This window comes from Columba livia, chromosome 1 (genome assembly GCF_036013475.1).
Source record: "Columba livia isolate bColLiv1 breed racing homer chromosome 1, bColLiv1.pat.W.v2, whole genome shotgun sequence".
Classification (NCBI taxonomy): domain Eukaryota; kingdom Metazoa; phylum Chordata; class Aves; order Columbiformes; family Columbidae; genus Columba; species Columba livia.
In genome coordinates, this window is record NC_088602.1 from 157,923,842 (window position 1) to 157,995,930 (window position 72,089).

The 72,089-nt window shown below is 41.3% G+C and overlaps 2 protein-coding genes across 11 annotated transcripts; both read right to left on the reverse strand.

The window, feature by feature from the left end:
* Positions 1–10,223: 10,223 nt before the first annotated feature.
* Positions 10,224–21,297, reverse strand: PHLDA1 (pleckstrin homology like domain family A member 1). Its single transcript, XM_065051584.1, has 4 exons — positions 21,256–21,297; positions 18,555–18,662; positions 14,175–15,136; positions 10,224–13,911 (listed from the first exon to the last, which is right to left on the reverse strand). Exons 1-3 carry the CDS (start codon positions 21,295–21,297, stop codon positions 14,180–14,182), a joined length of 1,107 nt encoding a protein of 368 aa, XP_064907656.1. The 3' UTR covers positions 10,224–13,911; positions 14,175–14,179.
* A 655-nt stretch (positions 21,298–21,952) lies between these two features.
* On the reverse strand, positions 21,953–59,466 carry NAP1L1 (nucleosome assembly protein 1 like 1). Of its 10 annotated transcripts, none has more exons than XM_065040846.1 (16): positions 59,229–59,287; positions 51,480–51,541; positions 39,726–39,760; positions 38,953–39,041; positions 36,286–36,388; positions 32,982–33,123; positions 32,437–32,517; positions 32,071–32,199; positions 31,485–31,556; positions 30,680–30,819; positions 27,514–27,659; positions 27,409–27,428; positions 26,028–26,150; positions 25,019–25,051; positions 24,465–24,515; positions 21,953–22,681 (listed from the first exon to the last, which is right to left on the reverse strand). In XM_065040846.1, the coding sequence occupies exons 3-16, from the start codon at positions 39,740–39,742 to the stop codon at positions 22,646–22,648; spliced, it is 1,182 nt and encodes a 393-aa protein (XP_064896918.1). In that variant the 5' UTR covers positions 39,743–39,760; positions 51,480–51,541; positions 59,229–59,287; the 3' UTR covers positions 21,953–22,645. The 10 variants fall into 10 exon arrangements, with proteins under 10 accessions (XP_064896918.1, XP_064896892.1, XP_064896943.1 ...); XM_065040820.1 differs by lacking the exon at positions 59,229–59,287 and adding an exon at positions 58,473–58,658; XM_065040871.1 differs by lacking the exon at positions 59,229–59,287 and adding an exon at positions 58,473–58,576 and having other exon boundaries at positions 32,071–32,196.
* Between the last annotated feature and the right edge of the window lie 12,623 nt (positions 59,467–72,089).

The following is a 72,089-nucleotide window of genomic DNA, read 5'->3' on the forward strand; positions in this document are numbered from 1 at the left end:
GAGAAAAGATTTATTAGGCAGCTGCTGGCAAGCAAGAGGAGCTACCAAGATGAGCCAGGCTCTGTGGTTTGAGAGCAGCTCTGGGGAAAAAGCGACCCAGAGCAGCGTTTCAGGCAGTTGCTGCCATACAGCACCAGGCTCTGCTGGCATGACAGAGCTCTACCTTCCTCTCTGCTGTGCTCAAGAAGCACATTCCCGGCTGCAGCATCCTGCTGGTGAAGCGATGCCCTGGCTCCATCGATGCTTGCCAGGTGAGGGAGGCCAGCAGGGCTGGGGCTGGGGTACCAGCAGCCTGGGAAGCTCACATGGGGACAAAGTGGCCCTCTCAGGCATGGCCTGGGGGCAGCTATGAGTGCCTTCCCCTGAGGGGCTGGCAAGGGCAGCCCTGGTTTTCACTCCTGTGTGCTAGAACAGGTTGCCCAGAGAGATGTTAGATGCCCCATCCCTGTAAATGTTCAAGGCCAGGCTGGACGGGGCTCTGAGCAACATGGTCTAGTTGAAGATGTCCCTGTTCATTGCAGAGGGTTGGGCTAGGTGACCTTTGAAGGTCCTTTAAAACCCAAACTATTCTGTGATTCTATGCATGCTGCTGTGCAGATGCGCAGCAGCTTTGCAACACAGAAACAGGAGGCTGGAGCAGGGACTACATTGCAGTCAGGAGGCTGGGGAGATGATTCCCACCCTTGGGACAAATTTTGAGCAGGTGTTGGCACATCAGGATTTGCACAGGTTTCACTTGAGCAGGAGCAGCCTGGGTTTGTTGTTGCAGACTGCTTTTTCTCTCTGGTACAGGCCCTCCCCTAGGATGCTACCTAATGCTGCCATGCTTGTATTTCTCACATTTCTGTTGTCAGTATAATGAGAAACAACCCATAAAACTCTGTCTGTATCATTGTTGAGAAGAGGCCAATAGCTATTCCTTCTGCAGAGGAATGTAAGCAATGAGAAAGATGGCAGAACTGAATCATTAATGAGCAACACCTATTTCATTACTACTGACTGATTTTAAATTTCCAAAGACAATCAGGAAAGTAGAACTGTGTTGAAATGCCTGTTACAGACTCAGGTCCATGCCAGATGTCACTTCAAGTGTACACATGTGGAGACTATGTGTCAAAGAAGCTTTCTTCAACACCTCACCAAGTGCTGGAGCTTCTTCTGGGACCTACAAAACTCAATTGTCAGATAACAGTCTATCAGAAGTTGAATACCTGAATATCTGATGCTTTTCTTTTCCAGTGTCAGTCTCCTTTTTCCAATAACCAAGCAGCTAATACAAATTATGACAAATGCAACTGAATTGTTTTTAAATGTCTTTTTCATATTGGCAATTGAATAAAATTACAAACTTCCTATTTTAATCCCAGACTTTCTAAAGGGACAAATCCTTCATTGAAGTCAATTAAATTTTGCCATAGATTTCAGCAGTACCATAATTTCACCTCTGAAGCTCTACTCTGTATTTTCCTGAATGCCCCATTCACTTTAGCTGTTCCTTCTAAATTTTTGGAAAGGTTTAATCAGTGCTCTCACCACAGTAAAGGCAGCTGCACCAGAAGCCCCAGGAGTGTGTTTGCTCCAGGTGGAAGGGGTCTCTGTGAGGCTGGGTGGTGCTCAGCCAAGGAAAGCCAGGTCTGGTCTTTGCTAAAGCTTCCACCAGCATGTTTGGGAGTGTATTAGAAAGACTCCCTCAAATATGGCCATGATATTTGATTACCAGGCTGGGGAGGGGCAGGGAGAGGCCTTGGTGTCCCATATCCTCAAGAACTTACCCTGGAGTTGCTGGTTTTGAGGTCAGTGTGCTGCTTAAGCCATTTCACCAATGTGTCACTCCCACCAAAGGACTGAGGCTCTCCATATGACACTGGGTAATGCTCAGCCTGAGGGCAAACATTAAGGTATGGTGTGCCCTTCCCTCTGGGGAAGCCCACATGATTAGGAGATCATATTGCAGAGGAAGCCATGCAGTTAATCAGAGGAAGAAGTGTGAATTATGTAGCCTCCTCCACTGTTTGCATTCCATTGACATGCTTAATGACCACCAGCAGAAAATCCATCCTCTGCAGAAAAGCCTTGCAGGGTGCCGGGGGACCATTAAGGAGAAATCTGAGCTATTTTTTTGGTGTCTCCACCAGGGACTCACCTTCCTAGGCACCTGAGCACTGGTACCTGCCACAGAGCCTTCAATGCCCCACCACTCCCATGACCCACCCTGAAGGTGCACACCTGGATGGAGGAATATGACAGCTTCTCGAAGTTGGGCAGTTATTGACCATCTCTGGTTGCTCAGCAGACTCATTTTTCCTCGCTCCACTTCACTTGTGTGCATGCCTGAGGACATGAAGGATTTGAACACCCTGAGGAGGCAGCATGGAACCTGGGGGTTGGAGATCTCTTTGAAGCTGCTGACAAACTTAAGAGCAAGGTTTCTTGGAGGAGGGAGAGGGAGTATACAAAAATTGAGCTTTCCTCTTCCAAAAGCCATTAAAGGATGCAAAGGGAGAACAGCGACAGGGTTTGTAAAAGCTGAGGATTTTTATGGCCTGGGAGTGGGCAGAAATTAAAACAGCTGATTGCAGTTCTGAGCTATTTAGCCCACTGATACTGTGCCATCTATAGCAACACTGTTAAATAGACCAAGAGCAGTTAATTGCAGATACAGCTTTCTGGTGTCACGTAGTCAACATCTGGTAGCTGAAAACAGCTGTATCCTGGTTGCTTCACGCGCGGGAACAGGGGTGTGACAGACAAGGGTGCCCAAATCTGGGCTAACCCTGCCGGCTCTGGAGAAAACCATGATTTTAGGAGTTTGGCACCTGCATAAGTATCATGCTGAGCAAGGTCCCGGCCCTCTGACATGCATTTCTCCATAAACTGAGAATTCTTCAGGTTATAAAAGCATTTTTCTTTTCTGAGTGGTACATACAAACCTTGCCACCCTGAGCCTGCCTCTCCCTGGATTTTACAGCAGCTCTGTGGAGTCAAGGTTAAGGAAAAGCCACAAGGCATAAGATTGGAAGGCCCCTTAGGAATACCACATGAATAAACTGTGCTTTTAGATCCATCCTTGCTTTCAGTGCACCTTAACTCACTCCTGCCTGCAGCAGAAAGACAGCGATGTCAGTGGAAAGGAAATCCAGATTTTACCTTAATTAATCACATGCGGGAAGCAACATTAGCAGCTGTGAGAGGGAAAGCACAATCCCATCTCCTTGTTGTCTATGAATGCTTTTCAATGACTGCAACACTTAAAATAAAATAAAATAAAATAAAATAAAATAAAATAAAATAAAATAAAATAAAATAAAATAAAATAAAATAAAATAGACCCGCCCGAAGGACATTTGTGCAGGATTGCCATTGTAGGGCTTTGCCTATCCACTACCCCTGGGCCAGTTTCGGGCAGGCTGTGACAGATGAATTAAAAGTAAGCCCCAGCTATGCTGGAGTTTCATTTTACAAGGGCAAACCTGATAGATGACGGCTGTGTACAGACCGAGCAGAGGACATACCTGAGGCTGCTCAAGGGTTACCATAACTTTACAAGGCACCAGCCTCATCTGTAAGGCACACAAAATGGATGGTGGAACAGCTGCTGGCATCGTGGTTTGCAAACCTCTCCCACTAAATGCTGCACGCTAAACTCAGAGATGAGAAAGGGAAAAGAGGGCTGGAGAAAGACTAAGTATATCCAGAGCTCAGCAAAACTAAATTACTTCTCCCAAATTCAGCTTGATTTAAGGTTTTGACTTCATTTTGAGTGGAGGCACTGAAAAAAAATCCTTAAGAGAATGCTCTGAAAATTAACCATTAAATCCTCTCAGATTCAGTGAAATTAAAATATTAGGAAATCAAAGCCAACAAATTGATATTTGTAGCCATGCTAGCTTTGCAAGTAGATAAAATCTTTCCTTTTATGCAAGCTTTGCATTGTGTTAGAGCCCTGCCATTGCCCAGAACAACAATTAAATACTACATCAAGGCTACCTGTGTAAGCACTTATCCTTGCTCACTGAGCTTCAGCAGCAAAAAAGATTGCTGCAGATTTTCAGCTGACAGGAAAATGACCAAATTGTTTGGAACTACCTTTAGGAAAATAAAATACCTTTTGGCAGGTCGCTCTGTGGATGAAACACGCAGAATTAGGGAAAATCTAGGTAGAAAATAAGACCCCCAACCCTGCAAATAAACATATCAAACATGGGTGTTACATTCCCAGGCCAGCTAACAGGGTGCTGGGCAAGAGGACCTCTGTTCTTGAGACACGGCCAAAGCATTTGTCTCACATGTTCAGCTCCAAGCACCTTCCCCAAACTCCACTTTAAGACAGGTCAGTAGAGCTGTTTCTGAGGTTGTTAACAGCAGAACTGCAGAGTTGAATACATTCTGGAAACCCCTGGTAAGCTTTATGAATAATTCCTCATTCAGCTGCTTGCCCTCAGTGTTCACACTCTCACAACTGTGGTGAGGAACGGCAGTGCTGGTAAAGCCACCAGTGACGCAGTGGCATGACGCATCCCCAGAGGGCCGATGAGCGCCTTTGAGATCATTTACAAGAAGACCTGTTCCTCTTCCACCTGCACAGAGGCCTTTGGAGCAGGAGTTGTGCGGGAAGGCTTCTCCCATGAGACATTGTAGGTGTCAAGAGGATGGGACTAGACTCTCTTCAGCAGTGCCCAGCAGTAAGATGAGGGGCAACAGGCACAGACTGATGCATAGGAGGTTCCAGGTGAATATGAGGAGAAACTTCTCTACCTTGAGGGTGCCAGAGCACTGGAACAGGCTGCCCAGTGAGGTTGTGGAGTCTCTTTCTCTGGAGACATTCAAAACGCCCCTGGACGCATTCCTGTGTGATCTGCTTTGGTGAACCTGCTTTAGCAGGTGAGTTGGACTAGATGATCTCCAGAGGTCCCTTCCAACCGCAGCCATTCTGTGATTCTGTAACCCAACCCAGCAGGACAGAGGTGATCTCCAGCCCTCCTGGCTGCCGGCCCCAAGTCACCCCAGGAGGCACCTCCTGCCTGACAGAGGCTCTCCTTGGCCTCCCTCCCAGACAGCTAAGGATTCTGGGGGGATGGCAGGCAGCTGATTGACCCATGGCTGCAGTTTCACAACACCAGACCTCTGCGGGCCATGACTTTGAGCTGCTTAAACCCTCAGGAAAACACAGAGGAACAGTTTCCAAATGGTTTGGGAGTGATTGTAGCAGTTTCCCTGGGGCAGCAGCTAAATGTTCCTTTGCAGCTGCTGCTCTTAACTGTCTCTGGGCTAATTCTTAAATACAGGAGTGGGCCCACAGATTGGCTGCAGAAATTATCTCTGTTTCATTCCAGACACATCCATCCAGTGAGCTGTCATCCTGTGCAAGCTGTCTTTTCTCTAACAATGAGAATGGGGGGATAAGATAGCTTATTGTTTATAATTATCACCATTTTATGATGTCTTACTGCCCTCTCAGCCATCAGATACTCTTGTCTCTTCACACTCGACCACTCAGCTTGTGCCTGCAGAATTGTACCAGTCGCTTTGGGCACTGTAGCTTCACATGTCCAATTCCACCTCCGCTCAGAAAGAGATGGGCCAACCATCACTCTCCATCTTCCTTCGCTCTGGAAGGACAGGCGGCCTATTTTAGAGGCCCCCCCCTGCCAAACAGCAGCCTTTTCCCAGGCCAGCTGTGTGCCCCGGTGAGGAATGCTGGCAATTCGCTGCCCGGGAGCAGAGCTGTCAGCATTACTTCCCTACTGGTGAGCCATCAGTCATCACTCACACAAGGGATAAGTATGCAGCCCACTGCCTTGTGACAAGAGCTGTGACTTTGTTTAGGAGCCAAGCACTAGGAATGAGTACCAGGGAAACGTGGCTTAGTGGAACAGGAAATATTAACAATCCATGATAAAAGTGAAAAAAGCAGCCAGTACACATCTAACCCAGTTGGAGGCACCACTCCATGACTGGCTAAGGGTCGTGGCAGCTGCCAAAAAAAGGCAATGAAGAAATAGCTTTTCCACTTCAAGTCTGACTTTTAAAACAATGGAGTAATTTTTCTCATCTTCATCTGTGTACAAGAAAAGCCAGTAGCCAAGGCCACCTGCATATTGTAGTTACCGCTGGCACAAGAAAGGGCATGGAGGAGTCTTCAGCTTCACAGACGGTTTAGCAGGCTGCTGTGAAACTCACATAGACTCACACAGCTCCATCACCCCCCAGCAGCAGGTTAGGAGAAGCTGGTTGTCTGTGAGCTACTACAGCCATGTGCATCAATCAGCTTTTTTTTCTGGTATTAGAAAAACACGTGACTGGGATAAGTGTTTCTGGCCAAAAGGATTTCCCTCAAAACTTGTTATTTCTGGGTGAAATGGTCAAGTGATAGCATAATGGTAGAGAAAAGAAAATTATCCTTTTTTTTTCTTTCTTTCTCTCCGTATGTTTTATTTAAAGCAGTTAGCAGGCTGGAAAAGCTGCATTAATGCGGGGTTCATATCTATACAGTCCTTTCAAGTTATTAGTGGGCTGATAACCTCTCTTTGTCCTTGTAAACCGCAGTAAATAGAGGATCTTAATGGCTCCGGAAATGGGCAATAACTCGCAGATCCCTTCACTCCCAGTATGCTGTTTGCACAATGCCTAGTAATAATCTGAAGTCATCCAAAGACTCAGCTAAATCTCATGTGAAACCTCAGTACTTTGTCTTGCTCTTATCTCTGCTGGACAAATAGCTGTATCACGATGATTTTTTAAGGCTGGAACTTACCTGGCAGGGTATAGTCACTCATGTGGGTCTCCATCCAACGACCAGTGGCACTGACTTGGATACTGCATTTGCAGTTGGCTCTAAGGAAGGTCCCCTACGAAGCACAGAAAATGACACAGCCTCTGCTGTGACAGGCAGCATTTCTCACGCAGGGATGGGGACCCTGCTTACAGGCGATGCTGCTCCCCAGCTCCCCAGGCACGACCTTGGGCAGGCGACACAGGCTCTCCGGTCCCGAGTTTCCTCTTCTCCAAAACAGAGATATGATATCCAAGTGGGCTGAGAGCCTTGCAGAGAGGTGCTATCGCTGGTACAGGGAGTTATCGTCCCCAGGCCCGGGTCCAAAGCACACAGCAACATGAAGGAGAGCCGTTCCCTCAAAAGACCCTGGCTCTGGCACCCAAGCCAAGAACAGGCTGGATTTGTTCTCCGTGGAAGTCGCAGGTTCAGTGCTGTTACTACACGCTGTACTTTCACCTTTGTAAATGGCAGTGGGTGCAAAATATCCCAAAGCTAAGCGACAAAACCTAACAAAAATAACAGTTAGTGGAACAATCCTCTCTTAAACAGTATATGACCCAATTCTTGAGCCTCCTGCAAGTTATAATCAAAGCCATATGTATGGTCATAAATATCAGAAACATTTACGAAACACTGACAAGATCTTAAAAACAAAAGCAGTGATTTCCTCATCTTGCTGGAAGCCTTACAAAACGTGGGGTAAATTGTCTCATTTAAAATACTCTGCTGACCACAGAGCTCTGTATGCTTCATTGTAATGGTTAGTCATTCTATATGTATTTACTGGTTTGTTTCACCTACTATGGCTATATTCACAAACTATTGCAAGAGACAGATTATGAAGTAGGGTCAATAAAAATTTTGTTTATGTGAAATCCACTGTTGTCATAGTACAGTTTTACACAAAATGTAGTTCAAACTCCCATCCAAACAAACATTTCCCCGCAGTGGTGGCTGGCATTGCTGGAGACATCTAGCAGAATGACTTGGAAGGGAGGCAAAACTGGCCCATTTAAAGTGTCTATGGCAAGTCTATACTAGGGTAAATGTGTCAGTTTCGGTGTTTTCCTAGAAAAAAAAAAATCCCAAGGACTTCAGCACAGAAGTCTCACCTCTAGCTTCCCCTACCAGTCTCCTAAGGAAAGCTTGTAGGTGTTGCAATCAAACCAGGCTGCTGATGCAGAGCAGGAGCTTCAGGTGGGTGCCAGCCAGCAATACAACCTCATTTCCCAGTGCCTCACCCAGGACCTGATGCCTCTTTCCTTGTAAATTCGGTGTGTAGCATTAGGCCAAGACCCCGTAAGTGATTGAGCCCTATTGTGAAGTCCCAAGCAGCTCCCAGGTCCTTTGGGTGTCAGGACAACTTCAGGGTGTTCAGCTCTTAGCAGGACCAAAGTCACCATCTTCTGTCCTGCCCATCTTCAGAGCAGAAGGCATGAAGCAATACTGCGAGCAGCATGTAACTGCTGTGCGGTGTTTCCAAGGTCCTTAACTCACACATCAAAAATGCCTCAGTGGAAAGACAAAAAACATTATCACAAACATCCATAATACTCTTTATAACCTTATAAATTTGAAATAAGCTTTTTTAAAAAAAAATTACATCCGTGGTCTTCACAACAGTTGATTTAAAAAATAAGTATGTTTAGGTGAGGGAAGTCATTGAGACACTTTCTAGGAAGGACTGAGATGTTTCTGCTTAGAAACAGGCAGCTTTGGTTTAGTTCTGATTTGGGTTCCATTACAAAGAAAATCATTCCGTTTCAGCTGTACTATGAATTTAATTAAATTGCAAGAGACAGTTGTGGTCTAGATTTCATTTCAGATAGGAGAGAAGACATTTAGATTGGCCTCATTTCCTATTTTATTTTCCTCAGAAAACACAGGCTTTATTCCATCTTCTTCCTATCCCACTCATGTCACTGGGCAAGATGAAAGGCCAGAATGTCAGTGTTATCCTAATTACACACCATCACTGCTGGCACAGATTATGGGCAGAGGTCCAGATTCTGGGGTTTTGTTCCTAGGTTTTCTAAACAGAAGAAGAGAAATAGTCACTGTTTTTGCAAAAGGTCAAAATCTGTCTTAAGTCTGGAAAAACTCGTCTTGATTTCAACGGACTCTGATTCAGGTCCAGATTTTATTTCTGGACCTTGTGCATAGATCCTTGAGTTTCAGCGTTCTTCCTATCCTACTTTAGATGAGAAATAGCTTTTAAGAAAACCCTATTGAGGCAATACTCACCACTAGGAAAATAATAGCCCAGTTTCTAGGACCATTTCATACGTACCATGAATATGTGAGCAGCCTTATTTTATATCCTCTTAATTAGGACTTAAAGTGGAGAAAACTGTTTTCAATGCAACTTTATAAAGAGATCACCGTCAATGCAGAAGCAGAAACAATGTCAAGCTATTAAATTCTCGTTCTACTATATTTATGCCCTCAGAAAGATACTTATTCATCACTGTTATTGAAAGCTCATACAGGACATCTCTAAAATCTGTAATCAACAGTGGACCCTTGAATAGACAATGAATCTACAGCTACTTAACTGGCTTTCCAAAGCACTTGTGAGAGGTCGGGTTTAAGCCATGGTTTGTGTATCAAATATTAGGTTCAAATGCCTATATTTTGGATGTTTACTATTGCAAAGAGAACTTGTACTTGTTATAGCAACAGCCTGCTTATGGAAGAGGTTACTGATATCTCTCCAGTGAAGGCAAACAGCACTAGTAAGTCCATGTTAATGTACATCATGCGACTAAAGTTAATACGCTTTTGGAAGGTGCTCAAAAATAAGGACCTACTGCAGTACAAATACACCTCAGGGCATTTCAAGGCATCTGAATGGCTGAAGTTCTGTGGAGAGCCCAAAGCAGCAGAAGTCATCACACATTCTTCTTGTCGTACCTCATTTGTTTTCCCACAAAGCTAAAAGAAAATGGGTTGGAGGATACACCGAAGGGTGGGGGTGTTCTTTCTGGACTACTTACAGTTTACTTGAAATTCAATCACAGTGCTTAAAATACATTAAAAAAAAAAAAAAAAAAAAAAAAAAGGAGAAACAAGGCACATTTAATGCTTCATTTTCGATTCCTAATGTCACACCATTCACAGGTAAAGATTATGAGCCTGAAATCTGTGTCCCAAAGATAAGTTGTATGTGTACTGTGAGACCAGGCTGAGCATTACTGAAATGTGTAGGACTTTGTGTGGTTGCTCACACATCACACACAGCAAGAAGCAAAACTGAGGACTCCGAGCCCCATAATTGTACTACATATAAAGATTACTCAGAGCATCTAAGGGAGTCTTTCCTTTAGAAGGGATCTACATGTTCCTCTTAGGCCCTTAAACTGAGCTTCATACATTGCAAAAGCTTTGTTCGGGTTTTAATCATAACAGATAGCCCACCAAACAACCATTCCTACAACATACCAAGAGCTCTTTCAATAGATACCTCTTTATTTGAAATGGAATGCATCTTGAAAAATATGAAAAATAAATCACATCTCTCAGAAATCATTTATGAGTCATATTTACACACATTTTTTTTGTGATGACACTGATACTTCTGCTCACAACAGGATATGCTAGAAAACATTTGGTACATCACTGCATCTATAATTTAGAAGCTGGCATTTGCATATCATGAACCTTAAAAAAGAGGAATTACTTCAGGATGTCACAGAGACAACATCCACTTCCTTTTCCTCCAATTTTCTCAGTCACCACAGCTTGAATTTTCTTGCTGAGTCTGCCCCTTGATCACTTTTTTTTTTTTTAATTAAGATCTGTATTTTTGACCTCTTTAGGAAATTACTGTCCACAATTTTCTTAACTATACCAAGCATTTGCCTGTGTGTGTCTTATTGGAATTTTTCTTATTCTCTAATTAATTTATTTCAGCCATATGCTGTCATGGTTTTGGCTTTTTAATTCTTTTGTTTTATTTTAATATTTGTAAGGGGAAAGACAACACAACTTCCTTTCTTGCAAAGCTCCAAGAAGATGGAGCACAATCTGCTGGACCTACTTTCGTAGCCATTGCTTACCAGACAGTGACAGACAGTATTTAACCAAGTAGCTCCAATAAGGATTATACAGTAGCAGAGGAACAAACCAAAAAAAGCCCAGAACTGCCTCATTTATAACATCAAACGATTTCTTGGTCTAAAATTACTATCGGTAAAAATAAAACAAAAAAAAATTTAATGGAATTCAGAGCGTGAGAAAGTTGTTGGATTGTCCACATCAGACAATTTAGCCTTATTTATACTGACATGGCATGAGCCACACAGTCTGACTGTCCCCAGGGGACCCCAGCCAATTTGTTCCCATTCAGTTTCCAGAAGACCGTCCTAGAGGCAACCGGGGGAGGTTTGATCCTTACACCCACCCCCCCAACTCAGGCTGCAGGCACAGGGACAGCTCAAGGTGGATTTTGTGATGTGACCGTCTCTCACGCTAAGAGTTTGGCTGACACCAATGTTTCTAAAAAGGTGACGCAGCAGGCAATGACAACCGGCAAAAGTTTGTTTAACTGTATCAGTCCAAACGGTTTTGAGAGCATCCTTCAGGCCAACTTAAAACAAGAAACATGAGGTGAAAGTGGGACATTGACCTTGAACTGGTGAAGAAGAGCAGCAAATTCAAGTGAAAGCTGTTTCTTCAAACCTTAATGTCAATTATATTACTAAATTTGTCATATTTCATTTCAAAGCACAAATACTTCCAGAAGAGCAGTAAAATTTTAGCTTCAGACTAGATCCATAGCCTTTTGTGGCATTCAGGGGCTTGTATCCACTGAGGACAGGAATATCTGCCTCTCCTAGAGAAACATGTGTGTCTCTAATCACACAGGAATTAATTTTCATCAATTACATTTATCTTTCAGTAGGCTAAAACGTATTTTAGTAGGTAAGATATCAGGGATACATCTGTATATCTGAAAAGGTGGATTAGTTACTCAGTAAACTGTAATTAATGACTCTAAAGAGAGGAGCCAAATTACAAATTACAGTCTATTTTGTGAGTCTTTGACTAGCTCATTAGAGAATCCCCTTGCAGCTCTAACATCCAAGCATTAGCGGAATGATAATGGCAGATGTACAGAGATGCAGAAATTGGCTATTATGATTGCCAAGACAGCAAGTCTAATCCTAGAAGATGCAGGGCACCTTCGATTTCGATTAGTCTCAAAGTAATAACTTCGTTAGGACAGCTGTAATCTACCATTCCGAGCTTGTCATGCAACCTTGTCAAGGGCCAGATTGGAAAGAAAAGCTCGGGAGCACAGAGGACCAGTGAGGTCTGGGCTTTAATTCTGCACCATGATACATTTTGCATGTCTAGTATGTGATCCCTGACCTGGATATGGAGACAAAGACCAAAAGAGAAGGAATAAGTCGAGATCTCTTTTATGCCTCACAGGACTAAGCTTAACTTAGGGTGAAGAAGAAGAGACCATCATATGCGGTAGCCAATTCTGAGATCTTCCTTTGAGTGTCACTTCAGTCTTTCACTTCAAACACTTAAAGAAACAGCTTGAATCAAGAATGAGGGGGCTTTCACAGTCAAGCTACACCTCAGTTATGCAAACAGCAAAGTCCTGGATGCGTGGCTAAAAAGATTTTGTTTACATTCATGTCACTTGTAAAGGGGCCAAAAGCAGTTTTCCTCATCACGCTAGTTAAAATAAATAGCTCCTCAGCTGCAACTTTTCACCTTGAACCAGAGATAATGGGCCACATCGCTCAGTCCTGCTTACAACCACCCCACTTACTTCACACCAGAGAACCGGAGCTGTAGCAGCACACAACCCAAAATGGTCCATCACCTGGAGAGCCCTGTCCTAGAAAGCACACCGGCCTGGCTCCTTCCTCTGCCCTGGGGCAACAGCTCCATCGCGCTCTCACCAGCATCCACAGCCAAACTCCCACTGACTTTTAAGAGGCAGAGGAAGACACACCAGCTGTGCAATTAGCCCTTTGTTTTCCAACTTCATGGCTTCGTCAACGTTTTTCGAGGCGAGATTGCACGTCTTTCACAACATCTGACACTGCTAAACACCGAAATTAATCTAGTTTGTCTCAGCTAGAGAGCAACTTTCAGCTTATGAAAACTGTGACCAAAATAATCCGTTTGCACACTAAGACGTAGATAAGATGGTTTTTAAACTAGGGGCTACTTTAATGCAAGACATTTAAAAACCTCCAACAAAATTTCAACAAAGGCCAAGAGCCCAGACCATGTGAAAAACAACTGTGAAGATGGAGCCCTGAACTCAGACACTAAGAAACGTTCCTAAGCGCAGCTCAGCTCCGGCTCTTCAGCCTAGGAGCAAGCACATCAAACGGGTAAGTGGAGTCCAACTGCGGCTCCTGCATCACAAAATAAGTTGGTCAGATTCCCTTCCACTCATACCTTAAAACAATGGCTTTTAATCTCAGAATAACAATCAACATTACTTTTTGAATCACCAAGATTGCGTAAGATTTTATCATCTTCCACCATGCGTATATTTTAAAAGCTAATAATTTAAAACCCAGAATGTATTTGATATTCTCGCTAAAGGCAAGAGTTTTCATATGCAGTATGGGCTTCAGGCAAATTCCAAACCACACATCACACTTTCCATATTAGCGTTATACAGTGTATTTCAGGTAAAAATGAAAAACTCCGTTGTCAACTCGCACATGGCTGAACTAACCAGATTTTTTTAGTTTCTTTAGGGGCTAATGTACACGCTGTTTTTTCTTTTGCTTGTTGTATACGGCCTACATTCAGAAATGTCTTGCAAACAAGCCTTTAAAAAACAAAACAAAACCTGAACAACCAACCCTAATAAATAAAATAAAATAAAATACATTAAAATAAAGTTACAGTACATCATGTCTCCTCGAAGTCTCAGCACACCAAAGAATCCTTTCCAAGGTTCATAAATAATAGATTTGAAATGCTTCTCGGCACCGAGGGCGGCAAAGCAGCAGCTAGCTGGGGTTCAGGTTGTTGCGCCGCTTGTCTCCAGACTACCTGCATCTCCGGCGTTTGCCCAGTTTTTGACCAAACTGAAGTACCTCCGCAACGAACGCTCTCAGTCCCGCTTCCCCGAAGCGCTTCGTTAACTTAACCTGCAATAAGACAGCACAGCACAAAAGGCACCCGGTGAGTTGAAGCAGCGGTGTCTGGAGCGAGTTCTTCCCGCCGCTGCGGGGCCAGGGCCGGGTCCAGCCCGGGACACCCGCGGGGCCGGCGCCGGGCGGGAAGTGCGGCCCCGGGGCAGGGGCGGAACGGGCACCGGGGGCAGGAGCGGATCCCGGGGGCAGGAGCGGAGCGGGCCCCGGGAGCAGGGGCTGAGCCGGTGCCGGGGGCAAGAGCGGAGCGGCGGCCCTACCTGTGCTAGGCGGAGCTGGAGGCGCTGCGGAGGCGCGGGCCGTGGGGCTGCGCCAGGTGCTGCTGCTTCTGGCGGGTGGAGCGGACGGCGAGGATGGCTTGGCGGTTCTTGTACTGCACCATCTGCAGCGTGATCGCCGCGTTCCAGCCGTGCTCCTGCGCGCACCGAAAGTCGATCTCCTTCCCCTCGGCCATCACTACCGTGAAGTACACGTACTTGCCCTTCCGCTCCACGCAGTCCACCGTCTTCATGTTGGAGAAGTGAAGCTCCTTGATCTTGGCCGCCGGCTCGGCCGGCAGCGACGGCGGCTGCTGCTGCTGCTGCGGTGGCGGCGGCTGCTGCTTGGGGGGGATGAGGAGCAGCCCCTCTTCGGTGAGGATGCAGCGCTTCTTCTTCCAGAGCTGCAGGAGCCCGTCGCTCCTCTTCTCCAGCACCCCCTCCTTCACCGCCTTGCAGCCGCTCTCTAGCATCCTTCTCGCATGGGCCGGCGGGGCCGAGAGCCGCCGCCCGCAGGGGCTGGGGTCGGGGGGCAGCCGGCACCAACCGATGACTCTCCGCCCCGCGCCGGCTCCGAGGCGGAGAGCCGGGAGCGTCCCGGCCCGCAGGAAGCGGAGCGGCTGCCGCCCGTACCGCGGCGTGGCGGGCTGCGGCGGGCGCGCTGCCGGTGCGGGCGGCTGGGGCGGCGGATCCTTCCCTCCCCTCGGCTTTTGAAGGCGCCTCTCCCACCCCCGAGTGACACCCAGCGGAACGAACGGCCGGCTCCTCCCGCCGGCAGCGGGGAAGCCCGACGGCGCGCCCGCGGTGCGCAGCGGAGGGGAGCGGCTGCCCCTCCCGACCCGGCCCGCCCCGCCGAGCTGGGCGCTGCCCTCCCGGGGGCAGCTCCTCCTGCCCGGCCTGGCCCAGCCGCCCCCTCCGCTCAGCGGCGGGCAGCACCGCCGGCCGCCGGCATCCCGCCCCTCCGCCTAAAGCGCGGTGGCAAAGACGGAGCAGGACGGTGCCGCGAAAAGGGTTTCCCCGCTGTAGGTAACGGCCAGAGGCGAATACGGGGGTTAACGTGACGATTCAGACGCTTGATAGTGCTCATTTGCTCTCAGCAGGGTATGCCAGCAGTATCGATCGGAACAAATTTCCTTAACCTCCCCCACCCGGGGAAAAACGGCAAAGGAGCCCCTTCTGTGTGTTTTTGATAAACCGGTGCCAATTTTCAGCAAGACCCCAATACTTAAACGATCATCGCTCCATAAAAATTAAGGAAAGAGACTGACACAGAGCTTGGTAGGGCAGCTTTATCCCCACACTTCTGCATTGCTCTCGGCTGTGCTGGGGAGAAGCAGCTTCTTCTGTATATACAAAAGACATCTTTACTCTCTGCAGCAGTTTGAGTAATGTGTAAGAAAGCAAGCATCCATATGGCTTCCAAAAGGAAACACTGGAGCCTTACTGCTTGGAAATTTTAAAAGTAGTCTAAGAAAAAAACAAACCGATATCCCCAACCCACAAATAAAACCAAACTGGCAAAGACCTAGGACCATTTTGCTTGTTATTGGGCTTTGTTGTCACGCATTTGCTTATTGTTTGGATTCTCCCCTGAGGTTAACTTTTGAATTCATTTACTTGAGTAGAAAACTAAAGTGACCGAAGGTTAATATTAAACTAGTTAAGTCCTTTGATGTATTAGACCTAAATCAAAAGCCCACATAACTGAGTTGTCTAACAATACCCATGTGAGTTGAATGCTGGAAGGTTCATACTGTGGGTGAGAGCACTATTTTTTTAGTATGCATTTAACACGGCCATTAAAAAAACCACACACACCCCCCCTAAAAAAACCCACACACCTCACTGTAATCTTGACAGCTGGGAAGCAGATCGCACTGTAGCACAGATCAGTGAGAGCACATTAAAAGAAAAAAAAAAAATCAATGAATCAATGATAGCTTTTATGGAGTTTGTCTCTGATAACATTTTAAAGAGTTTTTCCTCTTACATTCTTTTCCTCTTGAAGTTCAGAGTTAATCTTGATAAATGATCGAGAGGTAAAAAATTAAGGTAATGATGGCAATTAAAATTATTTAGCTGTTTTACATTTCCTGACGTAACTAGAAGACATTCAAATCAGTGGAGGCAACTTGCTAGCCACAAACTGAACAAAAAAAGAGATTTAATATCTTAAACATCTATTTATCTAAAGACTAATCCCTTCTGTGAAGTTAATATATATGCTATTAAGATACAGTTCATTCTCACAACCATTTCACACCTATTTATCAGCCATACATGCTAGTTTCCAAAACATCTGAACACCACTTGCCATTGTCCATTTGAGCCTAAATTCCCCAGCACAAATATCTACATCTTCAGCTGCTGGTGCACATCCAAGGAGCCTCACACATGGCTTGAGGACTTAGGAGAATCTCCTGCCTCATCCCCCGGTGTGTTTTGCATCTACATCTTCACTCCTGATTGTGTCACATGAGAAGAGACTTGATTTTGAAATTGTCAAACTAAAACAAACGGGTTAAAATGTATTAATGTATATCAAACAATTAAAATACTGAATTTATGTAAGCCATAGGACATGGAACTAAACCTACACAAGACTAATTTCTAGTCATTCACCTGTACAATTGCGGTTGCTGCTCCATCGGTGTCAGTGAACAACTACTTGATTCCAAGTAAATGCAGTAACCAGTAGCATGGAAACCTGCCTGAGAGCCTAGAGTCACACACATTATTCTGTAACAAGCATTTGAGAACTTTTTTCCTCCTGAACACTGTACCGTAACAATAAAGAACATTAACACAAAAATCTATATATAATTTAATGTGAAATTTTTCACTTGTTCTCAATGCTAATAGTAATTAATAATTGATTGAAGAAAAAAAAAAGTGAGACTAGTCTGGAAGGGCAAATATTTTTATCAAATATATAGGAGAACAGGACGAAATTCTAAATTTATTCTACTTCACCATTCCCTGGCATAAGTTCTGTGAAGTGTTGAATATCAGATTTTTAATCCAATTTTAAACATCGATAGACACACTCTGCTAATGCTTTATTCCTGGTGAAATTAATCTCAGCATGTGATGACAAGTAAACACGCAAAGCATCCATTTAAACTGTAAAGCCAACAAATATTAACAGCTGTTTAAAATACACTACGTTTGACCAAAACCACCAGAACAGGGAAAGCCTAGACTAGGGTAAGATGAAATACTTAGGGTTTCATGGTAAAAGAATAAGACATTCTGATTTAGTTGTGCAGAATTTGCCAGTAAAGGATAACAAACTTCATTCTCCTAGACTGGAAGTCAAAACTGAACTGCCAGAAATGTTTCCTCCATTAGCATTTTGAGAAAACACATTCAGCACCATTAAGCATACTACATACCCCACCGAGATTTTACTTCACTTCTCTTGAAATATGTATTTAAGCAACTACATTTATATTAAGTGTTCCGTATCTGCTGCCTTGATTAAGGTTTCACTAAATACTGTGCAGGTTCTGCATCTGTTCCTCCAGAAATATCTGATGTGCAGATGCCTCCTACTGTCGAACCTGAAATACTACAACCTGGAAAAAACAACTCTGATGAAGTCTCTACATCTTAAGTCCATTTATTCCTTACTGATTGTTTTCCTTTTCCATATTCAAAGCTGATATGGCTAACAGAAATGTATGGTTGTTAAATACTCGTCTCCTGTATCATGAGCTCCCTAACTTGAAGTTGTCAAAATTTTGTATGTGTAAGCTTAATTAAAAAGTAATTATAGTAATGGTAATTAAAGTATTCATTTTAAACCCTGAAATATTTTTTTGGGAAACCACCGTGAAAGACTAAAAGGCCCATAATTTTACTAGTGTTCTCCTGGGTAATGAACCTGCAGACAGCAGCCTGACACCAGCTATCAACTATGAGTTTCAAAGGGATGCTAAACATATCTTGAGTGACAACCCTTAAACATCATCATTTCTTCCATTACTGAGAAGTGGCTAAAACAAAAGGTTAAAGGGGAAACTTGAAGAACATATAAAATTGTCATTGCTGGACTGAAGGAAAAAGAAGAAAAAAAATAGCCAAGGACTGAGAAATATGTGACAGAGATATGTTACAATATGTTATATTAGTCATTAGACAGTAAGTAGTTCCTTCTTAAAGCATTTTGTTGATCTTTACCATCTCCCAGGAGTTTCATTGGAGCTTGCTGCTGACAGAACATTGAAGCCCTGAGCACTGGGAGGCAGACTTTCACTTTTAAAAATCCATCTCACTAATACGTGTATATACTCCAGAGTAAATTGGACATAAATAGACGGAAGATTTACAATAACTAAATCAAAAGCATGGTCCCTTGCCTTAGCATTCTCTATAACCTACAGCAGTACTAAATGAACTTTTATCTTTATCAATGATCTGGATGAGGGGGTTGAGTGCACCCTCAGTAACTTTGCAGGTGACACCAAGTTGTTTGGGAATGTTGATCTGCTGGAGGGTAAGAAGGCCATAGAGGGGGATCCAGACCAGCTAGATTGTTGGGCTGCGGCCAGTTGTATGAGGTTTAACAAGGCCAAGTGCTGGGTCCTGCCCTCGGGTCACAACCCCAGGCAGCGCTACAGGCTCAGAGAAGAGTGGCTACAAAGCTGCCTGGAGAAAAAGGACCTGTGGGTGTTGGTCAACAGACAGCTGAACATGAACCAGCAGCGTGCCCAGGTGGCCAAAAAGGCCAACAGCATCCTGGCTTGTATCAGCAACAGTGTGGCCAGCAGGATTAGGGAAGTGATCATCCTCCTGTACTCAGCACCAGTGAGGCCCCAGCTCGAAAACTGTGTTCAGTTTTGGGCCACTCACTCTAAGAAAGACATTGAGGTGATGGAGAGAGTGCAGAGAAGGGCAACAAAGCTGGTGAGGGGTCTGGAGCACAAATCTGATGAGGAGCAGCTGAGGAAACGGGGGCTGTTTAGCCTGGAGGAGGCTGAGGGGAGGTGAAAGGAGGTTGTAGCGTGGAGGGTGTGGGTCTCTTCTGCCAAGTAGCAAGTGATAGGACAAGGGGAACTGGCTTCAAGTTGCACCAGGGGAGGTTTAGATTGGGTATTACGAAAAAATTTTTTGGTGGAAAGGGTTGTCAGGCATTGGAACAGGCTGCCCAGGGAAGTGGTGGAGTCACCATCCCTGGGGGTATTTAAAGACATGTAGATGAGGTTCTTGGGGACATGCTTTAGTTTCAGTGTTAGGTTAACAGTTGGACTTGATGATCTTGAGGGCCTCTTCCAACCAAAATGATTCTATGATTCTACAAAGAAACTCAGACTATTGGCATTGCAGTTGCTCCTGCCTGTCCCTTGCACATCAGAGATAGATGCTTTCCAAAACATTGAAGAGCACTGTCAATATTGCTGAAAGTGTAGAATTACAAAGATGCATCCCCCTCCATCAAGCTCAAGCTCCAAGGCACCCTTCCCTCTCCATCTAAAGTGTCAGTTAATTCTCCGGCCTCTTTCCTCACCAACCCCCCCATTTTTCCTTAAGATAATTCTCCCCTTCAGTACAGCGACCAAAACTAGACAGAAGGCACCATTTACACCAACCTTAAACTCTGGTGTAGTACTTCAACAACTGACCAAGAAACCTTATTTCAGTGACACATTTTCCTAGACTTGAACTTGTTAACAACAAGGTAACTTGTCTAATACTAAATGAGGAGTTTCTCTATGGCTGGTATAAATCTGTAAGAAGTGAAAAGAATGAGTCATAAAACTCCAATCAATGTTGAATGTTTAATGCTCCTGCTACATACTGCCTTTCAGAATTGCTAAACAAGAGTGTTGATCACAAAACTACATTGAGCACCAAAACAGTTTTTATTTAACTGATCTCATAAGAAATGGCACCTCCATTTATATGATTATGTCCTTCCTTTTGCTGCAGTCTAGAGAACACAAGAACTAGCAAGCGAACCTAGAGAGAAGCTCAGTAAAATCCACTGATGGAGACAGATTCATGGCTCTGGATCTTGCAGACTGCAGGTGAGCTTTGACATCTACCAACTCCTCTTTTCAAATATGGTACCCCATTGTAGGGTATGAAGATATTAATGAGAAAGCAATCAAAACACAAACAATTTCTTTAGAATAACAACTTCTGAAATTCATTGGACAACTTTTAATGGAGCTTTCTCTTTTTAAGATACAGTTGCCAGATGCTGTTAGTAAAAGTGGGCTAGATCTAAGTAAGGACTTCAGATACTTTTCATGTCCTAAAGTATGAACCCCAAAGCCCCCAACTGACTGCTCAAGCTCATAACATGTCACCAGTTTGATTTCTGCATGCCCTGAAGTTTAAACTTCATCCTGGGAAACATTCATAAAAGAGACAGAGTGATATGCAAACACCTGGCAAGGTCAGTGCTTCAAAGGATAAGCATTTTATGTCAGGATTTATGTCAGCACAAGAACACAACTATATCTACTTTAAGACACAGCTACCAGACAATGTGATGTTAACCTTTCATTACTGTATTTTTTTATGCTATGATGTATGGGTTACCTAAGAGCACAGCTTTGACTGTACTGTTTTATATACAGCTATAGATAACAAGAGCTCCCTGCTCTCAAAGCCATAAATATCTGGAGAGAAAGATGAAGCCTGGAAGGGATTCTGAAATGAAGAAGTGTGGTATTTAAGTGTTCAAGGAATAAGAATAAAAACAAACACAAACGAAACAGTTTAGTCAGAGCACACAAAGCCACTTCTTCTCAGGGGGCATGAGGATTCTCAAGGGCACTTGGGATAAGCCATATTTTCTATTACTTACCCTCCAAGCAAGAGACGTGCTAGAGATTCTTCCACCAGCTCCATCCTCAGATGGCTGTTGCCTCCTGCTTGCCCTGCTCTTTTCAAACCTTTAACCCTCTATGGCTAAGTCAGTATATCAGTGGAAAAAAAAAGTAGCTACTGTAGAAATAGATCCATGGCTAGGCTGGACCTTTTCATACTTCAAAAAGTTATCTGGGTACTTGCTTAAAAGACCAGAACTTCTACAGTTATGTGAAGGACAAGACTGCATAGAGTATAGCAGTACCTTAGTGACTGGGAAAACTCCAGTGGAAGACTTCAAGTTCATAGTTTCAAGCTGAGCACATTCTATCCACAACTCAGGAGCATAAGAAAGATCTACCTCATGTGTCAACTGACAATGAACATCCAATATGGAAGAAGTATGAACCAGAACATACAAGCATAAGCACAGTGAAAAGAATATTAGGTAAGGAGAGAGAAATTCCTTGGGGTTTGTTTCCTCCTCTGCAGATGTTTGATACAGTGAGTACAAACTAGAATACAGCCAATTTTTTTAGCGCTCCCTTATGCTGCTGCAGGGCAAATTTTGTTCAGGACAACCAAGCCCTATCTACACAGACTGGAAATCCAAGGTACCTTTCTTGGCTCCAGATTTCACACTAATAACCAGTGCTTCAGAGTCAGGTGCAGCAATATTGAAGTCCTTTACCAGATCTAGCCCCACTTCTAAAAACTTGTCTTCTCCAAAATGGCAGAATTGACCAATCACCAAAATTCTAGCTCAGATTCACAAGTATCACACTGCCAGTGGAAAGTATGGATCAAACTTCACAAACTATTTTGTTTGTTTCAAAATGCTGCACAATTTACTTTTCAGTAACTCAACTTTTATTTCCAGTAAAAAGTGAACTGCAGCATGAAAGATATGCTTTACCAGTTCACACATGCAGATACACACATCATAATAAAACAAGACTAGCTTTTGAAAATACTAGGTTTTATTCACACCCCAGTGGTAAACAATAACCTTAATATGATGACTAGGTTTCTTTTGTAGATCACTATGTCACATAAAATACAAAACCCATAGCATAAACAAGCTGACAGTTATGAATGTTTAATGTGGTCTCGTTGGAAATTAAACAAGTTATACTAGTCTTCTCAAGTAGTCAAATTCAAAATGCATCATCATCTCCTAGTTAGTACAAGTCACTGCCATTTCTATAACAAGGTAATGAAGGCACAGCTAGTGCAAGCAGACTTAAACCCATTCAGACTACTGGGCTGAAAAATACTTTGGTTGATTCTTCAGGAGAGAGTTTTCTCTAAAGAAATATTGGTCTCAGTTAACAGTTCTGATAATCTTCACAGCTGCAGTCTAATAGCTACATGACAAAGACTTCACAAGAACCAAACTATGTAGCAATGAATTAACATTCATGCTTTAGGGGATTTACTGCATTCTACATATTGGCAGAAAATTATACTGTTAAAATGCTAGGTAGATTGAACCTACATTTTAAACTGGTTCTTATGTGTTCAATTTTTATTTTTTTTTTAACAAATTGGTTACTTATTTCTACCAAGATACAAAACATAAGGCTGTAAGTAACTAATAGTTGTGTTTAGGCTATTACAGTGCAGGTAATCCTCAAGGCCACATACACACTGCTTCACTGCTGCTTGCATTCTGCTGGGTTTTGATCCTTCTGTTGAGAAAAGAGGAAATATCAGTTTAAAGATAGTGTTTTAAAAGAACTATTAATATTGCTAAGCATACTTTCTCAAGTTCCAGCATTCATGTTCTTCCATCATCTTTTCCCTTAAAGTAACTGGTTCATATTAGTAACACTGCTGCCTCTGGATGTGGCAACAGCCACACCGCATTTATTTTGTGCATGGCTATTGCCCAGAACAAAAATCAGTTTATAATTAAGTGTGGTGGGATACTCTGAAAGACAGTAAAACTGGAAAAAGGAGAAGGAAAGTTACACACAGTAAAAAACAACCCAGCTCAGAAGTATCCATGCTTTCTTCAGTTAGAGGCAAAAGAAACTTCATGTGGTCAGCAGCAAGGGCACAACCTTACTCCAGAAGCCCCTGTAGAGCAATGCAATGAAACACCAAATCATGGTACATTCCTACCACTCTACAAGTGTCTTTTGCAATAAAGTCCAGTTGCTAGAAAATCCTAACGTGGAAAATTTCTTCTGTTATACTGAAACAGACAAGCAACAATATCTCACAGTAATAGGCAAATTTAAGGAAAAGAATTTTTGGGGACAGAGTTCAGTTGCAAGTTTTACTCCACTTTCTTGGTCTGGATAGCTGTTCTAAGAGTGCAGTGCTGTAATAAATTCAGCTGGCTTTCAGTCTGATCAGCTTACAACTATTTATTCTTGTGTCAATACACTATAGTACCACTACTGTCTCTAGCCCTTTGGCAGTTCTCTCCAAAACTGAGTGTACAGTCTTACCCTTTCTCAGTTCTGTTTAGCCTCAAAAAGCAACCTGAAACAGTGGAAGTAAGAAGCCCATCTTGGAGATTTTTAATTTTCATTCCAAAACGTTCTTGATAGGAAGCAATTTGAATACACTATAGCAGAGGAAACCTCACCAACAAGTTGTACATTTTGAAAAATAGTTCTGTACCCTACACATCTTTATAAATACAATGCTAATATTATGTAATTCTTTCAATAGTATTCTGATTGTAATTCAAACCATTCCTACTGAAAAATACTGCCTCCTCTGAAATTACAATAATATTTTGCAGCAGACAACTTTAGTTCACACCGACTTCCTTTTCATGACTGCAACTTTCACATACCACCATCAGATGCTTTCAGCCAGCCAAACGTGCCTTTCCCTCAGCCAGGAAAAAAAAGCTATTAATTGAGTGGCTTGCAATCAACCACCTTTCCCACAAACTGAACCTGACTAGTCATGTGTCCTTCCCATGCAGTAAGAAAGCTGCCAGTTGTTCTTGGCTGTTCACATTTTAGCACTTGGCTGTAGATGCATTCCTGAACCTTGACTCCTGCTACCTCAAGCAATAAAAGGCTTGCTGTTATCTTCCCTGAAACAGCCTCTGTTTTGTACTGTGCTGGGAAAATCTGTGCCAGTCAGCTTGTGACATGTTCCTAAAAACTGAACCTGGATTACTCAGTTCTCTGTATGTCCTTAGAACAATTATACAACATTTAAATCATTAGCAGCAACTTGCTGCATAACAAGTTTATAGAAAAGCAAGCCTGACTAAATTCAGTACTCAAAGCCAAGTTACTTTCACAAGATGATTCTTGGAGAAGGAACTCTAAAAAAGTTGCTCTACCAATAGTAGTCTGTCAGAACTGCAACTAAAACAGCCTCAGACAAAACATACTCATCATATGAACTATTGAGTAAATACTTAAAAAAAATTATCAATATTTATATTTTAAGTGTGTATATGCATACACAAACTTCAAACATGCTTTTTTAATTCCTTACTTTTGGGTCATATTCAGGATCATGTTCTTCATCTGCCTCCTCTTCCCCCTCCTGAAAGAAAACATTTGTTCAAATATCTCTAGCTTAACCACATGCAGCTTCCTGAGACATTTTCAAGAAAACTAAGATTATATTATATAATATAATGTATTAATATAATATTATATATATAATATATGTATATATTATATATTATATATATTATATTAATACATTATATTAATACATTAATTACCACTTTAGTTTGCCCTCCATAAAGCACATAATCTTTTGACATCAGTTGCAACTTAATTTGTAAGATACTTTAGGGTTGTCTTAATCTGCTTTGTGATGGTTAGTTTGTGTTTTGTGTGTTTTTTTTGTTTGCTTGCCTTTTTGTTGAATTTTTTTTTAATATTCACCTTAGATCCACAAAATAGTGTGTTGTATGTTACATTCATAAGTCATATTTAAATATGTGTCCAGAGCATTCAAAAACTGAAGGAATTCTTACTCTTATTCCACATAAACTACAGAAGGTAAACCATTTAAGTTAAAGCCTTATGTTAACTTACCTCATCATCTGCCTCTTCACCTTCCTCATCATACTAGGAAAGAAAATAAATGGTTTTGACAGTGTCATAAATGCAGTCATTTACGGCTCAAGTACAGCAAGATAAATCAGAGACCACATTGTATTATACTCTAAGAGAACTTCCTAGACCTGACAGATTTAAAAATGCTTTATGCATCAGCATGAACAGTCAGTCTCTCAGGCTATGCTCTGGTAAACTGCCTACCTTAAGAGTTCCTTACATGCAACACTGGAAGAACTTATTAGACTCTGGTAACATTTCTGGGCAGAAGGGTGTCTCAAAGTTTAAGGCAATCTGTACAGTCAGTCACTTCCTTCCTCCTCCTCGAGCCACAGCTTTGGATTGAGGGCTAACATTTTACATTTTAAGAATTAATTTTAAGCCTGGACTTATCTTAGCCAAATCAAACTGCCCTTGTTTGTGTGGAGGCAGAGGAGAAAATATTTTACCCATATAAAGTTCTGTGGTTTTGTGGTTTGTTTTTTGAGCTTAGCTCCTTTAAAGTGCTTAATTCAAGCTTTTGCAGAGCTTGCCTTGAATATTTTGGCATACTTTGCGCTTAGCTGACATTTTTTATGATAAGTGCCCTCCTGAAAGAATCAGGCTTGAATCCCAAAGGAACTTGGTAGCCCAGTATCACTTGTAAGCACAAATAGTAGGCTGAGCAGCTAGACTGATTTTTTTCTCTGGCAGTTCATTATGGCTCTACCAAAATATTGGGTACACCACCCTAGGAATGCCTTACACAGAAAATTCTACTCAGACACACTCTAAATGTTCAGCTTCTGCCAGAAAACTCTGAAGTCACTACTTCAAAAATGAAGTACTTTTGTGCTGCTCTTTACTGAACACTCTAGGAAGCTCAGCTGAAACTAATGTTGATACATCCCACTGTAAGGATACAAACAATGTCGGTCAGAAATTACCCAAAGTCTTAAAGCAGTATTATTTCAAAGTTTTTAGTGTTTTGAAAGAACATTATACTTACATCTTCATCATCATCTTCAATAGCTTCTCCTGTGAAGTACAATACTGATCGGGGAACTATACGTTCACGCAAGAAATGGCCTATTTCAAAGTCTGCAGCGAGGATTGCCTCAGCATCATCATCCTGCATTAAAAAAACCCCACATAAATAAAACAACATTATTTCCTAAACCATAAGCTGGTAAATACTTTTGACACAAGTTGCACAGACTTTGATGTGGTCAGATTTTTACAAATCCCATGTGCTGACTTATTTGGTTCAGGACTTTATAGAGTAGAAACTGTGAAGCCAAGTTGTACACTTTAAACAGCCTACCTGCTTTATGCAGTGGGGAGATCGCTTCTTCAGTAAGCTTAACTACACAAAATTCTGGAGTTTAAGTTTTATTCTTTCCCCACTCCCAACTTGCTTTTGTTCTAAATAGAAAAACTGCTTAATACCTCCCATAGATTTTCAATTCATACACACAATACTCTTAAGAACTAAATACTAGCCAGGTGAGCCTACCTAAAGAATTTACAAGCTACTTTTAAGTTCTACAGTGCATGTCCTCCATGATTCTCATTAGGCAAGCCATTGTGAAGCACCTAAACACCTAAAAATACTGTGATCCAGGCCCAGGTTTTCACTCCTTTTGCTTACACACCAAGTGTTCTGCTGTTCCTCATCTGAGAAGTTATTTTCAATTTAAAATGTGCTTTTTTTTTTTTTTTTAAAAAAAAAAAAAAAAGATGAGCACACAGCTCTTTGTGTCCCTGACAACTGGAGTTTTAACAACATGCTTCCAGAGGCTTTAATCAGATTTCTTACTAAAGCTGCATAATAAAGCACTTAAGTGTTTTCGGTAGTTTCTCCTTAGAAAAACATCGCTTATTGCCACAGTTTTCTACCAGTGAGCACACAAAAGTGGGCTCTTGCAGTTTTCTGTTCTTGTTTTACTACTTTGTCCAAGAGTTAATAATCTTGGGAAATTTTTAACAGCATAAAACATAAACCAGATACATGCAGCCATTAGAGAAGATCATCCAAACAATACCCAAAGGGAGAGACTTACATCACCCCATTAGACCAAAGGCTAATAACAAAGATCACTATATTTGTACAACTGTTAACAACTCACAAGGTAGCTTTCAGGAAGGATAAGCTGTTACGGTTTACTAAAGTGAACTCTACCATCCAATTCAACAAATACTCCTTCTAATACAAAAAACTCAAATACCTACTATTCATCACAAGTATTCTCAGCTAAATATAGAAACAGTTAAAACTGGAGCTGTTTAAGAAATTCCCAAACAATTTCAACAAACACTTTGTATATAAAGCATGAATTCTTTTACTGGTGTTTCCCCTCTACCCCCTTATTTTAAAAAAGACAACTTACCAGGTCTCCACTTTCAGGAACTGTACCAAAAAAAAGAAAAAGAAACAAGTGAGTGAATACATAATACATCTAAAGTTAAGGCAGATAAACTAATACTGAATTTACCTTCAGGAGGACTAAAGAAGTTGAAGAAAGAATCATTAGAAACAGTTTTTGTCACGGTTCTAACTGTTCCACGACCCTTATGTTTCTGCTTCTTCTTAATGGTTTTCAAAGTAACATTCTTCCCTTTCTTCCAGTCTATTTGGCAACTAGAGAGGAAAGAACACACACAACAGCTGCCACTTAATACCATTCCACTTGTTACAGGTACCTACTGAAACTATAACAACTGCAAAGGATACAGTGAATATAAATGTTAAGGCAGTGTTTATACAGTGCTACCTTTTAATGAGTTTATACTTGAGAACAAAAGTAACAGGTTCATTTTTAGGATTGAAGTTTTTTCATCTGAAAGTTTCTCTTTCCCCACTCAATCTCTGAAATAGTAATTTTAATTTGCTACCAACTTCTACCCAGTACTATCACAGCCTGGTGTCATGTAATTTTTAGCACTACCTATCCATTATAAGGTAATGTCATATTTGGTCATGCTAGTTGTGCCAAAGTTTACCACACCTATAACTGTAATCAATAAGCCCTTGAAATAATGCATCAAGGAGGAACATCATTTTTGGTTGTTTTTTAGTTGTTAGTTTATGGGATTTTTGCCTCTTACTTTTCACAACTCTGTCCTGCTAAATCATGCCCACAGGCTTGTCTGACACACATAATTCTGGGGACATGTAAATGAAGAAGTCATATCAGTAAGACCATTCATATGTGTGGAAGTTTCTGATTAGATACCTTTAAAGACTCAAAGGAAGGAGATGAATTGTTTGGGGATAAGAGGCAGCTGTCCTAGCTAACACACAAAACAAGGACTAGGAATAAATCATTTTCACTGAAGCAGAGAATCATCTTACAGCAACCTCTGTCAGGATTTATGCTTTTCAAAACCAGTCCAAACTGGAGAAGACAAAACAGTTTGATCAAAGCTACTCAAGCACTTAAGACTAAATCTTACAGGACATTTGCAGAAATATATTACACTAAGTGACTGGAAAACGAAGGGGTAAACAAAAGTCAGTATCAGTAACTGCACAGTAAGGTATGGGTAAAACCAACCCTGACTATGTAGTGATAGGCTCTAAATTAGTTATCACTCAGATCAGTCAAAACATGAGACACACTAAGATGAAAATAACTGAACAGGTCAGAAAGCACACAACCCTGATGTACCCATAAGGCTAATTATGTACAACTCAGGTTTCTTTTGTCCTTCTGTCCACAAGAAAAAGGATACATGCAGAATAAAGAGATTTAGTCTGAGGAATAACAGCTAACTTAGAACAAAAGACATCACAGAGAAAGGAATGTGGCAGATCTTTAAAATCATGAGGAATCTGGAGTTAATAGGACATAACCGTTCTCCATTTCTCAAATAGATCACTTGAAAGACACTCAGAGGCACATTCAACAGCTATAAAGCAAACTGGACAACAACACAGAAAGTAAAACTGTATCAGACTTCCCCAAATGCTGCATGTCAAAAATACAAAAAGATTAAAAGAAGTGATCGAACAAATTTTGAAAAAAGCTATCAAAGTGTAGAAAAAGTTAACACCATCCATGTCTTTCAATTCCACCGTAGTGAATGCAGAACAGTATTTCTAGAGAAATACTGATTAAATTTTGTATTTATACATATTTATGCACACACTATGTCCTTCAGGTATGCTTTCCAAACAGCACAAGAGCTCTCAATCCCCATGTGTAAGAAATCAGAAATGGCAAAAAGACTGGTGCTGCTGAGTAAAGAGCTGCTGGTCAAACTAAAGGGCAAGAAGGAAATGCAGGGGCAGCAAGCAGAGACAGGTAGCCTGGGAAGCGTACAGGGACATTGTCTGGTTGGGTAGGGATGGGATCAGGAAAGCCAAGGTGCAGATGGAGATAAACATAACTCATAACAACTTAAGGAGAAAGCTGGCGTTCTCAACCACCTTTTTGCCTCAGTCTTTAATGTCAATCTCTCTAAACAGGAGAGGTATAGATTTGACAGATGGACTACTCAGTGGATAAGGAATTGGCTGGACTGCCACATCCAGAGACTAGTAGTAAATGGCTCAATGTCTAGATGGAGATCAGTGATGAATGGTGTCCCTCAGGGGTCTGTACTGGGACCAGTACTATTTAATATCTTCATCAGTGACAGTGGGATCAAGTGCACCCTCAGCAAGTCTGCAGACAACACTACGCTGATTGGAGTGGTTGACATACCTGAGGGACAGGATGCCATCCACAGGGACTTGTACAAGCATGGGCTCATGTGAATCTCATGAGGTTCAACAAGGCCAAGTGCAAGGTCCTGCACCTGGATCATGGCAACCGCCAGGATCAATACAGGCTAGGAGATTACAGGATTGAGAGCAGCCCTGCAGAGGAAGACTGGGGGGTACCGGTGGATAAAAAAACTGGACATAAGCCAGCAATATGTGCTTGCAGCCCAGAAAGCAAATAATATCTTGGGCTGCATCAAAAGGAGTGTGGTCAGCAGGTCAAAGGTGGTCATTCTGCACCTCTACTCTGCTCTGCACAGGAAAGACATGAACCTGTTGGAGTCTAGATGAGGCCACCAAGATGATCAGAGGGATGGAACACCTCTAAGAGGCCAGGCTGAGAGAGTTGAGGTTGTTTAGCCTGGAGAAGAGAAGGCTCCAGGGAGATCTTATTGCAGCCTTTCAGTACTTGAAAGTGGCCTATAAGAAAGATGGGGACAGACTTTTTAGCAGAGCCTGTTGTGATAGGGAAAGAGGTAATGCTTTTAAACTAAAACAGGGGAGATTCAGGCTAGATACAAGGAATAAACTTTTTATGATGAGAGTGGTGACCAGAGAGGTGGTAGGTACCCCATCCCTGGAAACATTCAAGGCCAGGCTGGACAGGGCTCTAAGCAACCTGATCTAGTTGAAGATGTTCCTGCTCATGGCAGGGAACTTGGACTAGATGAGCTTTGAAGGTCTCTTCCAGCTCAAACCATTCTATGATAAAATATATAGTTTTATATATTGTATTGAAAAACACTAAAAATCTCAAGTTCATCCCAGCCTGTTACAAGTTACTATGTAGTGATATCTTTTTTAGCACCTTCCCAAGATGCTGGACGTCTACAGTTGGAAAATGCTAAGGAAGAAACTGTTACATGGTATTAAAATTACTTATTAGAACTTACCCTGTACAACCCATGATTTCTGGTCCATCAAAGGAAAAGGGATCAGAATCATCTGGCTCTGACCTCATTCTATACGTCTTTGTCAACACTTCATTTGTGAAGTAGTCATTTGGTTCAAAATGAAATTCTAATGTGAAACTCTTAAAAAGAATTGTAGAGCAACAAATTCAGCCATTTAGTAATATATGCATTTAACTTCTAAGTAACTAAAATCCAAAACCAAAAACACAACATGCAACAGAACATAACCGTGCCTACCAATACTGAAGCAGCGTGTATACATAACTTATTCTGCAATTTGGTGCCCAAGTTGTACAGTAAATATTCAAATGTTTTCATTGAACATGTTGATATTTCACTTACTACTTAATATATTGCTTGTAGTAATGACACAAGATCTCTTGGTGAACAGTTTTCCAGGTGCTAAGGCAGAGATAGCTTGCTAAGTTTTAATATTTTAAATTGAGAAGTTATCTGCTTTCTGACAAGGAAATTATACCTGATTATAACACTTACACAAAAGGTTCCTGAAGGTATCAAAATGTAAAGGTGAAACTTAGTCATCTGATATTAAGGCCAAGTAACTAGCTCATCAGAATTTGAAGGTTAAATTAAGTATAAAATCATTCATATGATACTGCAAGACTAGTACTGGTCTTTGTACTATTTTTCAGAAGACAAGAAGCAGCTGCATATTTTTGATGATCACCATAAGACAACTGGCTATCACAGACCACACTACTAATATACAAATAAAAGTCTTAAGATAACACAAAAGTAATCTTGTTTAAGAAGTTCAACTAACCATAGGCTGTCCAACTTCTGAAAACTTCACTTTGATATCTTTTAAGTGTTTCAGGATAGGTTCATCATGTTCCTGTAAAGAAGACAGAGTTTATTCAATTTCCATAACATTAAATCGTACACAGATTTAAGACCCTGCAGTGATCAAGAGCCATATTTAGATTCAGTCTCACACAGGACAAGAACCTGGATACAACACAAACATTTTCACGAATGTGACCAGCAGGTGGTGGTAGGGAAGTAGAGATGGCAACAGTGGCTGTATAGTTTCCACTGCAGTACACAACCTAAATCTGTGGAAACACCCAGTACAGTTTTTACCAACATCTAACATGCATCTCACACACTCCTATGGGCACAAAAGGTGCATTAGTAAGGTAAATTAAGTTCAACAAATAGCACAGTAAGAAGGTATTTCAGAATTCTGTGTGGTGTCAGTTGAATAAAGTACAATATGACATCAAGTCACTTGTTCCATTTTTGCTCTCCAACAGACACACAAAGCGACGCATTGTTTCTACTCCTTTCTTAAAGACACTTGGATTAAGTACTAATGCAACTTCAAACAACTCTGGAGCACCACCTACCTGAACCATATCACTGAGCAAGTCCACATTCTTGAATACTGTCAGCCAAAACTCAGGAATTCCTTTAGGGTCTTCTTTTTCTTCATCTTTTTTTTCCTCTTCAAGCTTGGCTTTATCTTTCATTTCCTCCTTCATAGAATAAAAATGTTAGTTTTTCTTAATTTTAAAAGAGTGCCCACAAGGTTCATTAAGAGTTTTACGCTGATACCAGTACAGATTAGATTTCATATGCAAATCATTAAGAATTTTTACCAATAATATAAGCAAGCAATCATGCACCTGATTTTTTTAAACTTTAGTTACTGTATTGAATCTTGTTTCATGCTTAAGCATGAGATATTGATGAGAACTAATTAAGGTACTCACTGAAATGTCTTCTTCAGCATCTGCTTTCCATTCACATTCTTCCTCTGTAGGTTCATAAATTGCATTGATGATTTCACTTCGCTAGAAAATTAAACCAAGAATATTTCTGTATTTCCTCATCATTGACATCAGCAATGCTCTAACCAGTAAACTCCTACTCCTAAAGTTACACAATTAGTAATACATTAACTATTCATCAAAACATTTTCTTCTGGCACTATAAGATGACTCTGTAGCTATGAGCTCTTCAACACACTAAAATAAGCACTAAAGTTCCAGAAAGGTTACCATACCATCTGACATCTGCTCAATTTAAAAGATGAGGCCTGGTATATTGAAGTGATTTTGGTAATCATGGAACAGACTGAACCTTTCTCCCCCTTCATCTTAGCTGGTATTCACATGGACAGTCAAGTGGGTGTCAACTGAATTGAATTGGCACATATGAGACCGAAGTAATTCAGAACATGAATAAGCTTTCAGTTTATGTTCCCTTGTGTTTTAGCTAAAGCTTTTAGGTATAAATCAGATTAGCATTAAAATACCTTGTCAAATAAGGGTTGATAGAGAGCAGCATACTTTCTTTCCAGCTCGTGAACTTCCTCATAGAATTTTGCTTCTATCTGTGCACATTGAACTTGAAGGTTCTTGAGAGCATTCACACGTCTTTTAACAACTTTTGGCAAGCTGAAAAATTCCGCAACAGAACTGTTACTAACACAGCATTCTAAGCACATATTCACCCCTCCTTATCCAGTCCCCTTGCAAGTTAGTCAACTTACATCAAAACTGATTTTACACTCTAAGTTTTAGAAAGCTGTACAAATCAAAACTATGACCCACTGGACCATGCAGATTGAAACTGTTAGTGCAGGCCCTTAAACTAAGGCTTAACCTCAGTTTGAAACAGAGCATTTCAAAGACCTGGGTCAATCATGAGACAAACTTGTGCAATTAAACTTCATACTAAAAACAAGTTTACAGTATCAATGAGTAGCATATTAAATTCATATGACTGAGTATAATTAAGAAAGGTCATCATTGATTGGCTTAGTTTTATGAAAGTAAGTTTAGGACAATTGAGTTAATCTTTGCTTAAGGAAGTTAATCTTCAAAATTCACATTTGTTTCACCAAGGAAAGCAGCTGGTACTACTGTCTATCACATTAACTGTCACTCCCAAAGTGAACCAGAGCTGTTTTGCTAAATGAGCCTCCATATTATACATGTGTAAAAGGAAAGCAATTAATGCTTTAACTTTAGTAAAATATGCTAACACAGACTTACTGTTAGGACAGAAAGTTACCTACATCAAGGCTACTGATGAGATTCACAGGGTAGATTGCTGACAGCCTCCCTTGCCTGTGAGATGGGCCAAACCCCAGCACATGGCTAGAGAGTTTACCATGTTAACTTCCCATATTTATTTTAAGCAGTTGTGTCATGTTATTTAGAACACAGTATTAAAAAACTGCTTTTGTTAGGACCAGCTCCAGGATAGAGGAAGTAACCAAGAATATATTAGCTTAAACACTGTACTACTCAAGCCTGCTTACCTCTATCAGGTAGGACAAGGATATGTTCTAGCATCCTTGTCCAATTTTAAAATGCAAAAACCTCTTCCCAAACAGCTTTACGCTCAACATGAATATACTATTTGTGGTTACTAAGGCAATGCATATCGCCATTACACCCAGATTTCCCTTAACCTTCCAATTCAGGCAAAAGCATATCTGCTACACAGACTACCAAAACCATTTAAATTTAGTCATGTATACTCATAAAGGATTGATAACATACTTGCTACTCTGACATTTTTGCAGCAGTTAGCCAAGTTAATCACTTGCTGTAATTTTATCTTCAAGTACAAGATCAAAACTAACAGCAGCTTAAGTAGCAAGTTCAGTTAGTTCAAGGGGAAGAAAAACTGTTAAGGAAGAAAACTAATATAACCACACAGATAAGTCACAGAACAATTGACTACTTAATGCCACATGCATATATCAAGCCTAAGAATACTGGTCCTAGGAACTGAATATAAAGCACTATGAAATTTCTTAGAGGTAGCACCATACACGTAGCATGTCCAACTCTGGTATGTCAGGCTAGAGATTTTAACCCCTTTATTAAGGAATCTAGTATCTTTTTCATGTGTCAAAGCTGCATTTCATCACAGTCCATGCCAACCAGTTGAAATTTCACAATTTGTATATCCAATACCTTTACCATCTCTGTCCTTTTCAAACAGAAGAAAGGCAGTTTCATGAAAGAGACAGCTTTTACAAAGTAAACCCAACACAGAGAAGCAGGCCAAGAAATCCAACCTGGACTGCACAAGTACAACAATGGCAAGTAAAACCTGTTGCTCTGAATACAAGCCACTAGCAAGTATTATGATCACACAAGAATACAACCTCCTGTGAGCAGCTGAGTGAAATTCTAGTCTATGGGAGTAAGTTTCATTAAAATTATTGTGGCCAGGCACAGGTGAAGAGGTAAGTTATTGGACAGCTGCCAAGCAATTGGCAGATTCTAAGCCTGAGCAGACAGATGTTTTCTCAGAACCTGTTTAGTTTCCTACCAGCTTATGCTGTTAGCTTATGTTCCTTAACAGCCCACATAACAGGCTTTTAGGATCCCCAATTCCCGATGACTTCTGTGCCATCTCAATGTCTAGACTCTGCAGTTAAATAAGATCAAAACAACACTTGCAAAGGCACATAAGAGGCACCTGTAAAGCATGGTTAAGTCAGCATGCATGTGTTGAGAAAGAGCACACTCAAGTTTACACACATTTTCAAGTTATTTTTGCAATGCAAGTTAGGTAAGCATTTGGCACATGGGCAGAGTTGCAATGCTTTTGTGATAAAGAATGCACTACTGTACTTGGAATTGATGAAGAAATGGTACAGTATCTTAGAGAGCAGCTGACTAGAAGAATGCCATGTAAATCAATGTTACCACTTTTGTTGACTCTTAGATCAAGGACCTGGAAGATTAGTAGAGGTTAATTAATATCTGTTGAAAAACAGAAGAAAAATATTTGACAAAGAAAGCCTGTAGTATACAGCATCTAGACAAGAAAGAACATGGGTACCCTTTGACTCCATGCTCTTTCTTGGACCAGTATTTATTAGTGATGGCTGCTGGTTTAATGGGCTTTTCTTCCGTGCTATGGTCTATAACAGGAATGTGGTATGAGTAGGAGTAGCAGCAGCAGAATGCCTGTTACTCGGTAGCTGCCCCAGTTCAAGTCAACAGCAATGCAGGAGCCCATCACAGCAAGACAGTTGTATTTTTTATTATTCCTGTGGACGTGGTGAAGTGTTCATACACAATCAGAAATTACATAAGAGCCAGAAAATTCTACCTGCTAACACAGATGAAGAAAATCTTAGCAAGAGACTGTTTCAAGTTTTGCTACATAAGGAGACCACATGAAATGCAGATACACCATCCATAATTTTATTAGCTCCTAGTAACAGTCTAACAAAAAAATTACTATTAGAAACACTAGGTCTCAAAGTATTTTACCATACTTCTGATGTTTCATGATAAAGACAAAGCTACAAAAGACATTCAAAGCAGCAGGAAAGTATCTTTTATAAGTGTGCCATGTTGCCTCTGTGGGAGATAAGGTCAGCCCCTGTAAATATTTTAGGGTTTTTTTTTTTCATAAAAGCCTAAGTACAAACTCAAATTCTGATGTGCACTACAGGCAGACTACATTAATTTTCCTGCTATCTGCGCAGCACAGTAGTTTATTACTATTAATGTTACAGACAATACTGCTCATAAGGCAAAAAAAAAAATTTACACCACTCTGCTCACACTGAACAAATACTGTACCTTTCTATATATCCTGTAGATGTTCCTACCAGACCATCAAGTCTTTCCTGAAGGGCTGCAAGAATCTGAGGATTTTGCATCATCTGCACAGTCAACTGCCGAGCTGAATTAAAGAAAAATATGTAAGTGCAAAGGGCATCTTTTGGACTAATGTTGAAATAAAAACTACTCAAATGCTACAAAAGAGCAGTAAGTTTACTATATATCAACTTGTAAAAGAAACATAGGCAAAGTACTTCAAACACCTCTCTGTTTTGGAAGCATGGATCAACTCCATCCTATTCTGAAAATGGAAACAGCACCTGAATTAAAATAGCTACTACTCAGCAAACCTGAGCTTTTTTGTTAAAATTGAAGGTTTTATATCTTGCCCCTAAAAACATGTTTTGCCTTGACTGCTTTAATTTAGAATTCATTAAGGAATGGGAAGGTAGAAGAATGTTCTTTTATTTTAAGGGAATAAAAACTGGAATTGGGATTTTCCTTCCATCCCAGGTAAACAGAGAGAAACAGGACAGTTTCAGACTTGCATTTAAAATTGCTTTACAAACCTATGTTTACTTAACTTTTCCTGCAAAAGAATTATTCAATAGAATAGTCTGACACATTATTCACTGCAGAGTATCAGTACTAGGGTCCCTGAAGTCTATCATTTACATCACTTTTAGAAAGACTGTCCCAACGGAAAACCTGTTTCAAACTACAAGACAGATTTACTATAAGGTAGAAGTACATTTAAAAAACACAAATTCCTCACCTAAGCGTTCTCATCTTCCAAATTAACATTATCCCTTTTACTTCTGCTCAAAATCTGTGCCTCAACTCTCAGAAATGAATTTCACTGCTACATATTTTTTAGTAAAAGTTTACGGTCAGTTTTTATCATGCTGGTTTTGCCTTCTTCCCCCTATCCTCAACATCTACAGATAGGCAAACATGTACTTTGCTATATAAACCTAATATCTTATAAGGAATGCATTCTTCTGACACCTTCAAATTGCAGTGAAGCTTTGGAATCTTTTCTGATATGCAAAGCTTTTGGAAACTGCATACCATTTTCCTTTTCTATGCCCTTCAGTAGGGTAACCATATGTCAATATTCTCTTCCACTTTTATGTCCTAGCACTGAAATTACATGCTGAAAAGTTATGTTTCAAGCAACATCCAAAAAAGTCCTGTTTTTTCCATAACAATTGCAATCAGTTTGTATTTTTGCAGTACAAGCTGTAATTACTTCTTAAAGGTATTACCTCACATCTGTCTACTCTTCTTGCCAATTTATCTAGTTCTCTCTGGTCTTACTATTCATTTTACTTTTCTATACATTTGAAAACCTACCTAATTGTGCCATTTGAGTATGTTGTCAGTTATTTTTTAATACCGAGTCAGTATACACATGGTATACCAATGCCAACAGCCACATTCCCTGTAACTGAAATCTGACCACATAGTCTGTTTTGCAAATTTGTGCACCCCTGTACACTATGTGTTTGAAGAGGTTTTTCCTAAAAGCCTGACTGCTACACTTACTGTCCACAGAAAGACCTTTGACAATTTAAAAATGAAAATAGATTTCAAAAAATAAATCAGTAAAATATAAGCAAAATTGTGCATAAAAAAATACTAGAAAACTAGACAAGCAAGAATTATGGATGCAAAAGAACTGCTTAACAGTGTCAGGTTTCCCTACTACTGAAAAATGTTTCTGATTTATAAAATTCAATTTCCCTGCAAGATTCCTATAGCATAATTTGCCCTTACATCCTTGTCTACAATAGCTGGGATTAATCACTAAAAATATACATTATTCACCTCTAGGTTGCTGTGGGACACCTGGAAATCTACCATTTAATTATTATAAGCTGTTCTTCAGCTGACCCGTGTGCTCCCCACAATTTTGCAGTCCAGCTTTGAAAACACTTTTTTCAATAGATACAGCAAAGCCTCTAATGTCATCTTGAGCAAAATTAGGCTACTTTAGTGTTATTATTCTGTTCAAGCAGTCATATAATGTCGCACTACTGGTAGCTGAAATAATATTTTTATTTATTATTAGTTATTTCTCTTTCAGCTGCTTGCCCTTCAGATTCTAACTGTGCCTCCAATGTTTAACTACAAAGTATGAGTAAGACAGTTCAGCACAGAGAAAACAAGTATTCTGATACATGTTAAGGTTTTTTTTGTTGAGGGGAAAAAAAAACGTATTTATTGATTTTAGGAGTGGCAACACTAAGCATGACTTCTGTTCACAATCTTAACAATTCAGCAGCAAATTACTAAGCAACTGATCAAAAAATAAGAGACACACACACATATATGCACCTGATTTTCTTCTACCCAGAGCTTCACTTTTTAAAACCTCCTAACTGCTGTTAGATTTGAAAGTATCTAGTCACATACCCACAATAATCCTTTCTTTTTCCAATTATTTATCCTTACAGGTGGCCAGTGCTACCTGAACTGGTACTAACCATGACTAAAATAAAGGACTGCAGACAACTAATAAAAATCATACAACTGGCAAAAGAGTCCTTCAAAATGTAAATACAGTTATGCAACAGTAGTTATGTTTTACCATTTCATATTATTTTAAGCAGTAAGAGCCTTGTAACACATGAATTAGAAAACACGTATGCAGCTGTTTAGAAACCCTTGTTTCAACATTACCTTTGTTGTTGGCGTCTTCACCAGTTTCATCATCTTCTACTTCTTCAACATCTTCCATATCCTGTTGATCAAGTTCAGACTGTTCTTTGCTATTAGGAATATTCAATAACAGGATCAAGAAGTTAATTTTACAAAATACTATAAGGAGACTAAAGAACTCAAGTTAGAGATCATGTGGGTAGAAGCAAACTGTTGCATTAGTTTTGATCTATGACAAACTAGGAATTTTAATAGCCAAAGTCAAATTTGTCTTCATAGATTCAAGTTTCACATTCAACAATCTCACAACAGTTTAAAGAGCTAGCAGCTTTCCAGAATTTTGGAGACTTCTTTTTATAAAACAATTCCTTCAGCACCCATTTATATCAACTAGTCAAAAGCCTCCTTCTGCTCTATACATTCTCTTTGTTAAGATGCACAGGCTTTGAGTATTGAGGGTAGGTTCACCTAATCTTTACATAAATACCACACAATATGAGCATTCAAAGTATAGAAAAACCTATGCGCAGTAAAACAATAGTAATGGGCAGTACTACCCGTTTTTCCCCTCCAGAATTCTAACCAACATAGTAAGTTCACTGGTGCCTTGTCCCAGTTTTAGATTTAGTATGAGCAACTCAAGCTTTTCTCCCACATGATATAAACCTCACATCTTGCCACCATGCCAAGATCACTACCTAGACCATGTCTACCAAGTATAGTGGAGATCACAGCCATCTGAAGTACAGTGTATGACACAGTCAGAGCCTCAATAATGCACAGATTTTACTTACTTGTCTATGTTTGCCATTCTTCTAGATTTCAAACCCTAGGGAAAATAAAAACAAAAGTCAGCATTAGACTTCACTTAAAAGGTCTACAGGCAAGTGCTATAATGCTAAAAAGGAAAAGACTACAAACCATGTTGGCTTTATTAAATAGGACAAATACATATTATAGTCTGAACAGTGGCATACCTCCCATGCACTTTTTAAGGCCTCACTCTAAAGCATACAGAAATACTAAAAAACTTTGTTCTGGTTTAGAACCAATAGATTTATTCACATAAATTGAAGTACCAGAAAAATACCATGTTGCATTTTGTATTATAGGACTGTACTAATACCACAGATTGAAAACTAGTTCTGTCCAAGAATGAAGTTGAAATATAACTTGAGAAAAACAGAAGCAAAAAAGGTGCTAGAACTCTTTTGGTAACCATTTACTCATTTCCAATATGTAATTGCAGGTAGAGGATACTTATAGCTAAATCTTTTTCTTTTAATACTAGACACACTTTTTTGTGGATTTAGTTTTAATTCCAAATTTACAAAACAAATCCAAGTAGTTCCTCAGAATACCCATAGAACTGCAACATTTAAAAAAATATTTGATGCCAGGTGCCGAGCTATTTAACTCAACTAATTTCCATGTCCTAACTGATCAGGATTTTCTTAAGTATCTCAGTATCATCACAAACACATTCCAGTAACTAGAAATATTTTATGTTGAAACTCTTGAAAATCTTCTATACCATCAAACACCTATGTTCTCAAATGTACAACAAGATGAATGACATTTTCCACCCGCAAAATGGTACTAAGGAGTCTAATGTCCAAAAAGATGTCCCTGACTTCAAGCTACCCAAACCAATACCACACAAAAGAAAACACTGTCCCGTTACTGCCATCTTAGGTCCAATGGTTCCAGGAGACACAAAGTACCAAGAATAATCCACTAGTCCAAGAAGTATGGAAACCACTGCTTTAGAGCCCCCATTTTAACTGCTGTCCAGTAAAATACACAAATTCAAGTTTCTTTCAGAAAGTTCAACTCCTTAATATGTGTTCCAATGTGAATTTTAGTAAAAGCATTGGAGGCATGTCTTCCAGAAAATATGAAAACTGCATTTCATCTATCCAAAGTGTGAAACACAAGAGCACAATCCTAGTAAGGTCAGGACATTAACAGACAATATAAAGAGACATGTTAGAATCTAAACTTTATAACTTAACAGCTACACTCTATGTAGATATAATCAAAATATATTTTTCCAGTGTCATATCTACTTCCCAACAATTACATGGCAAGGAAGTATACAATGTGTTCATATAAGACTACAACTTCACAGTGTCAATGAAGTATTTAGGAGACTGCACATGATCAAAAAAAGGTTCAATTCCCTACTATGTAGAAAAACTAAATAACCAACTACTTGTCAACCTATTTCAGAAAAACAGCACAGTATTTGACATCAAATAGAATGGTAGTGCTACTATAGATGAAAGGACAGCTAACAATTTGACAAGAAATCCAAGAATTCCAGTAAAATTTGACTCATTTGAAGTTTACAAAATTCAGATCAAGTTTGGATCACTTCAGCTTTACATATGGATGCAAGATGTCTATAAAACTATTCCGAAGACTCTACTTTGGATATCATTCTCAAAAGACAGCATGGACTGAAGACCTATAGAAACTGAAAACATACTACAATTACCACTCACATTTAGATGTCTCCTTATTTCTTGAGAAACCTAACAATTAGCATTATTTCTGATTTGCAAAAGATTTTATCCATGCAAAATATGCAACTTTTTCTTTACATATTTCCTCTTAACTTCGTGTTCATGCAGGACCTTTTCTAGGAGACTAGTAGTATCACTGTGCAAAAATTATGAGATGGACAGTACACCCGCCTTGTATAATCATACATTTCTACACAAATGTGACAATGTTCACAAACTGTTATTGCTCCTTGCAGAGATTAACATTTCCTCTCTCCATTCTCCCCAAATACAGCTTCACTTTCCACAAAACTTGAGGCAAGTCTTTCAAAGGTGTAGCCAGTGACAACACAACCCCTGTTGTCTCACCAAGCCAGTGGGCTAGATGAAAGAGCAGCTGAAACACCTCAGATACAGGTTTGCTGAAACAGACCAACATCTGCAGTTCATTTAAACACTTTTTCTAAATGAGGACACAAGATTGGCTATGACCAAGTCATGCCTAAAAACTTTCAGAAGTATTCATCCCATCTCCAACAGCAGCAAATAACAAGAAAAACAAACAAACAAACAAAAAACCACACAAAAACAATGACATGGCAATAATTCCTCCAGAAACTCTTCTAGCTTTCAATCACATTGAAAACATACCATTAAATCATCACCAAATCATCATCAAACAAAATCTAAAAAATAAAAATTAAAATTAAAAAAAGGGGAAAAGAAAACCCACACAAACAAAAATATTACTGCAAACACCACACTGACTGAGGAAGTGCAAGTATTTGACAATCTCATAATAAATATTTATTTCATAAACTAGTCCTCCTCTTCCCTGCAATTGTGCATGTAAACTGATGTTATATTGTGCAAGTATCAAAGCACTAAAATTCTGTTTCCAAGTTCCAACATTCAGCTCAGAGATCATAAATAAGTCAAATTTTTCTATGCTGGGCAACACTGTAGCAGAGAAAGTTTAACCAGCAGTCTCCATGTTCTTGAATTCCTAGGCAGGCCCTTGTTTTCACCAGTCTGAACAACTGTCTTTCACCACCAACTTTCATCTTTTCAGTGTTCTCCCCTCTTTTAAGATCACTTTGACAATTTTGAAGGCATTCATCTCATTACAGAACCCTGAGAAGTCCAGCATCTGCCTCCCCTTGTTGCAAGGGGCTTTTATACATACCATGCAATCTATGCCAACAATGTATGTTTTCCAACTATGGCCCAGTTTACTCAGTCTTTGGATAACCGTCTTTAAAGACTTTTTGGAAATTAAACCAGACTTTATCAGGCAGCTATCAACTTCAGTGCCTCCCTCCACTGTGTTCCTATCTGCCTTAACCCATTTTTCCTGTCCTCCTTGCGTGAATCTTTTCATGTCTCATCCTTTAATCTTCCCTCCACTTTTTACACAACTCAATATCAGAACATTTGTAGTTAAAACAGTTCTTCTGCAAACTGAGGAGATACTACTGTTTGTCATGACTCTGTCATCTGCCAGCTCTGAACAGTTCTTGTGTGAGTAGGCTATGAGGCACAATGCCAAGAGAACTACATTGGCAGACATTTAGACTAATCTCTGCAACCCACTAGCATGGATATATAGTTGCATCACATTCAGTTTATTGTCATATAACTAAGCAACCATAAGCTCCTCTGCAAACACAATTTAACTGGTAAAAAAAAAAAGCCACAAAAAAGAAAAAACACACCAAAAAACCAACACCCCACCTGTAGAGGCAGAAAAGCACTGAGAAAAGGTATTAAGAGCAAACAGCTTCCACTGTTATTGCACACCACCTGATACAAGGTCCCAACCTATTAGTGAGAGCTTCAGATATGATCTATACCACAATCAGCAATACTAAAACACATCACCGCGCTATTTGTTTTGCAGTATCTCCCCAAAACTAAATATTTGGATGCAGTACTCTATCACTCAGCTTTCCACAAGAAAGACAGAGACATCCTTCCCAGTGTGTTTCATAGGTGCACTTAAGATTGTGAACAGCAGCTGCACCTTGGCATGTGAGCAGCAAGAAGCATTCACTGGTGTTGCTCCTTGAAGTAGTCCCTGGGAGATACCAGTTCACCGCTACCAGTGCAGGATTATAACAAACCTGGCTACAGCTGATGTGTTGGTGTTACTTCAAGCCTCAGTGTCCCGGTGACTGATTTGTCCTGAAATACTACTTGAATATTTTCTTGCTGTCAGGTGGCCTAGATTTTATGATTACCAGTAAACTGTAGCCTCTTTCCCAGTCCAAAAGCCAGCAGGCAAATAACCTCCTTATTTGCAAAATACTTTGTTTCCCTGTTATTTAACCAGCTACAATCCGTAGCACTGCATTATGGTCAAACAGAGGCACTCAGAGGCTTCACTTACAGTTTTGCTGCTCAATGGAAAAATATGCAGAGGAAAAGAAATAGTTATCTTATCTTTGCAGGGCTTTAAAGATAACATATAGGAAGTTCATGCTATAAAAAGGAAACAAAAGCACAGAAAAGCAAACTGCAGTGCAAGTTTTCCAAAGACTAAAGTTTTGAACATCTTTCATACAGGTAGCTGAAACTTGCTCACAAGCCTACCTGCCATCACAAGAAATGAGTCCTTTTTTAAAACTGAAAGGAGACTGTTAATCCAGTAGAAGCTTAGCCAGTTTTGAGTGCTTCCTGCAGAATTACAAAAAATTGGCAGAACTCTTACAAACCTAAATCTTACTAAGCAGTATGAAAATCTGCTATTTTTATGATGTTTAAAGGACATCACCTCTTTAACCTGTCATGTTTTTGAAGAAACGTAGTTCGATACATGAAGAAACAAAAGATATTGCCATGTGTTCATACTCAAGTTGACTCAAGTTACCCACTAGTAAGCTTTTACAGTTTTCAGGGTCTATCGTTCCTTAAGTAATTTTACTCAAGTGAAAACAGAAACACAAACTGTAAATATTCAGCCCTTCCCAGTCTGCCTTTATCCACACAGAAACCAGTCTGAATTTGCACAGCAGCACTTGCCACATTACAGCTAGGACACAAACACTCTGCTGAGAAGCTTTTTCTTTTTGAACGTCAGCTTTAAGTGTCCCAAGTAAGCATGCCAGTATGAGATTACCCTGACATCCGCTAAGCCTTGGGAAGACAGGTCACAGTGAGGTGAATCAGGAGTCAGCTGAGGAGGCAAGACATTCCTAAGACAGTTTCTGCAGCAAAACAACAGCTTTTTTTTTTCACAAGCCCTACAGCTGGCAGGCCACCAACAGATCTCAGCTGTTCAGCATCTCTCTGGCTACCATACCACACACAGGACCCACTCCTTCCCTTTCAGGAAACATCATTTAGCCTTCTCTAGAGGAGTTGCTCCCACAATTAGCTTGCAATAGCAACTAGAAGAAATTTATGAAGTAATTCAAGGGATACAAATGAGGCTTTTTGAAGATATTTGACCTAAGTTACAGACAAGCCTTGTTTACTCACATCTTTAAAAGGAATCTACCCTTTTGCCCAAACTCATTTCCTCAGTAGTCAATAATTCAGAGCAGTGCAAATAAGTCAGCCTGTCCATAGAAGAGCACATCAGTCTCTTTCTGTCTCTGGCATGCCTTGGGCAACTGAAAGCAATACATTAACAGAAAACACCTAAAACAAATTAACCCTATCTGGGATTAAAAATCTGCAACATAAAATAATTAAGTGGACTAAATCAGAAGTCAGTGAAGAAAAGAGAGGTCCAGCTGGAGGACAACTAGTTGTACATCAGGATTATGTCTTGCAAACTATTTGCAATGCATGCAGAAACCAAAAGTGCCAGACAAATGACATCATACCAGCCAAGTTCAACTCTTACTACAGACTGGGAAACTCGAGAACAATATATTAACTGAAAGTTAATTAACGTTCTTGCCTAACATTCCAGGAGGGCAACTTGTAACATTTTGCTTTACATACTCAGCATCAGAAAACAAAAATTAATGTAGAGATCCATCAAAATCAGCCACATCAGGTGCCCAATTTAAATGCCTCTATACAAATGCACATTTCATAGGGAATAAACAATAGACATGCACACATTTGTAAGACTGATCTTATTGGCATCATGGAGATGTGGTGAGATGGCTCCTATGACTGGAGTTTTGGAATAGAAGAATACAGGCTCTTCAGGAAGGACAGGCAGGGGAGACAAGCAGCAAGGGGGTGTCACCCTCTTTGTCAATGACCAGCTGGAGTGCAAGGAACTCCATCTGGGGGCAGATGAGGTGCAGACTGAGAGCTCATGGGTCAGGATTAAAGAGAGGGTAGGGATGGACGACATTATAGCAGGGGTCTGCTACAGGTTACTTGACCAGGAAGACCAAGTGGAAGAGGACCTCTAAGACAGACAAGAGCAGCCTCACATTCACAAGCCCAAGTCCTCATGGGTGACTTCAACCCCAAGATCTATTAGAGAACACAGCAGGGGGCAAGCAATCCAAAAGTTCCTTGGAATGCACTGCTTCCTTCTCCAAGTGACAGAGGAGTCAACAAGAGAGATGCTGGACCTTGTTCTCACCAACAAGGAGGGGCTGATTAGGAACATGAAGCTCAAGTGCAGCCTTGGCTGCAGTGACCATGAAATTGTGGAGTTCAAGATCCTTAGGCCACACAGCAAGCTCACTCCCCTGAACTTCAGGAGAGCAGACTTTGGCCTTCTCAGGGATCTGCTTGGCAGAGTACCATGGGACAAAGCCCTGGAGGGAGAGGGGCTCAAGAGAGCTGGTTAATATTCAAGGATCACCTCCTCCAAGCTCAGAAGCAACGTATCTCAACAAAGAGGAAGTCAAGCAAGAATGCCAGGAAGCCTGCATGGATGCATAAGGAGCTCCTGGACAAACTCAAACACAAAAATGAAGCCTACAGAGAGTGGAAGCAAGGACAGGTAGCCTGGGAGAGATAAAGAGAAAACTGACCAAGCAGCCAGGAATCAGGTTAGGAAAGCTAAAGCTCTTATAAAATTAAATCTGGTCAGGGATGTCAAGGGCAACAAGAAAATCTGCTATAGGCATGTCAGTGATAAAAGGAAGATTAGGGAAAATGTTGGCTCTCTCCAGAAGGAAACAGGAGACCTGGTTACCCAGGATATGGAGAAAGCTGAGGTACTCAATGACTTTTTTTGCCTCAGTCTTCACTGGCAAGTGCTCCAGCCACATTGTTCAAGTCACAGAAGACAAAGGCAGGGACTGGGAGAAGGAAGAACCACCCACTGTACAAGATCAAGTTTGAGATCATCTGAGGAACCTGAAGGTGCATAAACCCATGGGACCTGCTGAGGTTCCACAAGACCTGAGGAACACGTCAGCTGAAGTTGCTAAACCACTATCCATCATATTTGATAAGACATGGCAGTTCAGTGAAGTTCCCACTGTCTGGAAAAGGGGAATTGTAACCCCTATTTTTAAAAAAGGGAAAAAAGGAAAACCCAGGGAACTACAGGCCAGTCAGTCTCACCTCTGTGCCCAGCAAGATCATAGACGAGATCCTCCTGGAAATTCCACTGAGGCACATGGAAAATAAGGAGGTAATTGATGGCAGCCAACATGGCTTCCATAAGGGCAAATCATGACTGACAAATTTGATTGCTTTCTACAACAGGGTTACAGCACTAGTGGATAAGGGAAGAGCAACTGATGACATCTAACTAGACTTGTGCAAAACATCCTCATCTCTAAATTGAAGAGACATGGATTTGACAGATGGACCACTCCATGGATAAGGAACTGACTAGATGGTCGCACTCAGAGAGCTGCAGTCAACAGCTTGATGTCCAAGTGGAGACCTGTGACAAGCGACATTCCTTGGGGGCCAGTATTGGGACCCGCACTATTTAACATCTTTGTCAGTGACACAGATAGTGGGACTGAGTGCACCCTCAGCAAGTTTGCCAATGACACCAAGCCATGTGGTACGGTCAACACACTGGAGGGAAGGGATGCCATCCAGCGGGATCTTGACAGGCTTCAGAGGTCGGCCTGTGGAAACCTCATGAAGTTCAACAAGGTCAAGTGCAAAGTCCTTCACCTGGGTCAGGGCAATCCCAAGCACAAATACAGGCTGGGAGGAGAACAGATTGAAAGCAGACTGGAGAAGGACTTGGGGGAGTTGGCTGATGAGAAGCTCAATATAAGCAAGCAATGTGTGCTTGCAGCCCAGAAAACCAACCATATCCTGGGCTGCATCACAAGAGGCATGGTTGAGGGAGCTGATTGTACCCCCAACTCTTGTGATACCTCACCTGAAGTACTGTGTTCATCTCTGGGTCCCCAAACACAAAGAGGACATGGACCTGTTGAAGCAAGTCCAGAAGAGGGGCACAAAGACGATCAGAGGGCTGGAGCACCTCTCCTGTGAACATAGGCTGAGAGAGTTGGGGTTGTTCAGCATGGAGGAGAGAAGGTTCCAGGGAGACCTTAAAACAGCTTTCAAGTACCTGAACGAGACATATGAAAGAGCTGGAAAAGGACATTTTACAAGGGCATGTAGTGATAGGACAAGCAGTAATTGTTTTAAACTGAAAGAGGGTAGATTTCGATTAGGTATGTGGCAGATTGCAACCCCCCTCCCTCCTGCAGCACGGCACATCTCCCTCTTCCTCTGCTACTTGAGGCTAACAGCTTCTTTTGTCTGGCCCAGAGCACCCTGGCTCCTGGGACATTAGAAGAAGGGAGTGCCAAGGCACACTCAGCCGCGCCCAGTGTGGGGGATGTTTGAGGGCTTCAGGGGCACCCACACTCAGTGTGGGGGGTGCAGAGAAGCTTATACAATGCCTACAGTCAGGTCTGATCAGATAACAAAACGGGACTCTCCTCGAGACTCCGCCCATTGCCGCGGGTCTCTTGGAGTACGAGCTTAGCCACTGCCGCCAGGAGAGCCCCCTCCCCGGGATGGAGACTCCGCTTGCCTCGCCGCCACGGGTGTAAGTAAAACTTCTCGCAGGATTGCGAGTATATTTTCTTTCCGTGCACATTTGCACAAGTACTTTATTTCCTCGCACAATCTCTAGTGGCCGCCGAGAGCCTCTCGCACAATCGCGAGTATATTTTCCTCCCGTGCTTCCACATAAGCACGTGTAGGATTCCGTGCACATTTGCACGTGTAAAATAACTCTCGCAGGACTGCGAGCATATTATAAATTTACTCTCGCGGAATCGCGAGTGCACACTTTCCGTACTCACTGCGAGTACGTGTATCTCTATAAAAATAATCCCACACCGTGCTTAGGCAAGTGTGTACTCCTCCGGGACGGCTCCGGCATTGTTTTGGTGAAGCCACGTGCATGCACTCTGTGGACCTCCTGTTGTATTAGTGGCTGCCCCTCTCAATAATTTCCTCCACTGATATCCGAACCTGTATTTAAGTCACTTTTGGAGTGCTAAAACCCTGTGCCTCGCTGGTCTAATAAAAGTTGTTTTTGGACCTTGTGGTCCCTAAAATTGACCTGTGGGTTGCCTCCGTGACAGGTATAAGGAAGAAATTCTTCACCATGAGGGTGGTGAGGCACTGGAATAGGCTGCCCAGAGAAGTTGTGAATTCCCCAGTCCCTGAAAATATTCAAGGCCAGGTTGGACAGGGCTTTGAGCAACCTGGTCTAGCGAACAGTGTTGCTGCCCATGGAAGTGAGGTTGTAACTTTATGATCTTTAAGGTCCCTTCTAACCAAAACTATTCCATGATTCTATGATCAAAAGATGTTCTTTGATTGTAGATGTTCAAAACAATTGTTTGGAGTAGTTTGCTTAAACCTCTAAGAGAGGTTTTTAACTTTAAAGAGCTCAGATGCTCTGCATAGTGCAGTTTCATTCACATCAATGTTAGAACTGGGTGAACTCCATAAAAAGTACACATGGCATAGAGTTACACACTTCAAAATTTTTGGTACTAAGACCTAAAAAACCACATATAAATAATTTCACAACTGTTAGTAGAAGCTATTGGTAACAAAAATTGATAGATGAGAAAGAATCACTCAGTTGAGTAGTAACTAAGAGAGCATTTAGCTCCCCTTTGAAAAGAAGCAATTGAATAATGTATCAGATTAAAAAATGCCATTTCAAAAGGTGATCAAGCAGAAGACCAAGTGTTTCTTTTTTATTGTTGTGATCAAATTCATGAAATAATTATTAGCATGGAAACTAGTCATGTAACAAGGGGATATTGTGCCTATCATTAACATAGTAGACAAGCAACATGTTACAAAGTGGTTATAGCATCCATATTATTGAAAACCACACCTTCTTAGGAAAGCTAAAGGTAAAAAGAAAAACAACAACAAAAAAAACACAACACAAAAAAAGTCAGTTTAAAGTGAGCAGAGTAGTCCTATGCTAGAACATCAAGAGACCACATCTATTTGATGAAAGATATTATCAGCCACTGAACTCTCCAGAGACAATTTTCTTTTAAAAGCGCCTCAAAGTTCTTCTGTTAACAAAATATTTATGACTGTTAATGTAGGAGAGCAAAAATTGACAAAATTAAATTTTCAAATCTAGAGTATGTAATTAAGATCATCTGTCAAATTACAAGCACAGAAATCAAGAGCATGAGATAATAAACAAGATAGTACTATTATAAAGGCTATCAAAGTCTGGTAGAGAGATTAAGGAGCTAATGGTCAATGGAACCAAGTAATCCAGGTTCCTCAATACAGTAACAAGAATGTGCCAGTGGACACTGTAACTGGACACAGTAATTCAAACCCTTCTGTTTTGCTGCAATTTTATTATGCAAGCACCAACTCATCCAGTAGGTCCAAAAGACACACAGTCAACAGCAGAAATGCTAACTGGAATGGCAATATATGCGAATCTTTAGCAGAAGATTGAGTAAGGTACTCTGGACCAAGCAGAGTATGATAAGAAATTCAGAGGAGCAGTGGTGTCTCACAAAACATACTCAGAACATTTAGCTATATGGAAGTGCTAAACTGACCAAGATGGGAAGCACTCACATCACCACAAGGGAGATACACCCCCTTTGTAAAGGGAACACCAAGTTTCTCTGCTGAACCACCTTTTCAGTCAGCTAAAGCCAACTTAACCAGAAAATGCTGCTGGGAAAGCTTATCATAGTTCTTCCTTAGCTATGCATACCCCACTCCTTTCATCAGCAATGTCTGAACAGCTGTAAAGTTAAAAAAATGTACTGGGTATTTCTTCTGTACAGGGCTAGACCTGCAATTGCATAAGTAACAGTAGGGCTAAGCGAGTGAGGCCACTACCGGTAAGTTTAGAATAACTCACAAACAGGGTTAGACAAGTTTGAAGTTACTGTGAAACAGTATACTACAACATCTTACCTTGTGATAACATGGCAAAATTCAGAATTTGGTTGTTGAAAATAGAAACACTAAATCATTATAAGGCTGAACCTAGTAACACAACACAATTAATTGAAACTGTCTGCTCTCTTCCCTTCAAGTGGCAATTTTCACTTTTCATAGTAACTCCTGAGGTAAAGGCACCAACTTCAGCCATTTGCCAATGCAACTATCTCACTAACACTTGCAGGTCTCTGCACAATATATGTTATGGCATGAAAACACGTTTTCCACATTTCAAGTTTAAAGTGCTCTACAACTTGCAAGAGAATGCCAGAAAAAACTCAAGATTCTCCAAAACAGGACTGAGTGATCATTTATATATAACTAAGTTACTTACTCACTAGTAACTGCAGGGCTTCCTTTCATTCATGTGGAAACACATTTTAGAGCTTTCCTCTTAATTTTAAATCAGGAAATGAAGATTCAGTCAAATACTGAACTCTAATTTTGTAGCATTTTTATTGAATTCTAGGTAGTGCCTTACTCTTTACTCTCGCAGCAAAACAAGAGTCTCCATAATGAGAAGGAACTACAGCATTACAATTTAAAATCAGGGCTGAATTATATCCGCATGCTTGTTTCTACTACTGATCTGAGCTCCCTGATCATGTTCTAAAAATAGGACAATTAACACAAAATGTGGCCTTTGTTCCGGATGCCAAGATTCTGTAGCAGAATACCTACCAATTTCTATTCAGGGTGATCTTTCATGATTAGAAAAGTGATCCAGAAGTTTCAATTCAAATCTGAAAAACCCAAATAAGATTTTTTCTTTTCAACAAATTAATCAGAATAGTTTGTTGCAGTTTCTCCTTTCCATCACTGATAACAGAAAAACAACAGCCACGCTGAAGGGCTGAAATCAGAATCTTCATTTATAAAAAAAAAAAAAATTAAAGCTTCCTAAGTGATTATTTCTCTATACAGTTCATGTTGGTACAAGTATTCAGCTTGTTAGTGTCAAAGTAATAGAAAAAATAGTGTTTTAACAAAGTAATTCAGGTAGCAGGGTGGATTTTAACAGTTCAAAAGATCAACTTGTGCATGCCACATCAAATGAAGGAAAGTGTCAGTTGACTACTGAGATCGACACAATCATACACAACCGTACTGGCAGTTACACTGCTATCTACAAGGCTCACACACTGAACCACTGAAGTTCTTAAACAGTTTGACTTTAAAAAAAACATTTAAACATCCTTATCTGAAAAGAAAGTAAAAACACAAACCGGAAAATGTACATAGGTTTCAAAAGGGTGTTTTTTGCTGGAACATCTGATGAATGCAATATTGTAAATTCATTAACTCCCCACGAAGCCACTAAAATTCCTAAAACATGTTTAGCAACTTCCTTGTTATCTTCACTTAAATATTTTTTCCATCAAAACAAAGCCATTACTAAACAGCAAACCTTAGAATGTCTGGTTTTCAACTAAGAAGCTAGTATTCACTAAAAAAAACCCACACAACATCAATCTAACTTTGACACATTTTTGGTGGCTGTTAGGAGTGAGATGTTACAATTGGTAGTAAGACCCAGCAGAAGTATACACATGTTTATGGTTTCAGTAAGTCACTTTCAAATGAATACAGGTGCAGAGTTTAAAAAGCACTTGTAACATATACTACACCTGTAGAGAGCCAAAGAACTTGAGCCTTATTTACAAAGCAATCTTCAGAAGCATTTTCTTGTGAATTTCACTCAATTGTGCTTTTAGTACCAGCAGTACCACCTGATACCTCCATAACAGTGAAGGTGATAAAAGAATCAAAAGGCCATTTCATTAAGATATCCCCAGTTCAAAAACAGCAAGCAGGTTTCTGATGATGTTACTTTGCACACACAAGGAACAGAATAAAGCTCTTATACCAGCTCATATTCAACAATCCAAAGTCAAGATGAGTAATCTCCAAAACTGAAGTAGCACAGAACTAAGATCTGCTTAAAAGGGTGATCCAAGCAAGGCAAAATACATAGTAGTAAAAGCTAAACTAACATATATTAAAAGAAACAATTCAAACTAATTTAGAATTCAAAAGGCAAAAAAATTGCTGTGCAAAGGCACAGGCATAATTGTGCAGAGCCTACTAAAGACTTCCACTCAACATGCAGAAGTAGGCAAGATCTGAAATGACTGCATGATGACTAAAACAGACAATGCAAAATATCATTATACACTTCAGTGTCATATCCTTAAAAAAATACTGTATTCATTGCTGAACATTCTGGAAGAGAGGAAATAAACCAGTTCAGGGTCTAGTCACAGGAACACCTGCGGAACAGAAGCAACTTAAATCTGAGATTAATAGTATTTGAGAGTTGAACAATGATGACACTAAAATATTTAAGTTAAAGGAAGCTCAAAAATAACTGATTAAAAATTTGTGTGGATATAAACCATTGTTTTATTTTATGTTCCCTCCTGTGTCCCCCCCATCTTAACCTTTCAATGCGTAAACCAGGTTTTTAACCAGAGCCAGAATAAAAAGAATCTTCCCATCAATGGCCAGTCATCCTACAAGAAACATGAAAGAACTGCCCTTCCTTTGAAACACCGTATATTAAACAACATCGAGATAAAGTACTGGAGTTAACTAATATTACTGAAGACAGTGAGAAAAGATGACAAGCATTTATGGTTCTACCCTGGGTCTTCAAAGCCTGGAGTTTTGCTCTACTCCATTTTCAGACTCATCTGCTTAGTCGAACCTCTGAACCAGAACTTCCAACACTTAAAAATGAGAGCATTTCTAGCATCTCTCAGGTTTTGGGTGAGAGTTTGGTAGTGGTGTGTGGAGTTTTTTTGTTTGTTTGTTTTTTTCTTCTTGTTGGGGTTTTTGTTTGTTGTTGTTGTTTGGTTTTGTTTGTTTGTTTGTTTTAAGAATGTCAAATCAGCAACTGAAGGCTTCACAGCTGCAGGAACATCCAGAAACTGAAGTTTTCATATCTAAAAAGCTTCTTTCACTTTTGGGTCCTAAAAAGCTACTAAGGATAAACTGGCAGTATTTTGGTCTAAAGTCTACAAAGACCAGGTGAAACAGCTGATATGCAACTGCCTACTCATTACTGAAAGTTAAGCTTTAAACTCAGACATCACCACTGCAAATTATGTCTGTGCAGATGTACATTTAAGCATATATTCAGCCCCCAAATGCACCCTCTGATTTCCAATATTAAAATATAAACAGCTTTCCATCTAGGAAAGATCTCCAGTCTAGACTTTGACAGCAGTTAAGATGCAGATTATGTTCTAGTGATATGTAAATTCATTAAAAATATTAATCTTTGGGGAGAATTTAAATTACTTCAAATCTTGAATTTATATTTTAAAACTAAATACAAAGTATCAAAAGTAAATTAGCAGAGTCTCATTTTCTTTTCTGAATGCAACTGAAGTTTTATTGTGCAACACACGTAATCTTCCTGAAAATTTAAGGTCAAAGTTATCACTAAATATGTGAAGCCATATTCATAATTGTTTTTCTCTTTTGCATTATCTTTGTTGAGTGTAGGAAGTCCTCAAAAACCTCATGCATTGTTTCTAAACAGCTTAATTTTTCAGAAGGTCATCAAATGAATCCTCAAGCAACTTCTGTGATGCCTGCCAGGCACGTCTGGCTTTCCAGACAAATACATTATGACACCAGATCTGCTCTTCAGATTAACAAAGTTAGGTGATGAGGAACTGCACAAACCTCTGTGCTGAGTAATGATCAGATAGATTGAATTAACTTCAATTACAATCACTTTTGAGCTCAAAGTAATTTACAAATGAAAACTGCCCTATAAGCTTTAAACCCATCATCACAACCATTCCTCAGATTAAACACCACTTGTACAATACCGTTCTGCTCTATTATTTACTAGCTAGTTTCCTAATGAGAAGCTAGCTTCTGGTTTGTGTGAACGCATTCCATCTAACTCAGAAGACTCCTCAGCTTCAGCAAAATACAACCAGCATTTAGAAGTCTTGTTTCTGTCTGCACAGTACTATCTTCTGTGTAAATGCCTACAAGTACCACACTAATACCAAAGCACTATCAGTTAATGGAAAAGTCCAGAGCTGAAGTTCCACTGAATGTACATACAAAAGCAGAAAAACAGGCATTTTAAGAACATCCGCATCTCCATTTTCTGCAGTCTGTCCAATTCCCAAAGTTCATTAAAGAAATAAGAATTGGACTTTCAGTTTGAGATACAGCGTGTTTGCAATGATGCCACAATAATCTGAAGATGAACCAGGTTACAATGATATTAACAAACAGGCATAGATACCATAGACATGTTCATTATACCCACTGGCCTACTGAAACAACCTGTCTTTCACCAAAGGATTTGATCAAGAATTCAAAACAGAAGATGCTTGTCTTTCCTCCCCTGAGATTCTTCATTACTGAAATTCAAATCCTCAAACTATTTTATTCCCTGAAGGAATATAATCTCTGCCACAGTGAGTTAAATTCTTCATGTTACAATCACTTCAACTTTTAGGAGCTAAGTGAAGGAACAAGACTTAGAACAAATCAACTGACAGTACAGTAAACCAAAGTTTACTTGAAGATCTGGAGTTCTGTATTAATGAACACTGTCTTAGCCTGGAAAACTCAGGTCTCATTCAAGGTTATGAAAAGTCTGTTTAAAAGCTTCATAACATACAAGTCCGCAATGCCTTGCTTTCAGTTTCACTTGTGCATACATGTCCATTGTCAGCTATGCAAGAGAAAAAAAAAAAAAAAAAAAAAAAAAGACCACCCATTTCCAGGGTGCTCAGTAAGCAGATAAGCAGATCACCATAACAAGTCCCCTGACAGCTCCCAGGAACAGTTTTTGACTGAGGCAGGGGCTCGATGAAACGTCAGGATGGCAAGAGCATTACTGTGCTGTACACACAGAGCACTACAGCAGACCCACTGCTTCTGGCACTCCCTGTAGCACCAGGCCAGCTGCACAGATGCAGCACACTACTGAGCACTGCCAGCAGCCCCAGCCCTTGCTTCCTAGTCCTGTGAATGCCAAAAAAGGACAAGGGGCCCTGAAAAACAGCAGATCATATCACCTGTGTGCAAGACCCTGATTCCACATATACTCAAATAAACAAACCTGTCCTCAGAAACTGGAGCACATGATATGCAAGGCCTGTCACAAAATACAGGAAAAGTAGAGGGAAGTAAGACTGTTAGTATATACTGCTCCTATAGGAGTGAGCCACACAAACAGGAAATACAGGTATCAGTAGCCTATTCCAAGCACTTACATCAATGTCTCAGGTACCTGAAAACCTGAGTAACCCAAAATTTTGGCTGGTATACAGGCAATAAAGTCATTCAAGCTTATGTAGATTTCAAGTTTTATTTTGCCCTAAGAATTAAGGTAATGTCTGCATTTCCAAGAGACTGGAAGCCATTTAGCTCGCTTCAATACAAGCAGTGTCTTTCTTGTTCTTTAAGGAGTTTCCCATTGTAAAATGGGTACAGTAGTAAAGCTACTAACTAACAAGCTACTAACAAGCTACTAACAAGCTACTAACAAGCTACTAACAAGCTACTAACAAGCTACTAACAAGCTACTAACAAGCTACTAACAAGCTACTAACAAGCTACTAACAAGCTACTAACAAGCTACTAACAAGCTACTAACAAGCTACTAACAAGCTACTAACAAGCTACTAACAAGCTACTAACAAGCTACTAACAAGCTACTAACAAGCTACTAACAAGCTACTAACAAGCTACTAACAAGCTACTAACAAGCTACTAACAAGCTACTAACAAGCTACTAACAAGCTACTAACAAGCTACTAACAAGCTACTAACAAGCTACTAACAAGCTACTAACAAGCTACTAACAAGCTACTAACAAGCTACTAACAAGCTACTAACAAGCTACTAACAAGCTACTAACAAGCTACTAACAAGCTACTAACAAGCTACTAACAAGCTACTAACAAGCTACTAACAAGCTACTAACAAGCTACTAACAAGCTACTAACAAGCTACTAACAAGCTACTAACAAGCTACTAACAAGCTACTAACAAGCTACTAACAAGCTACTAACAAGCTACTAACAAGCTACTAACAAGCTACTAACAAGCTACTAACAAGCTACTAACAAGCTACTAACAAGCTACTAACAAGCTACTAACAAGCTACTAACAAGCTACTAACAAGCTACTAACAAGCTACTAACAAGCTACTAACAAGCTACTAACAAGCTACTAACAAGCTACTAACAAGCTACTAACAAGCTACTAACAAGCTACTAACAAGCTACTAACAAGCAAGCTCATCAGAAACTACCTACGACTGTATGCAGCCTTAGGCCTTAGTTCTTCTCTCAAGTTTTATTTCATGATCAAAATGAAAATAATCAGGCACTATCTCCTGCCTGATTAATGTAACTTCTAAGAGCAGACACTGAAATTCCAACAGAGGAGGTGAGCGGAGGAAAGTAGTTGTCATACCTTGCACACCCAGTGCCCACTTCTCTTACCTTCCTCAAAGGAGTTAAAACATGAAATTTAAGTATATCTCAATAGGGCTTCAAACACAAATGGACATGCACAAAATTGCAGTGTGCTTGGAGACAAACTCTGGAAGATGCTGCATATTATTACTATACCACAGTCATTTGAAAAAAAAGGCTTGTGTTTTCTTCTGCAATCAAATTGGAAACATTTTGTATTAAATACTGAAAGTCTCACAAATACTGGCTGTGCAAGTCCCTTAGACATTCTATGTGGAGTTGATAGAATACATTTTATATGCAGATAGATAAATATATATGAATACTAAACACAAGACAATACTTTCAGTTGTAGTTACTAGATCTTTCAGGCAGTTTCTTAGTTTTCCTTGAAAACAGTCGTCATTCACCTCCTGTATCTCCTATCTCTATCATTTACACGGGACATATCTACAAGCAGGGGGGAAGCAAAGGCCTCATTTTGGGTGATACCAGCAGGCACCGAGAGAAGCGACATGTTGAACTCCAGAAACCCAAAAAGTGCTGTTTCCCTGAGGCAGGAAGCAAGAGTTGCCGGTCCCCTGGTTGAATCTCTGGGTCCCCCTGCCAGCGGCCAGCAGCACAGCACGCCCCAGCCGCCGCTCCGCGCCCGGGAGCCAGCACAAGGCCACTGCGCTGCCATCCGCCGTCCCCCCGCCATGTGCCCAGCCACTGCCCGCTCGGCACCCGCCCCCCCGCACCCCGCGTCCCTCACCGCGGCCGGACACACACACAGGCACACCCCGCTCTCCCCTGAGCGGCTTTCCGGCCTCGCCGCCCTCTCCTGCCCCGGCAGCGCCCCGCCGGCCCCGCTCCGTCCCCACGTGTTGCCGGGCAGACCCGCCTCCCCTCAGCGCCGGCCCGAGCCGAGCGGCCCGGCCTAGCCCGGCCCGGACCCTCGGGAGGGAGAGGGCGCGGGAGAGGGGCTGCGGGCAGCGCTCCCCGCCCAAGGACCGGATGAGCAGCGGCGCTGCCGCCCCGCGGGCCGCGAGGGAGAGGCTGGAGCGGTGCGGGCACCGCCGGCCCCCCGCGCCCCGGCGGCTGAAGGACCCCGTTAGGCCGGGCCGGCACCCGCGGCCTCCCCGCGCGGGAGCGGGGGCCAGGGGCTCCCCGGCCGCTGTCCCCCACCCGTGCCCCCCAGCCCCGGGGCGGCCGGCGGCGCCCCGCCCGGTACCTGCGCGGGCCGGGGCTGGCGGTGACTCAGGAGCGAGGAGGAGGCGCCGCGCGGCTGGCGGTAAAAAGACCCGAGCTCCCGCCGCTCGCGCTCATATAGAATTAACGTCACCACGTAACCCCCCCTCCCTCCTCTCCCTCCGCTCTCTCCCCTCCCCCGCGAGCCCTGGGTCTCCTGGCAACGCGCGCGCGCCCTCCCGCTCGCGCCGGCCGACCCGCCTCGGGCGCGCGCCGGCCGTTGGCTGAGGCGGTTGGGGCTTGTCCGGCGGGCGCCCTTCCCCCGCGCGCCCGCTGCCGCGCGCCGGGCGGGCCGGGCCTCGCGCAGGGGAGGCCCGGGCGTGTCGTCCCCCGGGACGTGTGTCCTCTCACGTACCTCGGGCCGGCTCCTCGTCCCCGCCGCGGGCCCAGGGGAGCGGTGCCCCGCGCCTGGGCGGCACCTCGCCCGCAAACCCACCAGGAGCTGGGGGCCGCCCGGCCTGGGATGTTGTGTGGCACCCAGAGCTGTGCCGCAGTCGGTGGGTCACTGTGTCCGCTCCTGCCCGGCGGGAGGGTGGCCGAGGTGGACCTGCCAGGGAGCCGGGATGTGATGCTACCCTGACCACCTCCGTGCTGCTTTAAACATGAACTGGGAGGGCCTCTGAAGGCACCAGAGCAAAAATAGCAGCAGCCCGTCAAGTAGGTACAGATTTACTCAAAGAGGTAAACCCTATTCACAAAGGCTACAGGTACCATAAAACCACAGTCAGCACTAGCTTACCGTAAAAGTCCAGGCTCAAAACCATGGTGGGTCAAGCGCTGTTTCATCAGTTTCGATTGCTCCTGCCTTGGCCCGGGACAGCCAGCCGGCAGCAACAGCTTCAGCCCTCCCATTTCAACTTGCCGTGCTTGCCTGCCAGAGACCTAAGCAGGCTGCTTTCTGCAAGCGCCTCTCAAGCCTAACGGCAAGCTCCAAGTGAAGCCTTTCCCAAAACCGATTACTTCCCAGGGCTTCTCTCCCGCGCACGTGGTCTTGAGTAATAGCATGGAGCACACTTGGGGAAGACATCTGTGATCTACACTGAACTTATAGAAACATAAGTCTTTGGGACTTTTAGCTTCTCTTGTCTGGAATAAGCTGATGATTTCAAACATTATTAAAGGCAGGAGGGATGGACAGACACACGGTGCAATGGCATAAGAGCTGTTTACTGAGGATAAATCACCAGATATTTCTGTGTTCTTTGCATTTTACTACATTCTTGCATCTGCTTGTCTAAAGCAATCTGCAGTCTAAATGTAGCTATTTAAATAATAGAAATTACAACAGAAAGCAAAAAATTTGCCTAGCATCTGCAACACAATCTATGTTAAGAACAAGCAAAAGAAAAAGGATTCTGTTCTTCACTGTACAGGGCCACACCAGTTCCAGTGTACAGCAATAAAGTCTCAGCCCCCATAAGCAGATGTCTTTCTGGTAAAGAAATCCCACCTGCAAGACAGAGGTTTATGCAGGGAACTTAAGGATGTCCTGTTCCCCGGTACATTGAATTTTGGGATGCAGGCTTTTTCATAACATGCAATTTAAAATAGCTGGAAACTGCAGTAGTGAAAGGAGGCAAAAGGATGCAGGCAAAGGTTGCACAGCGTAGTCCAAGTGACAAGAATTAGGGAAAGAGATGGTGACATTATGTGATTTTAAAATCTGTAGCCCTCTTGCAACCCTCAGATTTTAAAATTGTACTAGATGCTAATTATTTATTTATCTGAGATGTGCCATGCTTGGGCATATGAACAGAGCTGTGCAGATAAAAATGAGCAATCGATTGGTATTTCTTGCAACACCAATTATATGCTATTGCAGACATTCCCTTTATTCAATCAGCTAAAGTGGCAATCATTTGTAAACAAGTGATTCACAAGGCGGTGGCTCGCCTGGCCTTCTGGAGCCTTCTGGAGCCTGCCACCTCGTGACATGCAGAACCCAGAGGTGAGACCCAGTGACCCCTACAGAGGAGTGATGAGATGTGCAGAAGCCAGCAGCGTCGAGAGTAAACTAGCTGACAGCAGGAGCCGGGGAGTGGGGATGGATCTACGCAGGTCTAAACTGGAAACTTACTTCTAGACTGGAGGGAAATGCCTTTTCATCCAAAATTCACAGATTTCTTTAGGGGTTTTACCATTAGTCAGGTAAGTCAACCCCTTCTCATGAGGCAAAATAAAGTTCTTGTATTAGGGCTCTTCAGCAGCCTTTGAAGAACAACAGTTACAGAAACATTTTTTGAGAAGCAGCAGTTGCTGTGAACAGCTAAGTAGGAAGGAACAAGGTGGAGGACATACACACACCACCTTGCTTCCACATGGCACCTGCCATCACATGTTTATGGAAAGAAAAAGACAAGCCTATTTTTTACAATACCTGACTTGTATGCACATCCAATCTTTCTATTTTGGGTTGTTTTGCAGTCAAAGTGGTTTGACTTATCCCAACCTTTGTGCGGCCATGACAACAAGAAACTTTAAAGCTTGACTTGGGTTGAAATTAAACTTGTATTTGAGCTCTAATGGCCTGTATATTCTTCTCTGCTTTGAATTTTCATCTTCCTGTGTGTTTCCCATGCTTCACAGCATGCTCTGCAACTTTTAGTTTCAATCTGCCTGGATAGTGTCTCACTCACTAAGCTATTAAGCACGAGGGAATCTGACCTCTCCCTGGAGTGCACGGGACCTATCAGCTGTGTTCACTTCTGAGTCCTTCCCCCCACCTTCTGCATCACTGACTTGCAGGCTGGCCACAGAGGGAGGCTCAGGCAGGGGCCATCTCCAGGCAGAGACCATGAGGACACTCAGGGCTGGAGCACAAGCCTGGGTTTGTACCTTGAGGCGGCTGAAGGTCAAGCACTGAAGCTGTTGCAGAAGGCCAAGCCTGTTGCAATGAATGAGTTTGACACATCCAAGCTCAGTCTGCCTAAGCACAGCATGCGTCCTGTGTGCTTGAGCTGCATTCAGGCTGCAGCTAAGCTAGTGTGACAGTGCTTTGGCTTAGGAAAATGTGTAGGTCATGTAGCTTGGTATGCTTACTTCGGATCAAAAACTCCTCAGTAGCAAGCAATTCAGTGAACATTTAAGCTGCTTTCAGTCCCTTTTGAACTAAAAGAAAAATGCAAAAGGTCCTTAGTATGGACACGGATTTGATTACAGGCACACGTAGACAGGCTTTCAGAATACCAAGCACACTTGGCACCCACCAAAGGCTCAGTTTTACAGGACTCGGATCCTGCTCAGTGCCATAAACCTATGATGTATGAAAAGCTGTGACAACACAGAATCAAATAGTTTGGGTTGGAAGTGACCTTCAAAGTTCATCCAGTCCAACCCCCCTGCAATGAGCAAGGACATCTTCAACTAGATCAGGTTGCTCAGAGCCCCATCCAGCCTGGTCTTGAATGTTTCCAGGGATGGGACATCTACCACCTCTCTGGGCAACCTGTGCCAGTGTTTCACCACCCTCATTGTAAAAAATTTCTCCCTCCTGTCTGGCCTGAATCTCCCCTCTTTTAGTTTAAAACCATTACCCCTTGTCCTGTTGCAACAGACCCCGCTAAAAACCCTGTCCCCGTCTTTCTCATAGACTCCTTTAAGTACTGAAAGGCCACAATAAGGTCTCCCCAGAGCCTTCTCTTCTCCAGGCTGAACAACCCCAGCTCTCTGAGCCTGGCCTCATGTTGTGTTCTGATCGTAGCTGATTTCAGGTCAGTTCACCCCTGAATGTTTTCCAAAGTAGTGGTTGCCCAAGGTTACCCTCTCCTGAAATCTGTTGGACGCGGTCCTCATGTGAGCACCGAGTTACAACAAGGGATGATATGATTGCTTTTCATCTGCTTCTGTCTGTGGTGGCTGGCTCAGTTACAGTCACCATGGAAGTTATCATCAGTCACTGAAAACGAGAACACCCTCACTGAACTATTTACAGAATAAAAATCCCAAGGTTCCCTAAGTACCACAAAGAGCTGCCTTTTCCTCAGTACAGTTTAAAATTGCGATGAAATCCTCTGCGGAAGTACTAGGTTTACCAGTACACAATGAAAACAGTGAATCCAGAGTATTCCTTTTAAAAGACTGAATTGCTTTCTTGTGGCAAAAAGCGTTTCTTTTCAGCTCTTACTGAGTGATTATTCCAAATTACATGGGTAGCCAATGAATGATACAGCACAGAGCTGTTGCTAGTTCTTCCACGTATTGTTTACTTTTTGAGGAACTACTTGTTTTCTAAAAGAAAGTACATCGTTCCAGAAAGCAAGTCGTAGCTTATAAACAGTGCCACAGACAGCATGGAGAGTTCTGCTGAACTATCACATGGCAAATCATGCAAATCCCCGTGTAGAGCTGAATGAACACCTCTCACAGATTTCTGTTTTGCACTTGCTTCTGCTTTGTGAAACAAGAGCAGATTTTCCCTCAGGGCACACGTTTGCAGACAGCGGTAGCAACGAACTAAAGAAATACAGAGAGTGCAACCTTTGAGATACTGTCATAAAAGACAAAGAAAAATTACATGGTTTGGAAAAAGTGAAATGCGATTATACACTTTTCGACATAATAAACCTTCAACATCTTTCATATCTGAATATTTTTAACTCTCCAGGGACTAGATTGTGACTCGTCTTATATTACAGGGACTGCTCATAGATACAGAAGATATAAACCAAAAGTAACAGGGGAAAAAGAAAACAAACAAACAAACAAAAAGAAAACAAACAACAATGACTAGGGGAGAGGTGAAGAAAATAAGGATACAATGTGGAGTGATAAACTGAGGAAAAATGTAAATTATATGGGTGTATTGAAATCAATGAAGGAATGGATGTACAAGTACTTTAGAGTTAGTAAAGAAGTTAAAATCTTAAGTACGGTGGACTTGGTGGTTTTTAGAGTTATTGCTGGGGGCTAGAACTCACTGCAGGTTGGGGTTATTTAAAAAATACTGCATTTACAGTGAAATAATTCTATCAGAAAAGCAGCTGTGCTAACTGAAATATCACTACAGAATAGGTGTTTTAAAGAAGCTGCATGTGGAAACTGATAAATTATTAAATTATTACATTAGAACAAATCTTTTTATAATGCATATAAATTAGTTAAGCCATAAGAAAAAGAGACATTAAATAGAAAAAGCTGTATCTCTTGCAGTGTGTGTGGTTGGTCTTAATGGATCTAACTCTAACATTACAGTAAAACTATATCCAGAGGGGTTCTTGTTTGTAGTATTATTGGTTACTTCACATGATAAAACAAAATGCCATGAAATTTTATAGTTTTAGTCAAGGGCTTTGCTGGGGTCTCCTAAGCATGTACGTAATATATTGCCTAAAGGCTGCCCAACTTTGTCACAGTTACCTTATACACGAAAGGAGCAAGCTCACTCCCTTAAACTACTTTGGTTCTTTGACCTTCACATGTTTCGTTTGGAAATTGGAGTTTGGTCTGATTTCATTTCTTACTGCAGGAGGGGATACTACCCACTACCAGAACTCTCTGTTACTGCTAAAAACACCCCCAGTAGCACCCCCAGCAGGGACAGGATATATATTAAGCCCCAGACTCGGGCAAGAGAAGGTTCTGAGCCATATGAAAAAATAGCATCCCAAATAGGAAGGAAAAGACAATAACCCATTCTCATGGACTGTCATCCCTCCCTCCCTTTTCCTCACTAAAAATCACAGATAGAGCAAATCCAAACATTCCATTTGTATAATCTTCAATTGTTTTGTTTTATTTTTACCATTTCACTCTGTCCTTACTAGCGTTAATTCCAATTTTTGCAATTAAAAATCATGATAAAGCTCAAATCTTGTATTTTATTATTAAAAAATGCCAAAATGAAACCTGACAATTTTAGAACTTTTTGTCCCGTACACCTCCTGAGTTCAAACATTTGCTAAGACTGGCCCTTTTGGATGAGCAGTTTAGTTTTCAATGACTTGGCAATTACCAGTTTAATCTCTGACCTTGCCCTTTAAAAAAAAAGTCCTCAAAAGCTCTAGTCAGAATATGACCTGGCACAGGAGAGCTAATTCCTTCCTCCCTTGCAGCCTGATTTCTCAGAAGATGGTGAACCTTAAAGAAGCACAGACACAGATACAGAATACTTGCTATTCTTAATAAATTGTTTTAAACTTTGATTTTTTTTTCAGCAACATGGGCAACAGTTTTGCCTGAAGGCAGGTGCTTTGGCATCATATAGCAGTGCAGAATACAGCTGGGAAGAATTGCAGCTACCTACCTTCAGTCAGCAAAAAAACTAAGGTTTTATATAACTTAGTGTCTCAAAATAAATTATTGTTCAAAACACAACCCTTTGAGTGGCTGGCATTCAAGGGCTGATCAGCTGCATAGCAAAAGCTGTCTGAAGAATGTCAAGATAGTGATACAAACAAACTCTGTTAAGTAAATTTGGAAGAAAAGGTACATATTTAAAACTTTTTTTTGTAATGATAATTTTCTCTTTTTAATCCTTTATTGCTTCTTCTGTGGCTTTGGCTTAGGGCTAGAGCTGAGAGGGGGAAGGAGGAAAGGGATGTTCAGCTGAAGACCTTTGCGTTTAGGTCAATGGCTACAGTATCTCCCGTTATCTCTCCAAGTACCCAGATACAGTTTCTCAGGACAGTCTGTCAGGGACTGACACCCGTTCTGTCACAGAGGGCGTCTGGAAGAGTTTGTACTGATGGGATTCTGAGATGCTCAAATCCTGTTTACTGCAATAACCAAAGCAAACTTTTGATCAGAAGGTAATGCTGGATATTAATATTGCTGCAATATTGGGCATGAAGTTCCCCATCTACTGACCTGAACTGCTGTCTAAGGGGGTTTGCTACTTCCTTGAGGCTCAGATCTGGGATACTGTGGAGAGATTGATGTGACTTGTTCAGCCCTCAGATTGTTAACCCCTGCTGCTCTTCCAGATGGACACCAATGCTACTACCAGGGGACTGCATTGAGCATGACTGCGTAACTCTGGGCAAGGGCATGGAGGCACAAATGGTTTTGTCCTTTATCCAGTCAGTGAGGGGGAAGGGACTGACAGTGGAAGGTTCCTCTGCATCAACATCTGACTGCACAGCTGGTGTCAATGACAGGGATATGGGTTTTATGACCTGGCATCCTTTGTGAGGATCAAAGGCTGTTGGGAAGAGGTGGGATCCCAACTGACTAAGCAGGACAAACCCATCTTTGCCAACAGACTGGTGAACCTGATAAAGAGAGATTGAAACTGGGAGTGATGGGGGATGGAAATGGCAACCCACAGTCAAGTGAGGAAGTGGTGGATGGGCTGGCAAGCGAAACAGGCAGGGTACACAAGAAAGACCTTAAAATCAGCAGTACAGGACTGGCGGAGGCTTCAAGCATCTATACTCAAATAAGGAAGTGCCAAGAGGACAACATTACAAGGGAAGCCCTCACACTTTTCCTGGGAAATCAGGACAACTGTGTGCCTCTCTGAAATGCATGTACACTAACACATGCAGCACAGGGAGCAAAAAGGAGGAATTTGAGCTCTATGTGCTGTTTCTGCAATCTCACTGGAGTTGCAGACATAATGGGAGAGCTCACATGGCTGGAGTGTTGCCATGGAGAGATACAGATGTATTGGGTGTCCTTTGAGGAGAGGGAGGAGAAGGAATTGCCCTTTATGTGAGAACAGCAGGAATGTGTGGGGCTCTCCCTATACATGGATGATGAGCCAGTGGGTCCTTTACCAGTTAGGATCTGAGGGCAGACTAGCAAGGGCAACATTATGGGTGTTTGCTGTATACCACCGAATTAGGACAAAGTAGATGAGGTACCCTCTTCAAACAACTAGTAGAAACATCATGTTCACAGGCCCCTGTCCTCATGGGGAATTTAAACCACCCCGATATCTGCTGAAGGGACAGCACAGCAAGGCACAAGCAACATAGGAGGTTTCTGGAGTGCAGTGATGGTTACTTCCTGACACAGATGATCAAGGACCCAATAATGGGAGGCATTCTGCTGGACCTCATACTTATAAACAAGGAAGAACTGGTCAGGGGTCTGAAGCAACCTTTGGAGCAACATATGTGGAGTGCTGGGTCCAGTCCTGGGCTCCTCGGTAAAGGAGAGAGATGGACATAAATATATGTCAAGTCTGGAACAGAGCCATGAATATGGTCAGGGATTGACACATCTTTCATATGAGGAGAGAGTGAGAGAGCCAGGACTGTTTAGTCTCTGGAAGAGAAGGCTCATGGGGATCTTATCAATGTTTATGAACAACTGATGGAGTAGTGAAAAAGACAGAGGCAGACTTTTCTCAGCAGTGCTCAGCGAAAAGACAAGGGGCAATAGGCACAAATAGAAATATGGGAAATTCCATTTAAACATCTCAAAAAAAAAATCTTCACTCTGAGGTTGATGAAGTACTGCCACAGGTTACCCAGAGTTGCTGCAGAATCTCCATCCTTGGAGATGTTCAAACCCCAGTTGGACACAGCACTCAGCAACCAACTCTAGCTATTCCTGCTTTGAGCAGGGCTTGGTGATCTCCAGAGGTCCCTTCCAGCCTCAACTATTACATGATTCTGTGATATTTACATAAAAGCCTTGTTGACATTTGGTGTTTGGGGATGTGGGATTGAAAAGCTGTGAAAAAAGCCTCAGTTAAATTTTTCATAGTGAAAAATGTAGTGTAATACTATTAATTTTAAATCACTGGAAGAGTAGCACAGCATGTCTAACATACACAGTCCTCACATAGTCTGTCTGATTGATTCCAAAATGTCCATGTAGAAGTCAGATCAAAATTGTTCTCCATCATTTGCATGACAGATTTGCATGGGGAAATAAAACCTTCAAACTTGGGGAACTGAAAATTTGCTATATACTCTGTTGTTTGTTCAGTCTTTTTCTATAATGCCATGCTGGGTCCTAGTTATAAATATAGCATTTTAGTTTTCTGCAGAAGAGCAGACTCCTTCTGCGTCATTTAGTCTTATAATCTCTATGCATCTCAAATCATATCTGTAGCCTATTTTAGGCAGTTTTTAAACAGTATTTAAAGGCTGAGGGTACTGATAAAACTGCTTGAGAGATTTTGCTTGTCATTTCATTTTGTTGCTTAATTTTGATGCTTTTACTTTTAATCTTTCTCTGTCTCCCACTGCAATAAGCAGACCTACCATTCTTAAGAACTCTGTGGTATTGCTACGTTATCTGAAAAAGTATGAAGGGCAGAAACTAGGCAGAAAAATAAAGGGAAGTTGCAAAGGATGGGAGAAAAATAAAAGAGAGGAAATTTGTTGAAAGCTGTGGGATTTGCTACGTGAAGTAACCAAAGCCTTTAAAAGTAAGGGGTGGAATGAATTCCACTTGACTTCAGATGTTCTCAGCTTCAATATCTCAACTTTTCTGGGTTGCCTTAATAGTGTAGAAATATAAGCTTTTGTACAGTGTAATTCGCCTGGGCTGTTTTAATTGTCTGCTTGGAGGTGGAATGACTTCTGCCTTAGAAATGCCTTTTTCTGTCTATTGACAATACAAGGCCTAGAGCAGGGGTGTCAAACTCATTTTCACCAGGGGCCACAGCAGCCTCACAGTTGCTTTCAAAGGGCCAAATGTAGTTTTAGGACTGTATAAATATCCTAAAGGATGAACTCAAATGTACGTGTGTGCATTTACTGTATCAACCTAAATCCTCTAGCACTATTTTTAACATCTAAAGTGAAGAAAAGGAAGCTGAACAGCAGAAGTAGTCTGGGCAGCTCCTACCTGCCAAAGTTGGTGGTGCCCCAGAGAACCTGGAACACCTGGAACACAAATCACCCAGTATACTTATTTTGCACATTTAATGCTGTTTTTCCTTTCTGTTTTCAACAGTGGTGTCTGGGTCTGAAATGCAGAGAGTGTGTATAGAGTCTGGTTGTTTGGCTTGGGCTTTGGGCTGTAAGGGTGATCTTTCCTGCTAAGGTCACCTATCTGCCATCAGTGATCACCTGTGTCACTTCTTCCTCAGATGCTCTGGAATTACTTGCTGGGACTTGATAGTAGCTGCAAAACTCCAGGTGTGGGCAGATGTGCAAGTCTTATCAGATGTGTTGCTCCTTTCCATCAGGACAGCCTCACTGTTTTGGGGCAGATGTGGTCTTTGTCCTTAGCATACTTTTTCTCAGTAATATGTTGTACCAGGAAGCCACAATCCTCAGTATTATTGCAAATGCTAGAAGAACAAGAGAGATGGTCAAGATTCCTGAAAGGTTCATATGGTAGTCTAGAGCTTCTATACTGAGTATGTGGCCTTTGGGAGATCAAATCTGCAGTGAGCTAAAAATACCTGGTTATATAGCAGCATATAAGTATGGAGGATTCATCCAAGTAAGGCTCCGTACAGGTAAAGAGGTAATCTGATGTGCAAAAATACACAGAGAGAAAAGACAGAAAGCAGACTTCTTAATCCAAATGTGCATGTATTACTGTTGTGGTTTAGCCTCAGCCAGCACCTAAAGACCATGCAACCGCACATTCACTCCCGCCAGGTGGGATGGGGGAGAAAATCAGAGGACTAAAAGTGAGAAAGCTTGTCAGCTGAGATAGACAGTTTAACAGGTAAAGCAAAAGCCACATCCACAAGCAAGGCAAAACAAGGAGTTCATTCACTGCTCCCCATCAGCAGGCAGGTGTTCAGCCATCTTCAGGAAAGCCGGGCTGCATCACAGGTAGCAGTTACTTGGAAAGACAAACTCCATCACTCCAAACATCCTCCTTTTCTTCTCTTCCCCCCAGATATACAGTGAGCATGATGTCATATGGTATGGAATATTCCTTTGGCCAATTTGGGTCAGCTGTCCTGGCTGTTCCCCCTCACAGCTTCTTATGAAAAGCTGAAAAGTCCTTGACTACTTAGCAACAACTAAAACATCAGTGTGTTATCGACATTATTATAGTTTGAAATCAAAACCACAGCACTATACCAGCTACCAAGATGAAAATTACCTCTATCCCAGCCAAAATCAGGACATAAACAACTTCTTGAAAAAAGCACCACTTTAGAATAGCTGCTTTTTTTTTTTCCCAGCTCCAGAGGAATAATTAATAGTGGGTAAAATAACAAGGAATTCAGGAGAAGTGGTGAAAAGTGGCTTTCTGCAAAATCCCTGAAGGGATTCTGAAAGAAACTTTGCCTTTGTGTCAAAGGCCCAAGGGCCGATTCTCTGATTACTTCTTAACGGCCGATCAGCCAGTCATGAATTCACTGCTAATGCACAATGTAAATTAATATGATTTCAACATAAGTAATTTCTAAGCATCAGCCATCACTGGCAATACATGTCTAGTTAAAAATTTGTACTACCTTCAATTTAATTCTGTAAAAGTGAGATGACCTATGTAAATTCAGGATTGTATACATGAATTTTAGGATAAGTCTTCAGTAAATTTCAGAATTCATAAAGTTCTAGAGAAGTTTTGTCTGTTTATGAAATTGTACCCTGGAGCTCTTGTAATTTATCTACCTAACCAGTGTTACATTTAGTCTAACCTATTATTTTTAAATTATCTGTATCTACCCAAGTAGTGGCATTTCATATATCAATATATTAGGTACTATAAAATACTAATATAAACATTTACTACTATAAACTACTACATTTTACCATGTCATCTAATACTAAAGCTTTTTTAAAAATATTGTTCCCTATTAGATATTCAGACATAAATATCTGCATTAGAATATCATGGTATTTAGACTACCTTATGCATTACAGAGCAGTTTATAACATGAAAGTGGAATTATTTATATTAGAGGGATAGTGATACAATAATTAAGTCATTTGTAAATGGGATATAAATTCATAGGCAAGCACTGCTCCAAATATTCATGAATGTCTACCATGCTCAAAGCTCTATTTTTTTTTTTAACAATAAAATGTAAGCTGATGAAATACTGCTTTGCAAATATGTGCTCTTGACATTCAATGGACTGGAGGAATCCTGCTTCATTAAATTGAGTCTCTGATTGCTTACTCCAAAAATACCTAAGTATACGGCTATTTCTGCCAAATCCCATGAGGCAGATGGTGGTAGCCAGCCACCTGGATGCTTTTCAGTCTCGTAGGATCTCATTAGCTGCTGAGTATACCTACCACAATTCTGTTCCTTTTGCACAAATTCCTGCTCCTAAATAACCAGTCTGACCCCAGCCCTGCTGGCTCCTTATCCAGAGACAAAATGAGCAACACTGTCATGTTGCCCTTCTGAGCTTGGCCCCTGGCTGTGGGTTTAGCCTTCAGTTCCTGTAATCAGTAACCATGACTGATAATTGTTATTTAAGGTCAGACTACCCCACTAGTGTTACCCATATTTGTTTTCATTTTCCTACCGATGAACTTGAAAAATCTGCGAGGTGGTGGCTGAGAAGGCAGGTACAACAAAGTGCATCTGCAAGGACTTGAGGGTCCTGTAAGGAAAGATGTAAGGTTTTACAAATCATTAAAATAATTACTATATTCTGTTTGAACTTTGGTACCTTAATAAAAACCTCCTTAGACATAACTAAGATGAGAGACCAGCTTCTCAGGAAATAAAAATGTGTATGGCCTCTTGAATTTTAATTCACTGGCTGCAGCTAATTAACTGCTTGCATTGTCTATAAGTATGTTCTTTACTCTCAGTAGTATACTTATCAATGTCTATCTTATTTTCTTTTTTCTTCTGGAAAAATATTTTGAAGCAGAGGCAGTGATAGGTGATTGTGGGCCTAATCTTCCTGCTGCATTGTTCAGCAAGAAAAATAATGAAGCTGGCTTATAGACTGTAAAATGTCATTAACTTTGAGCTTGGAGGGACATAGTCAAGACTGGCTGAAGTGTTAGGTTAGGTGACCATACATTCCAGTGAATCTATGGAAAAAGCAGGTATTGAATGTCCCTCATAGCTACTTGAAGAGGATTAAAAATCACCCAGGATTAAGGCTCCTCCAGGGGTTTGGGTGGCACTCTCCCATTTAGACAACAGACTCCCACTGACACAGGTACACCCATGTGACACAGGTGACAGAAGACCAATAACTTCAAAAGGGAGCTCTGTATTTGATCAGAGGTTCAGGGCAAGCAGGAGGCAAAGCATGCATCAGCAATGGATGGAGTTACACATCTTTGTGCTGGTCCCTAGAAGCATAGATCCTGAACTGAACAGCTCGGCAGCTTTCAGTGATACCCAGATTTGCTCCCCGCTTTGATTTTTCATCCTTTGATTTTTTTATCCTGTATCCAGCCTTTGTTTAATGAGGTTATTGCCCTGGAACAGTATAATTGAAGTTCTTTTCTTCCTTAGAACTAGCATGTGCATTTCATCTGCCTCCTCTACATTAGTTATGTTTGCTGGGAGTATGCAACCATTAAGTGGGTCACTTGGAGCAGGAATGCACTGTACCTTACCAAGTAATGGCATGTCATCAGCCACACTTATCGTCCTTCCCAGCTCTCTCCCAAATTGGCTGTTTTGATTCATTTGCCCTCTTGGGTAGGCTGTAGGACTTACTACTCTGCTCTGATGTTCCTGTCTACCAAACAACATTATATATTGTTCTGTATTATTTCTTAACAGATTGGTTTTTTCCTGTTGGAAACAG

Excerpts from the sequence above, each read along its gene's own strand:
- NAP1L1 (XM_005510239.4), bottom strand. Across the intron at positions 27,429-27,513 it reads CTTCTTTAGTCCTCCTGAAG|TTCCTGAAAGTGGAGACCTG; the intron begins GTAAATTCAGTA and ends TTTTTGGTACAG. Across the intron at positions 22,682-24,464 it reads ATCCTGAATATGACCCAAAA|AAGGATCAAAACCCAGCAGA; the intron begins GTAAGGAATTAA and ends TTTTCTCAACAG.
- PHLDA1 (XM_065051584.1), bottom strand. The coding sequence starts at position 21,297 with ATGAACTTGAAGTCTTCCACTGGAGTTTTCCCAGTCACTAAG. Across the intron at positions 18,663-21,255 it reads GAGTTTTCCCAGTCACTAAG|CAGATCAACATTCCCAAACA; the intron begins GTACTGCTATAC and ends CTTACCCTCCAG. Across the intron at positions 15,137-18,554 it reads AAAGTTCATTTAGTACTGCT|GCGGAGGGGCGGGATGCCGG; the intron begins GTAGGTTATAGA and ends ACCGCGCTTTAG.